Source organism: Vanellus vanellus (genome assembly GCF_965231255.1).
Source record: "Vanellus vanellus genome assembly, chromosome: 2".
NCBI classification, from domain to species: domain Eukaryota; kingdom Metazoa; phylum Chordata; class Aves; order Charadriiformes; family Charadriidae; genus Vanellus; species Vanellus vanellus.
The window spans coordinates 6753742-6817776 of record NC_138906.1 but is presented as its reverse complement, the minus strand read 5'-3'; the positions used below and the strand labels follow the sequence as shown (position 1 = coordinate 6817776).

Genomic DNA, 64035 nt, shown 5'->3' with positions numbered 1-64035 from the left:
CAACTGCCTTAGTGACTCAAGAAACTCTCCTCGCCCCTCTGTGTCAGTAGAGAAACTAACTCCTCATCCAGCAGTCAAAAATAGAGCAATTGTAAACTCATTTGCAGTATTTTTCGTTAGATTCCTACAAATATTCCTTCATTGTAAACAGTGCAAGAAAAATAATGCAGGAAGTCTGGAGATCTGCCTGACCATCACCTAAAATCACAACTTCATCTGCAACTTTTCAGGGCACAATCCAGCAGCAAGAGGCTGTTAAAGACACACTGCTTCCAGAGAACCACAGCAAAGACTGGGCTCATTGTACATTGTTCTGTGAATGTACTTTTGTGGCTTTTACAGCAGATCTTGGACATGAAGGAGTCTAAAACAGTGGGTTGTATTACTTCATGTAGAACAAGATATCCCCGGAAATTTTAGTCATACAATAAAATTAAATAGGATTTAAGATCACCAAGTTTCACATCCCATAAAATACAGACTAAATACAGTAATTTCAAACAGTTACATCTGAGTCATGCTCATAAATTATATATAGGCTACAAGACTTTTGGTTCCAAGCTATGCAAATTCTACCATGTCCTTTGGGGACATTTTTCAGTGATTAGCTGATCTTAAAACACACGTCTTCTTCATATCTTGAATTTATGTAGCTTTTATCTCAACTACAGAACTTATTACAGCTTTTCCTGGAGGATTAAAGAAGCTTTCATTTATGAAAAATATTTTCTACTTGTAGTTGTTCTATTTTAAAAACAATGGGGTTGGAAGTGCTATCCTAAAGCCAACTAGATCACATTTTAGCCCAAAACAGCATCAACACTACTGATGTAATTCCTTGAGATATTTGTTTAGTCTCTTGTTACAACAGATGGGGATTCCAAAACCTTCCTATGCAACGTATGCTACTGCTTCATTATTCTCACTGCCAAAAAAGGTTTTTCTCGTGCTTCATCTGAATTTTCCGAACTGCAATCTCAGCCTGTCATTTCTTGTTTCACTCGTCACAGGCATGAAGGATTCACATTTCTTCTTAATTATTTGAAAACTGCTATCATGTTTCCTTTCATCTTCTCTTCTGTAGATACAATCCATCTGAACTTTACATTGTAATTCATACTTCTCAGGCTCCAAATCATTCTTACAGCATATTTCTAAATCCTTTTTAACATTTTCTTTGAATGATGTGGCTGTCAAACCTCACAAAGAGGGAATGGAGCAGCAGACAGAAGAAGCTGGGAAATTCCATAGCATTCTTGAACCTACTATTATTAAGGAAATATCATCTTTATACTCTTACTTATTACAATGATTATTCACCCAGTAAACACTTACATTCTGTGCATTTCCATCCTTATTTCTCCCCTTATCTCAACATCCTGGCTTCACTCCTGAGACCTGTTCAGTTCTCCACCACTTCCTTTCTGGCTCAACAGCTCTTTGCTCACTCTAATGTTCTCAGAAATTAACCATTTAGCCAAAGATGATCGGATTTTCATGGAAACTGAAAGACAATCCCTGGACTCATATATACACCATGTTCCTTCTCTTCCAAAAGCAAACAACTAACATTATAAACCAGATCATCTTACCACTTTGCTAAAATGACAAACATCATGAAAGGCTTTTTTTTTTTTTTTACTGCATAACAAAGAAAAACTTGCCACTAATATTTCTTGTGTAATATTGTCTTTAGTTCAGGCTTGATAAACATACACACAGAAAACAGAAAATTACCACTTTTATAATACTTATATTTTTAGCAGCCCTCAGTAAACACGATCTTTGTTGGACTAGGCAATCTCCAGAGATTCCTTCTAACCGCAATAATTCTGTGATACAAAGGGATCACTGTACTTTTTTTCTCCTTCAAGTAATGAATTGCTGATCTGAAAGGTTGAAAAAACACTGTTATATATGTTAATAACAGTGACTATTCACAAAAAGTTCTTTGATGCAGAAAACAAGAGGAAAAGCAAATTTTAAACTGCGTAATGATGTAAAAACAAAAGCTCTGTCCATAAAAAAAATCAATTTTAAATCAAATGTAAAAAAGATAATGAGTGCTCTTGAAGACACAATATTAACTTTACTAAATGAATAATCCATTGCTGACTATGAATAATGAAATGATGATTAGGGTTTATGAATGAAATTATCATTTCATTTTATCAAAGAATAACAAAAAAATAATATAAGAATTTCAATATCTTTAACAGAAAACAAGAAATTACTTTAAAGTATGCATGAAAATTACTGTGCTACGAAAAGAAGTCATCAACCTCTTAATGGACTAATGCATTCTGAAATGTAGTAAGGCACTTTGCTCAGTATTTACTTAGAGAGAAAACTGTCATACTGCCTCACTCTCCTCCAGTCCAGAATCCAATCAAATTACATACTTTATGCATGACAGCATCTGAAACCCTTTGACAATTACCATTAGCCTGAAGCCAGTACCCAACTAAACTCTGGATAAAAAAAAAAAGCCTTAATTTTATCTTTGAAAGAAAAAAGAAATTTATTAAACTTTAAACGCGTTTTACATTTGTCTTAGGAGATGCCTTAAATCATATGCTTCCCACTGATGTAACAAGACAAAATAGTAGAAATACTGCAGTTAAGGAAGGACTTTGTTCCAGAAGATCTCACTGAAGAATCATACCCTCCACTTGCAATGGCGATGAGGACACTGTGCATTCAGCAATGCTAGGAAATGCGATCAGTATCAAAATAAGCAAAGTTTAAATCAGCAGAAGTAATTGACCGTTATGACTTCTACTTATGGTTGCAACCAGCATTGAACAAGAACGTGAATACTTGACTGTACCTTTCTTTCCTTATCCCTTTACACATTTTTTCTCTCACAGTATTTTTTTCAATAATTACTGAAATAAATTTTTAAAATTATTGATTTTTTCAATAATTATTGATTTTCTGAAATTGTTGAAAATTCAAACAGCTGATTACTGAAATAACTTTTTTCAAAAAATATTACAATTATTAGTAACCAGAATAACAAAAGAGTGCGCCAAGGAGACAGTCCTGTACACAACTTCATGCAGATCCTCACCCAGAACAGTCACTGCTGCAGCTGAACACTTTTTACGTTAACAGGTAAAGTGCCAAAGAGATATTTGGGAGTTGGGGGGGGGGAAGGGGAGGGACGACGACTTCTCTGGAAAACAGTATTAAATTTCATATAATCATACAGTAAATTTTCAGGAATCCTTTTTCATTAGACAAAATAACTCCATCTTCCTTGGTTCTCTGGGGAAGGTAGTTGAGTCTTTGCCAATCCACCCTGTGGGGCAGCCTCAAACTCAAGACAGGATCTCGATTTTAAGCATTTGTCCCCCACCGCAGACCCTTAAGAGGGTGAACCTGGGCACTAAAAGGGCGTGTGTGAAGCCTCCAGCCCCTCAGCAGCACTGCCTACCTCACCCTGCCTCAGGCTTTGAGCTGGGGCGCCTCAGGGCTGGCACTCAGCACGGGCCTTGTCCGAACGCCTCAGCCCACAGCCTAGCTCTCCAGAGGGGACAAGGGACCTCGCCCCGCAGGTCTGGACTCCCGGGGAAAAACATAACCCTGGCGCACCGCAAGGAGAGTAAACACTCCGCGAGGAGCAGCCCGGACGAGGAGCTACCCCAACGCCTTGCAGTGAGCAGCTGAGAGGAAGCCGCCCTGTGAATAACATGGCGTCGGCCAAGGCAAGGGCGGGAACTTTAGCCCCGCCCCCGTCCTGGCCCCGCCTCCTTCGGCCGTTCCCCTAGCAACGCCTCGGGCAGTGATCGCCCCCGCCCTACCTCGCTGCGCGGGCTGGGAGAGGAGAAGGAGGGGGCGGGACTTCCGGGCCGGCTCGCCCTCCTCGGAAATGACATCAGAGTGTCAACATGCAAGATGGCGGCGCATCATCGGCAGAACACGGCGGGGCGGCGGAAAGTGCAGGTGAGGGCCGAGGCAGGGCCTGGGGGGGGAGTATCGGGGGTGTGCGGCGCGGCTCTGCCGCGGCCTGGCCCTGCAGGAAGAGGAGGAGGAGGACGACGGGCGGCGGCGGCGGCGAGGCGGAGCGCGGCCCTGGAGAGGGGCGGTGGCGGGGGTGGGGTCAGCAGGCGGGGGCGGCGGGCAGGTGGCGGGGAGCGTCAGGAGGGCTCCAGGCTAAGGGAGGGCTCCCCTCGGGGACGCTGCCGCCCAGCCCTGAGGGGCTGTGGCAGCGGCTGCTCTCAGCTCGGGGAGGGACAGGGAATGGGGGTCTCTATGGCAACGCAATCGCCTCCTTCCCTTTCCCAACAACCCTGAGGTGAAGGGGAGACACCTCTCTACACCTCACAATGGCGGTCCCCCATCTCCACTAACGGGCGAAGGGGCGAGTGGCTGCTCTCGGGACCGCGGCCCGGCCGGCCGAGGGGGAGGAGGTGCTGTTCGCCACCGAACGGCGTGGAGCCAACCTGGAGGCTGGCAGCGCTGAACCAACCCGCCCGTCGGTCCTTTTCAGCTCCGGTCAGCGTTTCTTAAAGGAAAACTGTGGCCTAAGCAGTCTAGTGGGTGTAAACTGCCTCGGCTCACCTCAGAAACGATCAGACCTGGTGGTGTGGGCTCATACATAGCTATGAGTACGCTGGTGTAGCCTTGGTGGAGACTGGTATGACTGAAATGTGTGTAAAAAGTCAAAACCCTTTAACAGTAAAAGTCGTGAAAATTGTTTTATTATGGTCCTCAACTTTTTTTGTTCTTGTCTGTGATAATAGCAGCAATTTAAACATTTTTACAGCTTTCACTATGGGAAAGATTTAATGTTTTATCAATGTATAAAGCTACCTACCTCTAGCGGCAGGTGCAAGTTTCAGCTTTATCTATCCACCCTGATCAAAAGAAATAAACAGAGGGCTGGAGCACCTCTCCTGTGAAGACAGGCTGAGAGAGTTGGGGTTGTTCAGCCTGGAGAAGAGAAGGCTTTGGGGAGACCTTGTTGCAGCCTTTCAGTAGTTAAGGGGGGGGCTACAGGAAAGATGGGGAGGAACTCTTTGTCAGGGATTGTAGTGATAGGACAAGGGGTCATGCTTTTAAACTAAACCAGGGTAGATCTAGACTAGATATATGGAAGAAATTTTTTACGCTGAGGGTGGTAACACACTGGCCCAGGTTGCCCAGAGAGATGGGAGATGCCCCATCCCTGGAAACATTCAAGGTCAGGTTGGACAGAGCTCTGAGCAACCTGATCTGGTTGAAGATGTCCCTGCTCACTGCAGGGGGGTTGGTCTAGATGGCCTTTAAAGGTCCCTTCCAACCCAAACTGTTCTATGATTCTATGAAATATTGATTAAGCCTGAAATAGTATTAGGATCCTTCCAAACAGAGGTGGGGTTGGTTTTTGAACACATCTTTTGCGTTTTATCACACAGAGGAAATGTGCACTTCTTTGTAGCCTTTAGTGTTTTTCATGGTTAAGGTAAGCACTCAGTCATTATTGTATAAAGAATTCTTTTGCCCTACCAAAACCCTCAGACATTCTTTAAAGTACAAAGAATCCAAAATATAATATCCCTTTATTGACTTAATTGTCTGTGCTATAAACAAGTTTTTGCAGGTTGCTTTCCTAAGGAGAGGGATTTTATGGTAACTAGATATTTCTTTGATGTAGTCCTATTTCTTTATGAAGTATTATTTCCCTGACAGCAACATACATCAAAGAGTACATTGTTTCTTTTTTTACTACTACATTCCTTTTCCAAACATTGCTTAGCTCAAAAGCTTGTATTTACAGGTGGGCTTGTGCTGGTTTATGATGTCTTTTCCGCTTTCATTGTGTTATGTGATTTATTTTTTTTCCGCTTCATGTGCTGTTGTACCGATCTGTGTCTCAGCCAGTATATTGTAAGTCAAGTTCTGCAGAGAATAACTTTGGTTATTTTATAAGCATATATAAACCCTTGAGTAGAAGCTAGGTATTTTCTTTGCGCTTTTATCATTTCACCTGCTTGGTTAGAGACAGGATTTTGTTTGTGTAATGGAATTCTAAGAAGCTGTTGTATCCATCAGCCACTGATGGAAAGTTAAAACCACTAATAGTTTTGCTTCCCAATGGCTGAGCATTTAGCGTGCTGCTACATCAAACTTTTGAGAGGCGGGGGTGGGGATAAATTTCTCCCAAACCTGTGAGGCTAGGGAAAGAAGCTCTTTAAAATTACCTCTTGGGCATGGAGGAACTTTATTCCTTACATGGCAGAGCTGGTTGAAGTTTATGGAAATTGGAACTATTATTATCTTGGATGCACCTGTTTTACTGGTAAGCAGAACCATCCAAAATAGTCAGTTTAGGGTGCTTCTGCATATAATTGTATGTGTCTAAGGGTTGAATCGTAATAGATTTGTTTAGGGCTCAAAATAAATTCCATGCATAAAAAAAGGTAAGAAGTTCAATTATTTTAATAAAAGTCAGGCATTTGAAGTGTCCATTCGCAGGCTGTTGGTGTTTCTTGAGCTTAGCTATGCATGTCTGAAGGCTGCAGCAGTAAGGTTGTCTCCTTTGGGAAGGAATGGGGGTGCAGACGTGTGTCAGACACTGCTGTGTAATGAGAAACAGTTGGCCATATGCTGTAGCTTTCAGATAAGTTACTGTGAATTAAGACAAGATGAAGCCACTTTTCAGCAGGTAGCTTAAAGTAGCTGCCCTTGAGGAGCTGCATTGTAACTGCTGTCGCAAACTTGATGCCTGGCCAGACTAAATTCACCCCCACACTCAAAACCTATTGACAGAACATGGGAATTTTGCCATAAGTGATATGGATCAGCATCTTTCTTATAAAATTATTGAATGAATTTTAGGTCCTTTTTGTCTTTAAGTCTTGTCCAGAATAAGAAGATCTTCTTGCGCTGACATTGTCATTTTTATGCACTAATACTGCATTATGACAGCAAGTAGAAAGTGAAACAAACCTTTACATTTAGAAAATGTTTCAGCTGATTTTTTTAATAGTGCCATTTATTAAAAGAGCACTAGGTTTTGTATGCTGTAATTTATTAGGTTTCATATATATTGTATTTTTATATTTTATAATAAATATGTCAAAATATGTTTATCCTTATTACATATATAATACTTAAGCAAATGAATAACCAGTAAGTTGATTCCATTATTAAAGGATAAAATGAACTTGTTAATGCCTTCTATTACTTTGATTCTGGGGCCTGGAGTACCTGATGAGAACATGCTGATATTTGAATATTTAATTTAAAAACTTATTTTAAGTGATACATCTGCCCTACCAAGATATTAAGGCAATAGATTTTTATTTTTTTCATGGAGCTTGACTGCTGCTGCTTTCATTTTTTGATGCAATTTGTGTCAGATGTCATGGAATCCTTCCAGTGATTTTGAAACATACCGAGTTCTGAATTGTTCAGAATAGCATTTGTGTATTTAAAATTTTTCTCTACTTACAAACAGGGAATGCCCTCAGAGCTCGGCTGTTCACTGTTTCCTCCACCGTGCTGGTGTGGGAGTATTTTTAAAAGCAGATTCTACCCATCTATTAAAACAAAATCTGTTATGATAAGTAATGTAACAAAAGTAACAAGATTTCAGATCAACTGATACACTCATCCATGAAGGAGACACATCACAGGCTCTGTAAGAAATTTGCTTGGCTTTGTGTGCTGAAACGTATCTGTTGACAGTAACTTGATCTCTGGAGCTCTTAGATAGTCATTAAAATGATTAGTCCTGATCCATTTAGGGTACTGAATCCCATAAATTCTTTATAATGAGGCTCCATCACCTTGTAATGTTTGTGCGCTGCTGCAGTGAAATATTCTTATTCGTTATGGGAGTTTATAAAAGCTGCAGTAGTACATATAAAAGGCCTTGGACGTTACTAAAATATTTCATATCCCACAAATCTTGCCCCTCCCAGACCATCATGGCAATAAAATGACTGTGGTCTATATCATAGTCATTATCATCTTTGTGGTTTCCAACTGGCTTTGTGAATCAACGCAATGAACTAAGTAGTAAGGTGCTCTCAGTCTGCCCTGTTTGAAGTGAATGCCAGCTGGTGCTTAGAGTCGTAACTTCCAGGTGACCTCTGCAGTTCTCTCCAGGCAGAATGCAGTACCTTATCTGGAGCAATAAAGATGTGTGTGCTGCGGGTCAGAGTTGAATTTTATCACAGGAACTTCTTCTCAGCCAAAAGCCTGTTGGTTTGTGTGTGTATACATGCATACTTAAATATTTACTTTATATTTTTGTATTTGTTTGTATAGTTACTATATTTAGTAATAGTTCTTACGTTTCTGTACTCAGTGACACTCAAATTAAAAAAGCAGAGAAACAAAAAAAAACCCCACGTCTGACCTTCATGCCCAAAAAGAAGAATATAATGGAGAACCACATGTGGCTTATCATCAATCTTCCTCAGTTCATTTTAGTGAACTTTTGGGTTTAGTGAACTTGCTTGCTGTCCACCACGCTTACACAAGTGTCAGGTCTTTTAAATCAAGTTGCTGTTGCTTTTATTGGTACTTTTTAAGTTCCCTGTGCGAAGATAAGCATTTCAAGACCCTTTCAAGAATTTTGGTGGAACCCTTAATTTGTCCCTCTGTGTTAATATACAAGTAATGTATTTGAATACAAGCCTGGATGCTTCTGGTGTTATTCTTCTCTTTCTAAATGGTCCCATGCGGTGTACAGCAAATGTCTTGTGAGGTTATTTTTAGTTCAGCCGTGTATTCTGTGTATCTTGTTCTAGGTTTTTTTTAATATATTATATAATGTTTATTTCAGTCTAAAGAACTGGTTTGCAAGAGTGGACCATTTAACATTTTTCGGTTTGGATGAGAAAATAAATTTATTAACTATTTCCAGTGTAAGCAGCTGACAGTTACTAGGATGTCATTAGACCCCCAGTGAGAATTGAGTGTCCGTTTTGTGCCTTAGTCATCCCTTTTCATTCATACTCTATTCATGAAAAGTGGTTTGTCTTGTCCTTGCCTAACTGCTCCCACAGCAATATTAATTTGAAATGTTGGTGAGGTATGCAGTAAACTCGCTGACCACAAAATAATTTTCTTTCATCTTAATTTTCTCACCCTTGTGCTTTTAGTATTAGAAATAAATAATAATAATAAAAAAGAATTTTAAGGAGCTCATGCTTAATTTGGGTTAGAATCACTTTTGTCATTGAAAAATGGCTATGACAGTTTCTTCCCATCACAATGCAGAAAGCTATCATTACCTATTTTTAATACAATAGGGATTTATTGTACTTCTTACTCTTAATATCTTATATTTTTAAGGCAGTTTATCAGGAAAGGTATACTATTCCTTCTGTGGATAGAAAAATAAAACTGTAAAAATATGAGTCTGAGGAGAGACAAGAGTAACTGGTTGAATTCTATGACGCTGTTTTGTAAGCGTCAAGCTTTTTTTGTTGTTTTGCTGTCTTTTTTTCCATTGAAGCTGTCATGTATTTACACCCAAAAAAAATGGAACAGTAAGAAGTAAGATTTTAATCTTTTTTTAATTCAGTTGTTTCAGCAGAATTACTTTGTCAAGTCTCTCACAGGAAGAAAGAAGGATGATCTTTTATTAACACTGAACTGGTACTGAGATCTAGCTTTCGGCCTGAGATCTACCAGACTCGTTAACCCTGAAACAACAGAATTTTTTGTCTCAGTTCTCTTAAGATGTAAACAATACTTGCCAAGAGATGTTCGACTAAATTAATGTGTGGAAGTTATTAAAAGGAATAAAGGGCAAATTAAATTTGACCTTCATTTGAATATTTCAGTACTATTTGTAGTCAGTACTGGTTGTCAGTCTTCCCTGGTCATGTCTTTGAATGATGGAAAAAGAGCGCCCGGGTGAGGTGACAGCCACAGTTTCAAGGTCTTCTAGATGGAAATTTAATTGTTATGCAAATTCCATTATAGAAGGAAGTTAAAATTATTTCACTACATCTAATCTCTGTGAGCTTTTTTCACTGCTAGTTTCTGGGTTAAGAACAATATTTTGTTTAGCACAGAAATATTTTATCCATTGTATTTTAAGAAATTATGAAATTACTTTAATTCTGTCAAGATTAACGTAGAAATACAACTCTCAATTTCCACAGTCCCGTGAAAGTATCAGTCATATATGAAATGTACCTTATTTATTTGACTAAGCCACTATTTGCTTTTTTTGCATATTTAGAAGTTATTTTTGGCTGTTCTTTACTTGTACTCATGTAAATTAAAAAAGTAACATTATTATGAGCAAAAAGCTCCTGAAAATTCTTGGGTGACTAACATAGTTTCACTGACTTATTTATGAATGCATAAAGATAAAGAGCTTTATATTATACCTGAAAATATAACAAATATGGGAGGTAACTGACAGAAGAGGAACAAATAAAAAAATTGAGGATTCGTCAAAAAATATCCTGCTGTCAGTTTGGAGAAGCAAGAGCTGAAGGGCTCCACCTGATCTTGTGTCTGACACTATTTCAGGAAGAGATCATTGTCCGTAGTAACTAACATCAAATTTCATCTACTGACCTTTAGGTTTTGAATTCCTTTAATTTGTGTCTTACCTGCTCACACTTAGTATTTTTAACTGAATACTTTCATTGGCTTTATTCAAAAAGTTTGAAAGCAGTGTGAATTTAGTGGCCATTCCTTTGTCTTGTGTATTCTATCACGTTAGACCTTGACTTTGTTAGTAACATTCTTTTACTCAGGCAGTCTCTGCGGGTCTTTAAGCAATGTAGGTGTGATGTGATTGAGCCCAGGTGAGGAGTTGAACATACATCTTGCCGTCTGCATCACAATTAAAAAAATATACTTCAAGTATTTGAAGTGTTTTAACATAACACTGTTATGCGTGGTCGACAGCGTCTTCTCTCAGTAAAATCTCTGAAGCTGTGTGTAGGCAGAGACTTGAGCTCGGATAGCCGGAATATGACGGATGAGTCTGGAATGGGTGAGAGAAACCGAGTGTTGGAAATTAGGACACAATCTGAAATGGGAAGGAAGAGCTGTGACTCTATAAGGACTGTGAGTGGCTATCAAAGTCTGAGCAAGAAGTGCCTTAAGAGCATTGGGACATGATGTAATAAATGTAGCAAATGGACTTGTGGAATGATAATGTAGAGTATTAGGGCAGAAAGATTCAGGAAGCTCTTAATTTTGATTCTCCAGTGTTGGTCTGTAGAGCTGAGAATAGGACTGGTTGTGTGCTTTCTAGAAGCTTACTGTGCTACACTGGGTTGGAATAATTCAGTTGAGGTGTTGCCCACATTCACCAAATGGACCTGTCAGTTCTTGTGGTATAGAATCTGAGATGCTGTAAAGTGTTTCTTCAGTGGTAAGGACCACTGAACATTTTGTTTAATTTGTTGGTTTCATTATGTGCAACTGAGATCTGATCTGGAAAACATTTTCTTTATACTGCTATAATGCAGTTATTGGAGTGAAAAATTACTTTCAAATCTCTAGCCCAAGACTACTCCTTGAAAGCATTTTCAAAACACTGGTACTTATGTATCCAAATGATTCCAGCTGTGGACAGATTGGATTACACCAAGCCTAAAATTTTACCTTGTTGTTCTGATTATATTTTACAGAATCTGGGAAGGAGCATAGCTGTCAGCTTCCCCTTCTTTATGTGTGAGGGCTTTCCTCATAGTAATGCATAAATCCCCTGTGATCAGGAGATGCAGCACAGTGCGAATAGGGTAACTGAAGAAACTGCAGTGCCTTATAATCGTGTTTACTGAACAGTAATAATGGAGAGTGCTGTCGCCTTTCCAGTATGTCTCCTTAAATCTCCTTTTAGTGTTTCCGAGCAAAACAATGAAATAACCTATACACACAGTGCTGTCAAATACAGAAGGAAAGAAACTAAAGGAATAATGTATCTGGAAGAGCAGTAAATATTTGTGGTTGTTTTTTTTTTTTTTTTTTAAAAAGGTTTCAAAATAATAGTGACAGCTGAAATATATAGCTATAATTTGTATCTGCAGTCCTTCAGTGCTTTGTAATCCTTAGTGACTGTATCTTCTCCCTTGTGAGTCTGGCTAATGCTGTCATCCCAGCAGCAGAAACTATGAAACCTATTCAGGAACTGAGACACAAACTCAGTGTGTTGTCTGGGATCGCCCAGAATATCTGTGCAGAGCAGGGAATTGAACTAAGGATTCTCTGGGTCTAAGTTTGAGTTGTAATGATTAAATAATCCTTCAGGCTCCAGTTCTAGCACTGCTGACATTTTCGCTATAATTCTTCCCTGTTTTGGGGTAGGGGGAGGAGTTACTGTGGTGGTGTTGGTAACTCTCAAACTGAGAGACTTATTAAATGCTTGTAAAGCTCTTAATCTTTTCTACCTAAGAATGTCACAGAAATGAAATTAGATGGAGGCATTTTATGGCCAAGTCAATATCTTAATACCATAATTGGATTTGTGTAAATGTATTTTAGGTCTCCTATGTGATTAGAGATGAAGTGGAGAAGTATAACCGAAATGGGGTAAATGCACTTCAGCTGGATCCAGCATTAAATAGACTCTTCACAGCAGGCCGAGACTCTATTATAAGGATATGGAGTGTCAATCAGCACAAGGTAAGTCAAGAGAGGATTCCTATGTCTAAACCTACTTTTATCCAAGTGCTTGTGCTAGTAAGCTGCCTACAGTTATACATCTGATAGTTGTTTTTTTTTTTTTAACAGCTGCCAATTATTATGATAGGAAAATAATTTTGATATTGCTCATATGGTAACAAAATATGTGGGAGAGAACTAAATTGCTAGTCACAGAATGGTTGAGGTTGGAAGGGAGTTCTGGAGGTCATCTGGTCCAGCCCTCCTGCTCAAGCAGGGCCACCGAGAGCTGGTTGCCCTGGACTGTTTCCAGGTGGCTTTTTCTCCAAGGATGGAGACTCCACAACCTCCCAGGGCAATCTGTGCCAGTGCTCGGTCACCCTCACAGTAGAAAAGTGTTTCCTGGTGTTCAAATGGAACCTCCACTGGGCACCACTGAAAAGAGCCTGGCTCTCCCTTTTTCACTCTCTCCCTTCAGGTATTTATATACATTGATGAGCTGCCTCTTCCAAACCTTCTCTTCTCCAACAGTCCCAGCTCTCTCAGCCTTTTCTTCATGGGAGAGGTGCTCCAGCCCCTTTATGATCTTTGTGGCCCTTTGCTGGACTCTCTCCAGTATGTCCATGTGTCTCTTGTACTGGGGAGCCCAGAACTGGAGCCAGTGTTCCAGGTGTGGGCTCACCAGTGCTGAGGAGAGGGGAATGATCACCTCCCTCGAGCTGCTGGCCGTGCTTTGCCTCCTTTGTCACAAGGGAACGTTACTGGCTTATGTTCATCTTCAAGTCCACCAGAACTCCCTGGTTCTTTCCTGCCAAGCTGCTTTCCTGCTGGGTGACCCCCAGCATATAATGGTGTATGGGTTCCACTGAACAAAAGGCCAGTGTTAGGATCTCAAGCAGGCTACTGGAAAACAGGGCTTCCAAGTGAAGGGTGCAGAACATAAAACTTCATGAAGTTTGTGGCTTGGAGGAATTCTGAGATTTTTGTATTGTGTTTTGATTCTGTTCCTCTTCACAGCAGACCAAGTCCAATCCCATAAATGCAGAAATAACATTAGCTTGTTTTGGTTATAAGTTTTTCTGTGATACAAAACCAAACACTTTAAGGTGAAATTACATATGAAATGAAACTGTGAGTTTAAAATGTATAGGAATTCCACTGAAAACCATTTTGTGGTACCTTACATAGCTGTATAGTTCTTTCACAACAAAAATCTGGAATAGTGACTTCGAGCAACTCTACGTTAGGCAACTTTTGATCCATTTGAAGGTTGAAGAAAATGTTACAACAGCATCTGATAGTCACAATCTTTTCCATTTGTGAAGAGATCTTACAAACTTTTTTCTTAATTTGCAGCAAGACCCTTACATAGCATCTATGGAACATCACACAGATTGGGTAAATGATATTGTACTCTGCTGTAATGGTAAAACATGTAAGTACTTGAAAACTATAATATTCAGAAATTATGTATTAAAGTATGTTATCTACTGCTTTAATTATTTTATGTCATATTACATAAAATGAATTTCTGTGATGTGTATTGTAAATTTGGTAAATAATGTAAGCAGGTGTTTTACTGAAGAATTTAAATGCTCTAAAGTAATATATAAGCCATTGAAGTTTACTCTTTATTCTTTCCACTTTAGTGATATCCGCTTCTTCAGATACTACTGTTAAAGTGTGGAATGCACATAAGGGATTCTGCATGTCAACACTAAGGACACATAAGGTGAAAAACATTATCTGTAAATACTCTGTTATCCTGACAATCTTTTAAATATTAAGATGTAGATTTCAAATGGATAATGTTGTTAATTCATGTTGTTATATTTATTTTGTTGTAGGATTATGTGAAAGCCTTAGCATATGCAAAAGATAAAGAACTGGTAGCATCTGCGGGTCTGGACAGACAAATATTCCTCTGGGATGTAAATACTCTAACAGCACTGACTGCCTCAAATAATACCGTAACAAGTAGGTACCTAGGGAGGGGAGGGAAATGCAATGCATTTTATTGAGTAGCATAATCTGAGATCAATTTAAGACTCTAGGTACCAGTTTCTGTGTAGATAAAAAATGGCAATAATTTTTAAGGTGGTCTTAGGATATACTCAGTCCATTTGTTGCATTATGTAATAGCTGAAAATCTAGAGCAGCCAACAGTCACCGCATTTAGAATAGAGGACAGGTCTCTTTGAACATTCTCTCCTGAAATGTAATGTGCTGGTATTCTCTGAAACGTGATAGAGCTTTAGCTTCAGAAGCTTTTTGCTCCTCAACTAACCTGTTAGAGAAATTTTTGCTTAGGTTATTTGTTAGTGCATTTTCTGTGTATTATAATGTGGTTGGGTTTTGAGGGTTGTTTTGTTTATAAAGATGCTGCAAAAAGTGCAGTACAGCTCCTAAAGCAGAACTTGGCATATTTAGCAAGAAGAATAAAGTTACTAGATAAATTTAGATTTAAACAGTGTGAGGTAATACTAAGCACTAATTACATGTAAGGATAGCATGCCAGTGAGATCTAACTCACTAGTTAGATATTAGAATGCAAGGGGAAACTGTCCGTAGATTCTGCTTATCAGGGTTAATCCTTAATGTCATCATCCTTTAAGTAGTGGTCTGTTCCACTTCTCTATCCCAATAAAGACATTATAGTAAACAACGAGATCTTTCCCCGTACAGCAATTCCAACACAGCTTTCTTAGAATAGTCAGGATACAACTAGTTAAGTTTCTCTTCTGGGAGGTATGACACCAGCCTTCAAGTTCAGTTAGATTTAATTGCTCAAGCAAATAACGTAAATCTGGATCATCAGCATCCTGATTTGTATGGGCTATTTTACAACACATTTTTCCAGAAAGAGGTCTAATTTGACCACAGCGTGTTTTGCTGCTTGTAGGTAGGTTGGAAAAAATACTTTTCAAAGTGGCTGATGTGTTTCATTTTATACTTAGTGTTTGATACGTGTTTAAACAGTAGCAGAGTCTCAGATGTGTGTGTTGGGAAAGAACATACCATCCTGCTACACTGCCACACTTGAATTTTCTTGCTTCCTTATTCATAGGTGAGGAATGATTCAGGAAAAATCTGCAAAACCAAAGTTTGAAATCGGCCCAGCAGACTTTTAAGAAATTTCAGGAATACGCGATTCTGTAAATAAGAGGCAGGCATATAGTTGTTTTGGTGGTTTTTTTTTGACTTACTGTTTTGGCTAATTCTGAAAGGTGTGTTGGTTTTATGGGTTTGGTATCTTCTAAAACTAAAAGCACATCTGGTGGGCAGAACAGTCATTTTGCATGTGTTCTGTCTACAGGACCTTTTAATTCAAGTATGGCTTTATGCTGGTAGGTCTGTGTAGCCTTCAGAAGAGAGATGGCCTCTAGTGAGCTGTGTCGATCTGCAGAACAGTATTGGGATGGCACATGATGCACATAACTAAATAGGTTTATCTTATATTTCCCAAAAGTTTTCTTTCACTGAAAGTAGAATTATTTTATCACCAAACTTTGCTGATAACTGTAAGTTATGCTATCTTCTTGTTGAACAGGGAGTTTTTGAACTAAGAATTTATTTGCTGGCTCACAGGAAAACTCAGTTGTGGGAGGAAAAAATAAAAGGATTTCTTGAACACTGTGACAGTGATACAGAACCTACATGGTTCGAGTGAATCATAATTGGGAGACAGGGAGTACCGAGGAGCTGATGATTGTTTTAAGCCCAAGATCAAACAGAAGTGGAGGCATTACCTCTGAGATGACAGAAATAAATTTGCATTTCTAGAGTTACAACGGTAATGCCTTATAAGGGGGAGGAAGGGGAAGCAGGGAGTTGCTTTTCTTTCTAGTGCTCCCACCTATAAATGTTTCTGTTGGGAAGAACACAGTGTGTGTCCTTAAAGAACGTGGTTTTCCTCAGTCCTTTCCAACAATATTGATTTTTTTCAAAGTGAAAATGAAGATTGTTTTTGTGCATTAATTTCCTATCTGGTGACGAGGAAGCGGTATACACAAGCCAACATTAAGAGGCAGCCTGTTTTTTAAAGAGTCTCTCAGTTAGCATAGCCATAATTTAAATCAAGTGGAGCGATTTTGCTTTTCAGAGGTAGTCTCTTCCAGAAGGTGGTGGAGTTGAGCTTTGCTTTTGTTCTGGCATAAATGTTGTTTCTGTGTACTTATGATTCTCTCTTCCGTTTCTGATGTCCAGACTGTGGTAACTCTGTACGTTATCCTTTCATAAATTATGGTGGTTGAACAAAGTGCTAACCTTCAAGAGTTTTCAGTTCTGCTTTTTCCCTTTAACTGTTCTCTGGGGACAGCGGAAGACCATCACTTTATTTTGGCAACAAATAATAGATTTCATTTGAAATTTTATGTTTGGATAACCATAGCTAGTAGTTAAGAGGACCCTGAAGTAAAGCTGCGTAATTGTTCTGCTGTGACAAAACTTTTATGATATTGGGTCACAAATAGTGTGTTGGAAGCTTATTTCCATAATATACATAAATCACTATATAAAGTGTCACATTTTTGCTGGCAACGCAGTTTGTTGCTATTCACAGCCTTTTTGGCATACTGATTGTATGGTTTTGAGGCTTGATGAAATGCCTAATGGTGCTCTCTGCATAGATTATTTTAATTTGCTGTGTCTGTGTTTTTCCCAGTTGAGGGATTGGTACTTTATTCTGTCCAGAAGTAGATTAGGCTAGATGGTACAGAATTCCTCAACTCTGATGGTAGGTGTGAGGCTAAGGAGTTGCCATGTGGTTTTCCCAAACACAGAGGTGGCATCCGTGCTCAGGTAACATATTTCAACACTGCAGTGTAACTTCAGTAATGCATCTCTGATGAGCTAAGAAAGGAGAGCCTTTAATATATAATGTAGAATTCTACTGCTACTTGGCTTGGAATAAAATCTCAGCACAGAAATCCAAATGCTGTGTATTATTAGATTACATAGAAGTATCATTCTCTGGTAACGTAGCTGAGAAGAGCAAGTGTAACTTGATGGTCTTAGTGCTGAATTGTGGTGCCAAAAGCGTGCCATGGTTGTAATGACCATAAGTCTGAGGGGTACTTCATTTTTATGCAGCAGTAGATTAAGAATTGGGATGGGGTTTTCCAAGCAACATGCTGTCTATAGTCTTTCTTTTTCTTTAAGGCAATTCTAAATATGGGTTAGAGTGGCGCTATTTTCATGGATGAAAGGTTATTAAAATACCCTAAAATACTGGTTTGAGTGAATATGTTCTTCAAAGGACAGCATTAAAATTGAAAATGTAAATTTTATTTTGAAATAGCTTCTTCCCTGAGTGGAAACAAAGACTCCATCTACAGCCTCGCAATGAATCAGATGGGAACAGTCATTGTATCAGGGTCCACTGAAAAGGTAAGCAAAAATCACGTACAGCTCATTCCACTTCAGTTCAAAGTGTAATATAGACAATTTTATTCATTTTCAATGTAATGTCTGTAGCAGCTTTTGTGTTTTTAATGTCAAGGGTAGACCCTTGTTTTTTAAGTGGGAGTGTAAGTGTGGGATGCAAATACCTGCCTCGGTCTGAATATGTGTATATATCCATATGGCTTTAATACACAGAAAAGACAATCGGATCATCTTGTGTAACCCCCTCTCTATCAGAGGTCGTTACATTTCACCTGAAGAGCTCTTATTTTGGGGGCACGTTACTCAGATGATTATAAAAATTGAAGCAGTTGCCACGGGTGAGAAAGAAGTGGTGCCAGCAATTTGTAAGGCACCTGTAGGAGCTGGGAAATGAAGTGAGCTAATGAAGTTCAAGTGTTCCCAAGACATAGCCCATGTTCTTTGTTGTAAAGGAAGGTGAAACACCCTAAAGTCCTCTGCAAGTTGTTTTTTTTACCTAATCTAACCATGAGAGACCTTTATTTCCAAGTCAATATAAAAACAGAATACACCAACAAAGCATCTGAGAGGATTCACAGAATTGTTTTTTTTACCAACATCACACTATCCTGTTTCCAGTCACTTCCATACTTTAATTTCTTAAGACAGCAAAAGCCAGAAGAAATGAAATTAAAATCAAGCGAAGAAAATCACATCTGATTATTAGAGATGCATAAGCACTAGTTACATCTATCTTGTTCTAATGAAGTATGTTTTTGGTGATGGATGTCTGCATGTTTGGAATAAGGGTCGGTTTATTTGGAAAGGCTTAATTTTCTGTAGAGAAAATGCATTGGTGAGAAGAATGATTCTAATGCCACTTATTCAATATCTATTTGTGTAGGTTCTAAGGGTGTGGGATCCAAGAACTTGTGCAAAACTAATGAAACTCAAAGGGCACACGGACAATGTAAAAGCTTTGTTGTTGAACAGAGATGGCACTCAGGTATGTGCTTTAACGTGAGACAAAGCCATTTTACAGAATGTAGAAAAGTCATTAGTCTTTTTCAAGATAATTATTTTATGTCATACAGAAGGTAGCTTAACAAATATTTTACAGATGTGATTAAGGGAGGGAGGCTGGTGGGTGAAAGCTCTGTTTTATTATAGGTCCATCTAGATATGTAGGAGGTAGTTTACGTAAAATGTCTGGAAATTGCGAGTAGAGTTGTTAACTGCCATTCTTCATTTAGCACAGTCTTAATGGAAAAATATAACCATAAGTATTATGAAAGCTCTTTATGGAAAAAATTATTTTAAAAGACTTAAATACCTGCTTGATTTAAGTATGATGGTTGTTGCTCAGTGTCTTTCAGGCAGCTCTGATGGGACTATCCGCCTGTGGTCCCTTGGGCAGCAGAGATGTATAGCCACATATCGAGTCCATGATGAAGGTGTTTGGGCTCTGCAGGTCAATGAAGCCTTCACTCATGTTTATTCAGGAGGAAGAGACAGGAAGATTTATTGTACAGATTTACGAAATCCTGATATCCGTGTACTTATCTGTGAAGAAAAGGCACCAGTTCTTAAGGTAATTGAGTTTAATTCACAGAATCGCAGAATGGTTGAGGTTGGAAGTGATCTCTGGAGGTCATCTGGTCCAACCCCTCCGCTCAAGCAGGGCCACCTAGAGCTGATTGCTCAGCACTGTGTCTGGATGGCTTTTGAGTATCTCCAAGGATGGAAATTTTACAACCTCTCTGGGCAACCTGTTCCAGTGCTCTGTCACCCTCACAGTATAAAAATGTAATTGTATTGCATGTTGTCTAATGAAATAGTGGCTTGAGGTATAAGTTGATAGAAGAATGCGTATTGGGCAACAAGTGTTTACTACACCACATCTTCAGTGTATCGAGTTTGTCTCCTAAATTACATCTGAAACTTAATTGTCTGAAGAAGATAAATGCCTGGCAGCTACTAAAAACGTGCAAATTCAGATGTTACTGGAATTGAAAATGCATCAGACGTGAAAAGTTGTTTTTACCAGACTCTAGTACCGTTTTAAGAAATTAAGCCGGCATTGCCAAAGCTTTAGACAAAAATTGATGTTTCTTAGCAGCAGTATCTGTGCACACAACTGTGTTAGAATATGTTGCGTACTTGTGGGAACCAGAAGTAAAATTTATTGTGGGTTTTTTGAACGCATAAACACAATGTTTCCTTAACTGGAGCAAACTGCATGCAGAAGTCTGAGTCTTTTGAAGAGACTGCTTTTTGGATTTTTTTTTTGCTGTCTGTAACTCTAGGTGACATGACCTTGGAACACATAGGTGTACAGGGAGTGTGCAGTTGAAACAGACACCAATATATGAGCAATCTGGCTTTCGTTGTGAGTGAACTCTGGCTTAGTATGTTCAGATAAAATACTGGATATTTTAATGTAGTTTTGAAAAAGTCAGAATCTGGGAAATTTCAGTTCAAAATGCAAAATGAAAGCTATGGTCAGCTGTACAAAGGTCAGAAGGTGTCTATAATATCTTAGCTACAGTGATTCATTATTGTCCAAGAAATGTAACAGCAGAGCCAAACGTATAAAGTTCTGCTTTTAAATTAGTACAGAACTTCTTACATTCTCTTTTTAGCCGTGTGGAGTGTTTGAATGCGAAGTAATTCAGAAAATATTGTACTTATCAAACTGTCCATTGCACAAGATTGCATCATGCTTAGAAGCAACTTTAAATACTGGCTGTTTAGACGCATTCCATCTACTATTATCCATGTCCAGAATTTCTTTGTTGAATATTTGAAACAAATTCTCTGGAGTTTCAAAAATCGCAGCTTAGTTATTTTTCACTTAAACTTCATATTCCTGTAGTAAACTGAAAGTAGTGCTGTTTCTGAGAGACATCCAAGTATGGGAGCAGGTCTACACAGACCAAATATTAATTGAACAAAGGCAAATTAAGTTAAGCGTGCCTGAAAGTATCTGTGGTTTCATTATTTAGATGGAACTTGATAGATCAGCTGATCCTCCTCCAGCACTTTGGGTTGCAACAACTAAATCCTCTGTGAATAAATGGGTAAGTGATATATTTTACACTCTGAATTCAATTAAGTAGTCATGGGATTTGCAGTCTTGGTTCGAGAACTGTTGGGCTGTTGCTTGCAATTTGACTGTGACTTGCTATGATCTGTAAGCTTTCTCTAAAAAATAATCATAAAACGCTAATACTGAAATTGATCAAAAGACACTGAGCTTTGAATTACTTCCTTTGCTGTCTATTTATGCTGCTTTTAGAAATAAATTATCTTACTCAGAACTGGATGGTTAACATCTAAATAGCAGCATGAACTGGCAGTTGTTACTCACAGATAAAAGCTAAGTTTACAGATCATTATGAATGTGTCATTATTTTGTTTCTTTCTTTAGACTTTGAAGGGAATTCATAATTTTAGAGCATCTGGAGATTATGATAACGATTGTACCAATCCTATACCACCCCTGTGTACACAGCCTGACCAAGTTATAAAAGGTAAACAGATGTTTTCCAGAGTACCTTGCAAAATCTGTTATCATTAGCAGAAGTGGTAGATCTTTAAGACAAAGATCTTTAAGGCTCAGGTTTTTAGATGCTTGATACTGTGATTTCACCCAAAACAAAGGCAGTGTGGTTATCATCTATCTAGAGTTAGTTACAGTTAAAGCAGTGTGTAGGTGATATTCAAGTCTTGCGTCAAATGTGAAACCAAAGAACAATCACACATGTTGTGTTATACAGTTTTAATTTAATGTAATATCAGGAAAAAAAAATCACCGTAGTGACTTTAATTCTTGTTTATTTGCTAGGGGGTGCTAGTATTATTCAGTGCCACATTCTTAACGACAAGAGACACATATTAACCAAAGACACAAATAATAACGTGGCATACTGGGATGTCTTGAAGGTAAGTATATAATTTTGGATTAAACATCTACTGTTAGATTATTAATTATTTTGTACCTTTTTTAATATTGTTTTTTCAGTCCTGTGGTAGAAAGAAAGTCATCTTTCTGGCCCAAGACATAATGCCAAGATTGCTTTTTGAAAGGGGAGGGGGCATTTCTGAGCTTTTCTGCATCTTTGCCTGATTTGAGGCTGGGTGTTGACATCTTCATTCACCTGAAATTCAGACCCTTGAATTCTCTCCTGAAAATAGTAGTGTTTGTTTTGATAGGGCTCTCTTTCAAAGGGGGCTCTTAGCGGCCCGTGGGCCTGTGTGCCCAATGCAGTACGGAATAGCATAAGAAAGCTTAGCCTGCAAAAGGGAAGCCTGTGCTTCAGGTCCTGCTGCAAACCCACAGGTCCCAAGCGAGTGTGCTGACTAGGAGTCTGTGCAGCAGTCTGAGAGCGTGAACTCACCATTGCGCTGGTTAGTTGGCAAGAAAGCAGGCAGGAAGGCAGGACTGGAAGGAGAGTGAGCAGGAGGAGGCACGGCTCCCACCCTTACTTGCTCCTGTGAGATAAGAGACGTTTGGCGTGGCATTTCTTTATCTTGCTTTAACCGATGATTGGTCAAAACGAGAGCAAAAAGAGTGCAGAGAAAAAGGACTGGAATCCCAGATCAGTGAGATGTTCAGCAGTTTCTTCTCTTGCAAAATCCTGTTTGAAATTTGAAATTATTTTTTTTTCATCTTGAACTATGCAGTGCTCCAGCCAAGATTCAGTAATGAAATAAAGCACGCCCAGCTAACTTACTGAGTCCTGACTGAAGTGAGAAAGAAGGGAATTAAGTTGGAGAATGTAGATTTGTACTAAAAGTGATCTAGATTACTTCTGTGGAAAAGCAAATAGCTTTTCTTTCTTTCATTTACAGTGGGTATATATTTAAGTCCAGTGTTAGATCTCAGGACCAAAGTCAAATGCTAATGTTAATTTGTACCTTCATTCAATTATTTTTCTCTTTTGTTAGTATGGGTTTCAGAAGCGTCTCTTAAATATGTTTAAATGCATATTTGCTGTAGAGATGGGGTTACTTGTCAGGTCAAAGTGTCATCTTATATATAGGATCACTGCACTCTGAAGCTGAGACTCTTTATCGAGGATGCTGGAAGATGAGAGGGAGGTTTTCTTACCTGTAACTACACCCTCCAATCCTTACTTCCTGTAACTCTTCCTGGATTTTGAGGAAATAACTCTTGCAAGATTACAATTCTTAGAGTTTGCTCAAAACACGTGTTTCAGGATGACTCTGCAAGTGGATTACAGGAACTGGGATGTTAACAGACTTACTTGAGGAGCTTTAAAAATAAAAGTATACAATAAAACAGGTAGATAAACTAAAACAGGAAAAAAGAATCTGCACACAAATTCACTCACTGCTGTTCCCATTGCAGCAGTTGAGCTGAATTTTTTGCTAGATTTGCAGCAAATATTGGTGTTTGATGGAGAGTTGTACTGAAATGATAGTGATGGGGAGAACAATGACAGGGGATGCTAGAAGACAGCTATCTGCTCAGCAATAGGAAAAATGTTTATTGATGTGAAATAATACTTCAGTACCTCTCCACAGGCTTGATGCCACTATCTCAGAAATAAATAATAAATACAGCATAAAATTTACTTACATAAACTATTGTTCAATTTTTTTGAGAAAAATTTGAACCTTTAACTTGTGCGTTTCTGGACTACGGTATTCATGGAGAAATCATAAGTCAATCTTTTGAAGTGTATATGAAAGTCAGCTAAAAGATTTGAGGTGTTGATATGACTCAATGCTCAGACTTTAAAAAATTGTGTATCTCTTTTGGTGTACAGGCATGTAAAGTTGAAGACCTTGGGAAAGTAGACTTTGAAGAAGAAATTAAGAAGAGATTTAAAATGGTGTATGTGCCAAACTGGTTCTCAGTAGACTTGAAAACTGGGGTGAGATGCAATTCCTAAATCTGTTATTCTAATGTCATATTTCATATATTTTAATATACTGTTTGTTCACAAAGATTTTATTGTGTTACAAGTTTTGAAGAACAATCATGATTTATTTGATGGGTTAGATTTATTTTGAAGCAAAACAGCAAATTTTACCTCAGTTTTTAATCTGAATAACAGATTCTTTTTTTTTCCCCCTCATGGTATGGTCAATTTAAATCCACTAATACTAATTATGAATTAATACAGTTTGGTAAACAAAGTATGCTATCATGCATTTAGAAATTCTTTGTTTGGTATTCCTAGCTAAGTATGAACAAAATGAATTTATAGACTTGTTTAATACAAAACGACTGTTGCATTCCTTTTCCTGGTGGTCTTTCTCCAACAGATGTTGACAATTACTTTGGATGAAAGTGACTGCTTTGCAGCCTGGGTTTCAGCAAAGGATGCTGGATTTAGCAGTCCAGATGGTTCTGATCCAAAATGTAAGTTTTAACTAATATTAGTGTTTTATTGAGTCAAAAAAGCAGAATAAATTCCAGCATTTGTGCTTCAGAGTATTCCTGTGCCACATACGTGAGCAGCTGCTTGGATTTTAGGGCTTACTTTCTTGAGACTACATTCTGCAGAGAATTCTCCATTGAGAATGGTTTGCTTTTTTCTGAAACATTTCAGTCACGTTCAGGTTTTCTATTTAACTTGGTTTTAAAGCTTCAGGAAGCAAAAGGGAAAAAGTATATTCCTAAACTTTGGAACTATTACCTAAGCTAGAGAATATTATAGCATGTGTGTCATTCAACAGTAGCGATTTTAAAATCAGCTTTTCCTGAAAGATTGTGACATACAGCTCTGTGATAAGCAGATTTCTGTGCCCACGAATAGTTTAGTTTGGGAACAGAACTACTCAAACTTTTGGGAAAGTTTTCAGCTGTGGATCAAATGTAGAATATTATGATGCCAGCAGTTTTTATGTAACTGAAGTTCTACCTCACTCTGTCTTGACAGTAAACCTTGGAGGGCTTCTGCTACAAGCACTTCTGGAGTATTGGCCTAGAACACATATCAATCCAATGGATGAAGAAGAAAATGAAATAAATCATGGTTAGTATTTTAGTATTGTCCTTTCTTAGGATTTGTTCATATATTCCGTTTGTTTATATTTCTGTTTCTTTAACAGATACAACTTGACTTGCTGTCTTACACCTGTCTCTGTATGCACTATAGACTAATGTTTTTTAATGTTTTTAAATTTGCTTTACACCAAAATTTGCTGAGTAGCTTTCTTCTTCTGAAACTACCAGCAAAAATCTTAAGAACTTTAGTCCATAAAAAAGTAGGTGAATAGATGCTTCTGAAGTTACAGAAACACCATGCCTTGATGGAAGAACAATTACAGGCAAAACTAAGGCTTGACTTGGAAAAGAAACAGCCTAGATAATGACAGCAAAGAGCAGTAGTTCAGTTACTCAACATTAGCCAGTATTCTCTTGACATAATTCTAATTTGTTTCTAGGTATTATGAACAAATATAAAATAAAGATTTATTGGAAAAAATCTATTCAATGGCTATTAGAATACATGGGGTAGGTCTGTATGAAACCATCTTAGAGAGGGTTTTTAAGGTAACATTGCTAAGTCTAACCAGGCATGAGATAAAAAGCACAGCTATGTAGAATGTAAGATAGTGGCTGAATTTGGCAGAAGAGCCTGAATAACTCCTAAATTTGTGGATTATTTTGAAATTAATTCAACCCAGATCCCAGTTCACTGAAAAGTCTTGTCTTTGATTAAGAAATTACTTTCTACAGATAATGCAATTAAGAAATCTGTAAGTTCAGCAATATCTTGCCATTTTTGTTACAAAGATTATGCCAAGAGTTAGCTACTTTCTTCTTTCAAAAAAATGACCTCTGTGGAGGGTTACAGCACTTGGCAGGCTTTTCTGGATAAAGTTGCTGATTCTCGTACTTTTGTGTATTGGCAGTCCACAGCTTGAGAGCCAGACAATAGATGAGAAGTATTAACTCAGGCTTTTGCATTGCTGGAACAGTGATGCTGCACTAGTTATTTCTGTGAATAGTTGTGGATTAGTGGAGTGTTTAGAATATTCGCTACAGAATCAGTCCTTTATTTCCCTTTCAGAAGTATCAATTAAGAAACTGATACTGAACGGTGACTTAAGATAAAGTGTACCTGTTGGACACTGAAATTTGTGTAAAGAGACAAGAACTTAAATGTACATATATATGATATGTGTGTTTATGTGCAGGATTGTTCCTCTGAATTGTTAGCAAAACTGAAGAAATCTTTCAAACTGCAGGATTTTTCACTTGCTCTAACTTCAGTATCATATTCATCCTTTCAAACAGAGAATAGGTTTTCTTTTTTGGTTTCTTTGCTTGATGCGATTTTTGACCTTTCTTTCCCTGCATGTATTACTGCTCAGAAAGCTAAGGAATTATTCATCTCATGAGACTATGCCATTTAAATTTCTTGTGTTGCTTGAATTCAACGTCCTGTTCAAATGCAGTAATTAGATGCTGCAGTGTAATTGAGATGATCTTTCAAGTGAAATGAGGGTATCTGAATACTTCTGTATTGTGTTTCAAGATATCTGACTGACTAAAAGCATAAATAATGCTGATTTTTCTTTAATCTTATCATATCTGTCTGATGAGGAATCAGGTTCTGCAGTGTTTGAAGACCATGATGCTATAACTAGCTAAAAATAAACTGAATTTAGAATGCAGTAACTTCAAGGAAATGTGAGTCTGAGCTTTACTAGTACACTAATTTGACATCTGGCAAATCCAGGTAGAAAAGCAAAGCTAACGTCCTTCAGAGTTCTGTACTGTCTGGGGGGGAAATAGTCTTGCCTCTGGAATCTCTTCAGTTGGTTTCTGAAAGTATCGTTCAGTTTCACAAATCTTCAGAATTCTGTTATGGAACTGGAAAAAACTAGTTACCAGGTTTTGGTGCATGAGATCTATTTCCCTTTTTTAAAGGCTTTTGGAATAGGCCTTCCACATACCTGTGTTGGTCTAGTGATTGTCTAGTGTTCCTTTTTATAAACTTGCTATGTGTTGGAAGTGGGGATTTTCCTGGTTTTTATGAAGCTTATGATTTTATTAATTTATGAAATGCATTAGCTGTAGGTGAGAGAGATGCTTTTTGATCTACGTATGCCCAGTTTTAAGGCCTAGTGAAGTCTCACTGTTGTGTGTTTGGTTTTGTGTTGGTTTTTTTTTGTTTTGTTTTGTTTTGTTTTTTTTTCAACAGTGAATGGTGAGCAGGAGAACAGAGTCCAGAAAGGAAATGGATACTTTCAAGTCCCACCACATACACCAGTTATTTTTGGTGAGGCTGGAGGACGCACTTTGTTCAGGTATAAAAATTCAAGAGTGTGAATTCAGTGGCTAAACAATCACTTCCTTTGTGCAAGCAGAAATGTTATCAAAATGTAATCTTGCATCCATTCTGTACTGTGTATTCAAGACAAACCCTTGACAGGCAAAGTAAGCAGCTGTTAATGATAATCTTGCATTGTCCAACTGAGTATGTGAGTTTCAACATGAACAGGGTGTGGGGTTTTACAATGGTAAGAGTTTGTATATTGTTCTTAGTTGTATGTCATAGCTTTGAGATCTTTTTGGGTGCCCTCTTCCTGCAAACCGACTAACTGAACTTAGTTCTAGAATGACATTGTGCTACTTCAGACTGTCATAGAACTTCTCTTACAAGTCTGTTGTGCCGGTTTTGGAGCATTAATGACTCAGACAGCAGATCCTCCTCAATGGAGAACTGGTTTCTGCTCCTAAAATAACAGTTGATGGCCCATTAGGAGGTCCTCCGCTCTGGCAGGTAGGAGCACAGGTTCTGTACTGTAATGTGTATATACTGATTACCCTTCTATTTCTTCTAATTCTACATTGAAAAGCCTAACTGTGATACGACAAAGACAGTTTGATAGAGCTGCAGATAAAATGCCAAGCTTTCAAATACCGTGAAGCATTTCGTATTTGCTAACATAATGGATTTTAATTTGGGGTTGGAAGGTGTTTAATTTGTTGTTTGTTTTTTTTTTTCCCAAGCTAAATAGACCCAAAGTCTACGTAACTTTCAGTCCATTAATTGGTCAGTAAACCAGGGTAACCTTGTTTTCAGCTTTGAAAACTGATAATTTTTTTCTGCAGTATCAATGTACTTACATTGTAGCTGGGGCTTAATATTTGCATCCATTCTGTACTGGTGGACCTTACATCTTATGTAGCTTATTCTCAAGACACCACTGAAAAGACACCATTGGAGGGAGCAAGCCATACTTACGGGACCTAAAGGATATGACAAAATACTGGATTGGAATTTATAAAATTGCTTATAGCTGTGTTTCACCATTGTATGTGTGCGTTGCTTAAAATTGTTTTTATTCTTTCCATTTGGTGAGAGCTTAGCAGACACTTTACATGCCAAGCTCATTTTCCCAAGCAGAAAAGAATTGCTTTATGCCTGGTGCTTTCCCCTCTCTCCTGACAGTTTTGTATTTCAACACACGAAGTAGTTTTTTAAATTCCTCTGTGCCATAGCCTCTGGTCTCCTGAGATACTTCTCCCTGTTTCTGCTCTAGGGATCCGTCTTCTTCCTGCAGCTACTTTTTCTAGTCTTTACGGAAAGTATGTGATCACTTCCCCAATGAGTTTGATGTGAAGGCCCAGCTAACCAAGTTCAGGCTCCCTGCCCATTAAAAGTGCAGGTCCTCTCCTGAAAGCTTTTTAATGCACATTACAATAATTGTTTTCATTCACAAAGGTTATTTCTCTATGTCTTAGGTTATTGTGTCGGGATTCGGGTGGTGAAACTGAATCTATGCTTCTAAATGAAACTGTGCCACAATGGGTAATTGACATCACTGTGGATGTAAGTATCGTGTACAGATTTTGCTTTTTTATTGTTGGTTTTTTGTTTTTTTTTTTAAGGTGAACTACAGGGGTTTTTAACTATGCAGGACCTGAAATGACAATTTAAATTTTTGCTGTTTGTACTTAAAATAAGTGTTCTCAAGGTCTATATTGAGGGCCCTTTGAGATTCTTTTTTTTTTTTGTGTGTGTGTCCAGTTAAGGTATTTTTGCTCACTTTCTTTTGACAGAAAGTCTTAGAAAAAGAATTCAAAGCACTGTGCATAATTGGGATCCTTTTCAAGTGTGGAGCTCAGGAACAGAGAATACTCTTCATATTGCTGCAGTCTTTTGATACTATCTAATTTCTTTTGAAATAAATGATAATTTATATTCAAAAGCTAGATATAATATGTGCATCATCTAAATTGAAGCATCTCAGAAGTATGAGTAATTTGGAAGTTGGCTGTGGTGCTTATGTTGATTAAGAATCTCTCTTGGGTTTTGATAATTAGGAGCTGAACATACTTCACATACCAGCTGGTGCAAATAGGAGCTGGTAACAGTTTATCCTAAATTAACACTTTTCACATTTGTTTCCTTCTAGAAAAATATGCCCAAATTCAATAAGATTCCCTTCTACCTCCAACCGCATTCATCATCAGGGGCAAAAACTCTAAAAAAGTAAGTAATGCATATTTGCATTTTTATTACTATTTATTTTTTAATTATTATTATTTAAATATACTGATGATATATCTTTATGTTATGGTTTCTATTTCTAACTGTGATGAGTAATAGCTTCTTGAAAGGAAAAGGTACAAAACCTGACAGTAGGGAATGCAAGATAGATAATGCCTATCGCATTAGCTGTAACTGGGAGTTATATAGGTTAGAAATCAGTGCAGGTCCTCAGGTACAAAGTCAGTGTCACAGACAAGGTGCTTACCATTTATATGCAGCAGTTTGGGGTATTTTCCACAAATGCCTAATTCCTCTTTGAGTCTTGTTGAATTCATCAGAGAGAATTTGTGAAATTCTGTTAATGTAGTAGGGTGACAAGCATATTCTGTCTTCTATCTTTTATTATTCCACATCCTGTGTCCTTCTCTTACTAATCCCTTCTCTATTAAAATAAAGAGGGTTGCGTACAATACTCTTCATCTAACGTTTGATTTTAATTCAGTCTTTTGAATATCTTTTCTGGACTTTTCTGAGTCCCTTTTGCTGTGTGAATCTGGATAAATAACTGTTATGGTCATGGTATTCTGGATGATCCTGATAATTTACTATTAAACTTATATTATAAAGAGCTTATCTGTGTATTTGACTAGTTCGCTACAAATAGGGTATTGTGAAGATAAGAAATAGAGTTTCTCAAGTTTTTTCCTGCCAAACTTTGCTTACTTTATATAGAGACCGACTGTCAGCCAGTGATATGCTTCAGGTGAGAAAAGTGATGGAACACGTGTATGAGAAAATCATAAACTTGGATAATGAGTCTCAGACAACTAGTTCTTCCAATAATGAAAAAGCAGGAGAACAAGAAAAAGAGGAGGACATTGCTGTGTTGGCAGAGGAGAAGATTGAACTTCTGTGCCAGGACCAGGTAAGTTACTTGGGCATTTTAGCCTCTGAACAAAACCAGTGTCTAGCACTGAATCGGTTGTGAATTTCTGAATCCTGGGCTTGCAATATGCTATAGGTTATTTGTTACCTTTAAAACTCAGTAAATGTTTTAACATTGTGTTAACTGACTGTTGACACAAGTTCAAACACCTGCAGATAGCCGGATCAAATAATTGATATGGTATGCCTGTTTAATTTGCTTCTGACCGGTTACATTTGTAGGATTACTCACACTCAACAAGCAGACAATACAATTCCCTAGAGTTCCATTTCTAGCATTTTTGAATGGTTTTAGTTCTCCATATCTAGCAGAGTTTAAAATTTGTCCAAAGTCATGAATTGTCTAGTAAGTGTAATAAGTGCATGAAGATTAAATATTGAGGAGGTGGCTGTAATATGAAGTTATATGTTACACTGGTAAAATCTTTCAGCAATGCAACAGGTTTACTCTCTAGTTGAAAAACCTGATCCTTTGCGTGGTGCGTCTTTGATGCCAGTTCACCTGTGGGATTGTTTTACCCAACCAGAGCGTTTTAGCTTTGAATTTCTGACTGTCTAGCGGATTTGTGGAATAAAAGATGAACTTTTACTATTTAGGTTTTGGATCCGAATATGGACCTTCGAACCGTAAAGCACTTCATTTGGAAGAGCGGTGGTGATCTGACGCTTCATTATCGGCAGAAATCAACGTGAAGGGTGTGGTGGACCCAAATGGTTACTTATGTACTTGACCATACTGTACTGGTTCCAAGTGTAGTACTATAGAAGCCCACTGAACCCCTAAGGTAGATGAGACTTCTAATGACTCGGTATGGACGGAAAGTATACATTTAATTGAAGTGACTAATAGACCTGTAATATAGAGGAAAAAAATCTATATGACTTAAACTAAAGTCTATCCTAGTCTCAGCCAATGAGATGGGAAGTCCCTGAGTGGTTCGTGTTGTGTGAGGTGTACAGAGAATGGATGATAATCCAGTGCAGACTTTTGCTTCCTCCTTTTTTTTGCTTTTCCTTTTCCAGAACATAATATCCTCATCTGCTCATGCTTGATATGAAATTGGTTCGGCCATATTAGTCGCTGTGTTCACAATATAATTGAGAACTGCATACGAGGTATTTTTTAGTACATTCCATTCATAAAGTTCCTACAATGATTTCTCACGGGTTACTCAAACATTTCTACCACTTAAAGACATTTGGAAAAGAAAAACAACAGAAAACAGGTATTTCATACTTGAAAGAATCGGCCCACTGAATTGCAAATGAAGGGTTAATGTTAGAATTGTTTTAATACTGCAACGCAATTGTTGCTTTAGAGAGCTGTTGACATGCAGAATAAGAACACTAGATAAATATTGTAGCAGTCAGTCCGATGATGCTGTGCATCATAACAGGGTGAACATGCTTTGCAGCAACTTAAAAGATTTTTTTTTTTTTTTTTGTAATTATATATAACTACTTCCTGCACTGTGTCCTAGGTGTTCTAAAGACACACTAGTCTAATTTTTGGTAACTGTGCTCCAAAACTATGTGACGTTTTGTTAAAACTTCAGACCATTCTGAAAATAACTTCATATGTTTAATGTTAAACTTTAGAAACTTCTCAGCAGATTTCATATTCGTGATATAAAAATACTTATTCTTCTTTTCCTAAGTTTTATATGCAGTTGTTCTTTTGTTATAGATTTATGCAAATCTTCTTTTCACTGTTATTTCTAAAAATCTGTGACTGTCATAGACTCATAGTAATCTTTTATAGAGTTTAACTTATTGGGGGGAGGGGGTAAAGGCATTTCAACTTTTCATGAGAAAATGTGTGGCTGTCCCAGAAGACCATTTGTAGCCAGAACAAATTACAAATCCTCCTAAAGAAATAGTGTAAAAATGACTCTTGTCTGAAGCAGAAGCACAAGTGCCTTCAAAGGGCAGTATATTATTCGAGTTTCTTCAAGAGACACATGCTTTTGCCCTTCCTGTATCTTGCTATCAAGATTTAGGTTGAGGCCTAAAGAAAGTCCCAGTAAATTATATTACTGGGATTGTATTGGTCAAACAAAAAATAAAATATTTTTCATCGTATTTTCTTTTAAAAAAATAATCAAATCATTACCTTCTGCACTCTTAACCTAACTACACAAACTCACTGCTTAAACAAAAAATATGTTTCAGAACTAAGCTAGCCTGTCTTCTTCCCTGTCTTTTGAGAGTCAGTTTCAGTTTTCAATCCCAATTTCTGCATATGCTCAGTTTGACACAATTGTGCTATAACCGCACATTTTTAGTGATATTTGTGAATTAAATGGTTAAACAGAACTGTAACTTTTATTGATAAATTGTCCTGACTTGTATTTATTAATAGTAAGGGTCTATGCTTGTTCCACTAAGCGCTGTTTGGGTTTGGCGTGGTTTTTTTTCTGGTTGTCTTGCTGTCCCGTTGTACACATTGGAATTGCTCCCAGTAATTTTGTTTGAAATCAGCCAAGGTTGTAATTTTTCTTCTTTTTTTTCCCTTTCTAACCATCCCAAAACACAGTTTCAGGAAAGAATGACAGAAGAGTCTGCAATGCCAGAAGGGTAAATGATGTTTCACAGTTGTATAGAATAAAAGGCTTTAGTTAAAATATTTTTCGGTTGTTTTGTGTATTGGATCAATTATGCAATTTTGGAGCTTGGACCGTGTCCACTGAATGGTTGTACTACAAAGGACCGCAGAGTCCTCTGAAGCCTCAAGTAATGGAATGGCTGAAGAAATGGCAGTGCCTTAACAAAATCCGTTAAATGTGGTCTTGTTCTGTGGTTGGATATAAGAAGGCACACGAGCCTTCAGATACAGGCTCTGAGATGCCGTTGAGGGGAAGGATGTGCTGGAGGAGTGCTGTTTGCGTGGACAATGTGTGCTCTTGTGCTGTGAATCTGTTTTGTGCTAACGCCGATGTAGCGCGTAAGACAAGACAGCCCTGCTACAAGTGACTCGTGGCAGTTGGCACTGAGTTTTCTGGAGGTGGAAAGGTTATAGCGCTGCAAGAGACACCTGAGAGACCAAGGCTGGGTTTCCCGGTGCTGAAAACGCCGGTACGGAATACTCAAAGCATTTTTTGTGGGGACTGTCAGCTGGGCTGCGGTGGAGGGGACGCAGTCATTCAGTGACAAGATGCGTTCCCGGAGACTGCCAGCATCCATCGTGGATGGAGTATCAACTGAGAGGAGGGTTTTTTGCTACTGTCTTTCAATTTCTGTCGCCTTTTCTGGAGTTGTGCTGTCTGTAAGAGTCCTGAAGGCAAGCGCAGGAGAGGCCCCTGCACAGCGGTGAGGAGTTAATGAGTCCCATCTCATTGGGACATTATGGACAGAGAGAGAATTTCGGTTTGCCAGAGTCATAGGAAAGGCCACTGACTTGTAGATTTTTTTTTTTTTTTTAAATTTCCAAGTTCACAATGGAAAGGAGTTGTAAATTTAGTATTTAGTAGTGTAACCTGTCTGCCAGAAAATCATTTAATTCGTCTATGACAGGCAAATTTTTTTCCTCTTCAGGTGGGGTAGCGCTGAGCACAGGAGAGCTACGCTCAGGAGTTGCAGGATCATTTCAGGAAGAGAAGAACTACTGGAAGGATTTAGCATTAACTTTTAGAAACACTGAAAAAAAAAAAATAAAAATACTCAAAATAAGCCCTAAGCCAGGAGATGATAATGTAGTCCTAACTCATTGCCAAGTGGTGGGAAAATAAGGGATTTGGGATTTATTCGTTCGATTGTTCATATTCCATGGGAGAGGGGCGCGCGGGGGACTGACAGAGCAGAGCAGAGGGCTGCTCCGAGCACAGCTCTCCCACCGTTCCCGTCACGCAGGCTGGAGCCTGTAGATCTGGAGCTGCTGACTCGGGGGAGAGAGGGCAGTCGCAGAGGTCAGTTCGCTGAGGTGAATTAGCGTGGAGGTACCAGGGGAGGGGGCAGAATGCGTTTGCCCGAGGTGAAGGTGTAGGGTGACTGTTAGCACATGAATCCGGTTACAGTGCTCCAGATTTTGGCCAGTACGTTACACCAGGGTATTACTTTTTCCCTCACAGAGGTCCTATTTGATTCAGACTAGCAATTTCTCGAATTTGATATTTAGCATCAGTCTTCAAGCACATGATTTCACACTTGCAGATGTGCCGATGGCTCCTGAACAGAGTCAGGTGGAGGTACCACCCTGCTAGATATCAGAGCTGTAAACAGCACACGGGCAGTTAAATATCAAGAAAGTGATTGACTAAAATAGTTTCCTGTACTGTGCAGTGGAGGTTTTTCTGTAAGCAGCTGTGCAAACATCATGCAGACCAGAGGTACCGATTAGAGACTGGGTGCGACATGCCCGTTCTCTCTCCGAGGGTACTGTGACACTGTTCTCGCCGTTTTTCATGGGACTGTGGCTGCTTAGTTATTTTTTGTTTGGTTGTAGTCACGTTTCTAAGCTACAATTGCTTTGAAATTGCGTTACAGCAGAACCAAGGCAAATTAGTGTTCGCTTAAGGCAAAGCGGGAGGATGTGTGGACTTTAGTGGCGACGCCCAAGAAATAACAGATCAGCACAGTCAAATCAAATGCAGCGAGTGACCTGTAGCTGCTTCGGCTGAACAGCCAGAGGCAGCGGTGCCAGGTTCTTTCATAATCGCTTGGAAGTGAAAATATTTGCCCAGTTCTGGGGGAAGACGGAGGAGCACAAGGGTGCTGAGGGGAACGCTCGATCAAAGGCTTCTCCCAGGGAAGCTGCCTCTGCTGCTCTCCGTTTCTGCCGAATTCACGGTGCAGGAGCAGAGGAGTGCTGGAATAGCTGGTCTCCCGTGTGCCCTGTTAGTGCTGTAATCCTTAGTGCTTGGTGAGATTAAATTCTGAACCCCCCGAGCAGCTGGAAGTGCGTCGTTCAAGCCCATCAGCACACGTGTGAGTGGTGTGATCTCCACCTAGTGTTGCAGTCCTCCTCCTGGTGGCCTTTCTCAGTTACAGCTAAGAGGAATCCAGTCAAGTGTGGCGATTTGGATGAGCAGCTTCTGATCACAGCCTGGAGTAGTACAGCAGAAGATTCCGTAAATTGTCAAGCCTGCTGTGAAACTTTAAGAGGGAAAACAAAGTCATCGCTGCCTGAATTTGGTATTTCAACAGTTCTTGCCAGTAGTTGTTCCCCTTAAAGACACTAAATACATTCATTCACGTATTCAAGTTCAGCTGGAATTAGTTCAGCATCCATAGTACTGTTAATAATGAGATTTGCATGTTTATCTCTACGATGGTTATTTCGTTATTGTGATTTTGGGGGGTTAGGATCGTTCCTAGTACAGGTTTATTGCTGTCCAAAGCTCCCATGAATGAAGTAATTTACTTCAGAAGGGAGGGCTTGGTCCAACCCGCTGAAGTTCGCCTCACCTGGGGCAGGGCCTGATCAGGTCCTGATCAGGAATAGAGTGGCCAGCAGGACCAGGGCAGTGATCGTCCCCCTGTACTCGGCACTGGTGAGGCCCCCACCTCGAGTGCTGTGTTCAGTTTGGGGCCCCTCACTACAAGAAAGATGTTGAGGTGTTGGAGTGTGTCCAGAGAAGGGCAACAGAGCTGGTGAGGGGTCTGGAGCACAAGTCTCATGAGGAGCGGCTGAGGGAACTGGGGTTGTTCAGCCTGGAGAAAAGGAGGCTGAGGGGAGACCTTATGGCTCTCTACAGCTCCCTGAAAGGAGGTTGGAGCAAGGAGGGGTTGGTCTCTTCTCCCAAGTAACAAGTGACAGGACAAGAGGAAATGGCCTCAAGTTGCTCTAGGAGAGCTTTAGGATGGATAGTAGGAAAAATTTCTTCACAGAAAGGGTTGTCAAGCATTGGAACAGGCTGCCCAGGGAAGTGGTGGAATCACCATCCCTGGAGGAGGTATTTAAAAGACAGGTAGACATGGTGTTTTTGGCAGTGTTAGGTTGATGGTTGGACTCCATGGTCTTAAAGGTCCTTTCCAACCTAGACGATTCTATGATTTTTAGCTGCGCCAGCCTTTGTTGAGTAGAGCTGTGTGTATCTGGGTGGTTGGAGGCCCCACTGCCTCTCCGAGTGCCCAGCCTGTGTTTAACCACCACCAGCACTCAGGTGCTCAGTGGAGATGAGCTTGGCCTAATCCTTGCTCTAACGCTTGAGCTCCCAGCAGCCTCTGGATTTAATGTCTGCCAGACTCACGTCCTCAGCATTGACTGTTAACATTAGAGAGCAGCTCCGGTCTGGAAGGTTATCCTGTTGTGCCTGGCCACACCAAGCCACTGCGTCCAAGCACTCTAAGGTGATATCCTCCTCCCTTTGTTTTGCCTTCCTTGTGATACGGACGAGATCATCCTGCTTGTGTCAGACAGGGAACTGTCACCATTGCGTTTACAGAAGCAATAAGGTAATACACAGCTCTCCGGCTTACCTGGACACAGTAGCTGTTTGGGATGGCTCCTGGTTGGTTGTAGTTTGGGGTTTTTCGGTTTCAAATCCCAAATACAGAAGTGGACCATTCAAGCCGTTTCACTCAAACAGCTCTGTCTTCCACAGCCGTTGTACTTGTTTCAGTCCAACATAAAATATTACCTTCCTTATTCCAGAACTGGCCTATCCCCACAGGCCTTATGAGGTACATCTCTTTCGGAGGAGTACCTGCTCGTTCCCTTTCTGAATTTTCCTCAAATTAGGGTGGCAGCACCAGTGGGATAATCACAAATGCTCCAGCTCGTTCTACAGCACAGAGTCTGTATCGGAGGTGACGGCTCTGCACACACGTGTAAAAGAGTACATTCTCTCTCTGTTTCAGCAGGGAAACTTTCCAAATTGTTAAGAAGTAATTTGCTGAGGAGGTTAAACTGTTTACCTAATTTAAATGATAAATTGGCTGGACGGTCGCACTCAAAAGAGTTGCGGTCAACGGCTCGATGTCCAAGTGGAGAGCAGTGACAAGTGGCATTCCTCAGGGGTCGGTACTGGGACCTGTACTGTTCAACATCTTTGTCAGCGACATGGACAGTGGGGTCGAGTGCACCCTCAGCAAGTTTGCCAATGATACCAAGCTGTTTGGCGAGATAGACACACTGGAGGGGAGGGATGCCATCCAGAGGGACCTGGACAGGCTGCAGAGGTGGGCCCAAGCCAACCTCATGCAGTTCAACAAGGCCAAGGGCAAGGTCTTACATCTGGGTCAGGGCAATCCCAAGCACAAATACAGGCTGGGTGGGGAATGTCTGGAGAGCAGCCCTGAGGAGAAGGACCTGGGGGTGCTGATTGACGAGAAGCTCAACATGAGCCAGCAGTGTGCGATCACAGCCCAGAAGGCCAACCGTATCCTGGGCTGTATCAGAAGTGTGGCCAGCAGGTCAAAGGAGGTGATTCTGCTCCTCTACTCCACTCTCATGAGACCCCACGTGGAGTACGGCATCCAGCTCTGGAGTCCCCAGTATAAGTACATGGACCTGCTGGAGCGTGTCCAGAGGAGAGCCATGATGATGATCCAAGGGCTGGAGCACCTCTCCTATGAGGAGAGGCTGAAAGAGTTGGGGCTGTTCAGCTTGGAGAAGAGAAGGCTCCAGGGAGATCTTATTGCGGCCTTCCAGTCCCTAAAGAGGGCCTACAGGAGAGCTGGGGAAGGACTTTTTACTCGGGCATGTAGCGATAGGACGAGGGGGAATGGCTTTAAACTGGAAGAGGGGAGGTTCAGATTGAACATTAGGAAGAAGTTTTTCACTGTGAGGGTGGTGAGGCACTGGAACAGGCTGCCCAGAGAGGTTGTTGAGGCCCCATCCCTGGAGGTGTTCAAGGCCAGGCTGGACACAGGTCTAGTGGGAGGTGTCCCTGCCTATGGCAGGGGGGTTGGAACTTGATGATCTTTAAGGTCCTTTCCAACCTAAACCATTCTATGATTCCATGATAACGTTATAGCTTAAGAGAATACAATGTACTACTGCAAGAGGTTTAACTCTATCTGGTTTTCTAAACAGGTATGTTAGACCATTGTTCAATTGGATGTTACGAAAAAAGAATCAAGTCTTCACAACTATAAACCCACTCCCCACCTCCCCTTCCAAAGGCCAATTAATATAAAGTAGGCTGGACACAGACTGCCCAAAGTGTTAAGCCATTTATTACTGTGACATTTGAAATTTAGTATTGAGTTTTGACATTTCTGGCTTTTAAGTCTGTAAAGAGGCGCTTACAGTTCTGACAAAGGTGTAAGACTAGAAGCAGTCCTAAACAAACAACAGAAACCAAACAAATAGACCTAGATGGCTTCAGTCATGAGGCTCTGAGACCAAACAAACTTACCTATAGCTTAAATTGCATTCGTTGTTAGTGTTTGGCTGTTCACCGTTGTAGCAGTCAGATGGGGGAAGAGGAAATTGGCAATATAGGGAAAAGAAATCTGTTCACTATTAACACACCATTACAAATCTCTTAACTCTACTACCTGCAGTTAGGGCTAATGCAAAAGGTACTTTGACCATCCTGTTCAGAACTAGTGTCTTATGTGAAAACAGTATTTAAGACTAACGGCAGAGATGAAGGACTATAAAAGAACAGGTTCTACATAAGGGTGTAGTCATGTGCAGCCCTCTCTTTCGTTGCAGCTTCGCCTGCAGCCGCTCAGTGATGCTGAGCTCTCACAGGCAAATCCGTGCGTCCCAGACTCCCCATCCCCTGTTGTCACCAGATTTCTGCCGAGTTAGTCATTTTGCTTACTGACATCCAAAGGGCACACACAATACAGGAACTGATCAGGAGACAGGGCAGGGGAAAGGAAATTAAAAAATATTGTTCTAAATAATCATACTCTAGTTTATCGCTTAAACACGCGCCAACCTTGTTCCCTATTCTCTTAATTTATGGAAGATTTTCCCCACAGGAACCGTACCAGCTATAGTGAAGTCATTCCCAGTCAACAGCTTTAAAATTCCATGATAAATCACTGCCCTGAGGGTTACACAAACACCTGTATTTCTTTCATTGTTCATTTCATGTTTGCTATTACACTCAGAAGCTATTTAAGACAAATGCAAACAAAACACAAAAGCAATAGCTGTTGCTGCACTAACATGTTCCATCCTCCTGTTTTAAACTTACAACAACTTATATAAAAATAGAAATGGGTAAACAGAAAAGCACAACTAAAGAAAAGCTATTTCTCTGTCGCTACAGAATCCAGGATATTTCAACTCCACTGAAAAGGTCAATCACCCTGAAAACACATGGGCCTGACTTAACATCATCTTTAACTTCAGTTTGTTTCAAATAACCATCACAATTTCCCTCCCCCCCCCCCTTTTTTTTTTTTTTTAAATAAACTGTGAGACCACCCCATGATTCATTGAAGAGCTGAAGTGAATGATAGGACCCACCAACATGATTTTTTCCTATTTATATGCTGCAACTTCAAACCATATAGTACTTCCTTTCCTGCAAAAGGAGGTGTAGAGAAGGTACATGAATAACTGTAGCAGATAAGGGACTGTAAAACAAGAAAAGTAACAGTTTGTAGAGTAGTAATTAGGAATAAAGAAGATACCTTGGGGTAGGAAATGCCTCGAAAGTCACCAGACTTTCTAATTAAGGTGTACCATTAGAAAAGCTCTCTAGCAAGTCAAAACCATAATTATTTTTTTTTTTAGTGCCATCAATTGTACTGAGAAAATAATCATTAAGTGTCCGTGTCCAGGCAGAGCGCCTTCATAAATACATTCAGGAGCGCTTGTAGGCAAAGGTGAATTCAGGAACTTGATGTTTCACCAGTGTCCAACTTGTTTCTGCATTAATTTCTCCATTTATTTGGTGATTTTGGACAGCATTCAAAGCTTGAACACAGATCAGTCCATTAAACAATGATTGGGAAAGACAATAAGATATGTATTTCATACGATTTCTTTTATAATATTGTCTACACTAACAAAATAGAATAGCTGTAATTCTTTTAAGATCAGAAAAATATTCCAAGCTGTAGTATTACAGCATACGGCAGTCTGTAAACCAAAGCAGCACCCTTTTCACTCATGATCTTGTCCAGCTTCTTCCTCTTTCTGTTCACATGCCGCTTCATCATCTGTTTTCACCGGAGTAGTGGTTAACGAACTCTCAGTACTGTTTAACAGCAGCTTTGTTTCTTGGTCATCAGGACCGGTTCCTAGTGTTGTTTTTGAAGAAATTTCATTAGGAAGAGTAAAAGAAGGTAAAGTTGTGATTGAAGGCAGTAGGTTGTCCAGCTGGGGCTGCTTGACTGTGCCTTCAGAATACTTGGTTACATCTTCAGGGTCCAAAGCTGTGGCGTTTTCTGGAAAAGAGAAAGGATTTGTAAAAAAAGCAAAACCTGTCAGACTAACAGACAGTGCTTCGGGTTACCGTACATCTAGAAAATCAGCTTGAATGAGATACCTTGTACAGGCACATCACCAGAGTCACAACTGTCAAATACATGGGCTGTGTTTACTCAGGTCCCCCCAAATCCAATAAAACCTGATGGCTAAATCCCAAATTCTTAAGAGACCACAAACAATTTAGTTGCTGTATTCTTATACTAGAAATGTTTTATTTGTGTTACAACTCTTACCCACAACTCTTCCCTTTCCGTTTTAAAATGGAAAGGCATCCATAATATGAAGATTTTTCTTTTTTTTTTTAAATGGAAAAGTCACTATTAAATGACTGTAGTTTTGTTTTCACTGTACAACTGGGAATACAAGCCCATAGTACAAAAATTCTTTACACTGATTTTAGAAATAACTACTTTTAAGCTCAGTTCATTTGGCATCATCGACATTTTCATTTGAAGAAAGACACACATTCTGTAAACTTATATAAAAGCATATTGGTTTTTGTCCACTTCTATACCCGATTTCTGCTGCTTTTTCCATCTCATTTTAGCCAATCCCCTTTCTAATTTTTCTTTAAATTGGCTTATTTCCAAAAAGCACGATACTGTTGAGCAAGAATGAGTTGGTGCCGTTCCAGAAATGAGGTCAGAGGCCTAAAAGAAACTGTGAAGACACTTACCAAAATAAGCAGAAGCATCATTGTTTGACATTGACTTTTCAGTGCCTACTAAAGCTTCTGCTGCTGGCATGTTGAAGGAGGCAGATGAAGACGCATTGGAGACTTTGGTTAAGTCAGTGAGTTCAGGAAATGAAATACCAGACATGTCTAGAAATCCTGAAGAAGAAAGTAATTACAGTACTGTTTTATATATACCACAAAATTCTTGATGCAAACAGACTTGTTCTATCCAGACTGAAGTCCCCTCCTTGCTAAATGCAAATAAATTTAACCTAAAAGTTAGCTGGCATCAGTGGAAAGACTTCTGTGTAATGTTAACCTCAGTCAGGCTCACAGTACCCAAATTCTACAGCTCTGAAATCCTGTGAAGTCAAAAACTTTAAGGAAAACACCACCAATGCTCATAGTTCTGCGTTTAAGTCTCAAACTTGTTTAGACCTTATTAGTTTACTTACATGTCCTCTAAATAATTACTGAAAAAAAAAAAAAAAAGCACCTAAGAAAATATACCTGGGTCCATAACTCTCTGGAGAGGGGGAGGAGGAGAAAGTGAGCTTTCTGGTGAATAACCACTCATTTCTTGATCTGTGGAATGATCCAAGTTCATAACTGTTTCAGAGTTGTCATTCTGAGAAGTAGGTGCCAATAACGGAGTCTGGAATAACACAGTAAGAAGGAAAAGCATCTTTTTATCTTGAAAGCTTCACCTGAAGGTGACATTCCTATGAAAGCATTCTGCCTCAGTCTCCAAGTACACCAATTCAGAGAGAACCTATGATGCCAAAACTGACAGTCAAGCCACCGATTAGGACATGTTCCAATGTAGCCTTTTATAGCCAGTAAGTTCTCAGAAGAACAGTCCATACTTACTTTCTCATAGGTGTATTGTATTTCCTAGTGAGCAGGGTATTCTTCTAACACGATTCTCATTGACTAATGCAGCTGTAGCATGCAAGTTTTCAAGACAGGAAGAAAATATCTGGCAAAAATTAATATCAGCCAACACTGGTGATCTGTTCTGATCTGTCAACTTCTCAGCATCATCAGCTCTCGCTTTCCCTTCACCTAACTCCATTTCATTCAAGCAAAATCGTATGCTGTACTCAAACATACTGTATTATGAATGTTCCAACAAGTGGAAATTTTTGAAACTCCAGAGAACGTGCCAGAGATAGGAACTTATTTCTTACATACCTCTGTGTAACCGTTAGTAGACGGTACAGGAGTTCCAGCTTCTGGTAAGGGCGAAGGTGGTTTGCTTTCTGGCTTTTTCTTTGATACTAGGGACTGTGTTGGAATTCTGTGCAAATAGCCATATCCAATACCACACCCTAAACTGTACAAGAAAAGTAAAACAAGACATGAAAAAATGTGTTCTTAAAGAGCTAGTAAGCATTTTAAATTTTGACTCCTTTTGTTATAAAGGGTTTGAGTCTTTAATCTATAGCAAGAAATACCTACCTGCAAGAATCGCTTAGCTTACTTATAGTACTCAAGGAGCACTCTGCAACTGACATTTAGCCATACGTAGCTTAGCTTTCAGTTGATTATTTTTAAATCTTTACAAAATATATGACCTGACCCAATTTGGATTTTGTTCTTGCTTTAACCAAATATTTGGCTGTCAGAACACAGCTAGTGAAACTTCTACCAGGGAAGCCAACACAGGTTTAGCAATTGGTTTCAGCTCTTTCATTATGAAAAGACAAACAGTTTTGTGTGACAAGTGTAAGGAAACAAGGCTTAGCTTGAAAGCAACAAGCTGTAATCAATAATAATAATAATAATAATAATAATAATAATAATAATAATAACAATAATCTTAATGTGAGCTCATTTACAGTGAGCATATAACCTGTCATCAGGCAGTGACTGTCCGGTGATCAGTACCTTCCTTCTCCACCCCAAGCTCCATTGGGAGTCACAACTACCTCTCGAATGGAATCTGCTTCAGTGTTATAAACCATCAGCTTCAGCGGCTTCCCCTCATGGGATTCAATCAGTGAAAAGAAATCCTCTGACTAAGAAAAAAAGAAAGTAGTAGTATTACTCAAATGTGTAAGACAAGGGGCTGGAAGCAAGTTAGCATTTTACTCAGTTCTTGACTTCAACATGGGATATTAAAAACCCAATGACGCGTTAAAACTCACTAGTGTAGTTTGATCTTTAAGGGCAACTTTTTTATTGTCACATTAAAAAAAAATAATGTTTACCTCAACCATAAAGTATTTGTCGTATACATCAACCTCCCAAAATCCCAAAAAACTATCCCCATACGTTTGATGTACACACAATTCGATTTATCAAAAACCAAACCCTACAACATACACTTGGCAAGCATGAAGATAATCACTACTTGAAGGAACATGCAGCCTACCTCCTGAAGAATCTGATCAGATCCAACAATGTAGTCAGTGTACGGCTGGAGACCAGCTAGAGCCGCAGGAGATGCAGGTTCAACATCCTGTGGAAGAACAACATGTGTCATCCGCACTCGAGCAGGATAAAGTACCCCAAGATCAGAAATAAAAGCTAACTCCAAAAACAGAAGAAAAGAACTATTTTGTCCCATAAACAGAATTAAGTCCTTGAACAGTCTACATCTGAGTGTGAATTCTTGTAAAACACACTGAATAAGAAAGACCAAGATACTACCAATTCAAAATGAGATACTCCGAAGATGTTGAGAAGTTGCATTTATCTATTTAAAAAAACAGAAACATAACAAAAGATCACATCAGTCTTTCCTAGGCTCTTCTACTCTTTCTGCTCTCCCTCTTAATTTTAAAATAATATTTTGGTGCTTTTTGCAACATTAATATTACTTGGATGAAGTTTAGCCAACACAGAGACACCTACCAAGCCAGAATCTTTTTTGCTTTTGCCATTGATTCTTTAACATAAGATGAAAAAGAACCTTCTCCCCATCACACACTGACTGGGATAGGGACAGAGTGGGTCGGTTGGGATGGAGTTAGTTTTCTTCGTAGCAATAGGCAACACTAACAGTCACCCCCTACGTGTCCCTCTGCAAATAGCTCAAACTTTCAAGACTGTTGCCTTCTGTGTGATTTCAGTATTGTACTTCTACATGCAAGTTACTTCTAAACATTACACTTTAAAACAAGGTTCTACGAACACAAACGAGCCATCGAAGGATTCTGTCTCACCAAAACGTGCCACACATGTTCATTGGCTCCCTGGAAACTGCAGAACCTCACGCTGGCTCCAAGAAGACCTTGTCCTCCCCACATGTTACTGGGGATCACCTCCACCTCTCTTATTTTCATTGTTTTGATATTATACACCTCCAGCTTCACTGCTTTTTCAGCATTTGCCTTCAGCAGATCTTTCAACATATTGTTTTCTTTATTCTGTAGAGCACAGAAAGAGATATACAATTAGCATTATTTCTATTTGCACTGTAAGGTAGATGGCACACCTGTGGCAGAATTTGAATACAAAGAATCAAAACCATCAAAGTTTAGGGTCTGAGTTTCACGATTGGTCCCAGCAGTTCAATTTTCTTTTATTAGAAAGAGGTCAATACTGTCCGCTCACGTCCCTTTACATATGTTCTTACTATTACTCTGTTTCATCACTTATATTCTTGTTGTTCTTAACTGCTATTAAATAGTATCAGCAGTATTAGATCTCAACTACGTAGTCTAACAATAAGCAGCAACATTTTATTTCATGCCTCTGATCCCAGTCCTTATTCAATAACCTTTCAAAGTCATTGCAAATTGACTGTGAAAGGACAGACTATTTGGGAGCAGCTTGATCTTTCACCAAAATCTACCATGACAACTATTACTTCCAGAAAGACACTTCCACTAACAAAAGCAAGACAAACTTAATGAATTCAGTATGAAGGTGAAACATACAAGCAACGCTGCAAGCCTTTTAAAACAGAAAAAACAAACAAACAAACCAACCAACCAAAACTCAAAGATCCTCTCATAACTCCACATAGAGGAACTGCGTTCCCAGTCTTAAAGTATAAGCAAAACAGGTTATGATTCTTTTCCACAGTTTATCAAATGTTGAAACAAGTTTGTTTAAACAAATGTTGAGCTCTTACCATTGACTCACCAGTTCAATATTCACCTTGTGGCAGAAAATGTACATGAATGAGTAATATCATAAGCATTGTGTTAACCTATTAAGAAGTAGAGGTGACTAAAGGCATAAATAAGACACTTTCCTCAAATCTGGATCCAGCCAGAGAGGAGATTTTGAACATCACCAAGTTTTATTTTACCTTTCTAATGCCATATACAATGTCCAGTGTGAAAAGCTTTCTTTACTGCAACAGCTTTGGATCCTACCCTGCATCTTTAAAACACCCATAATTCATGCAGGGGAAAAAAAATAAAATGAAAGCATTTGAGACTTACAAGCCTAGTGTGTCCTATGGCAATGATGAAATCAAAGAAAGGTTCCAGTCCTCCTTGTTGAGCTGGGGAGTTTTCTTGAACCTGCAAAACATACATTTTATTTTTATTATACATTGATCTCTAGTTACAGTAAGTGACAGTGTTAATCTTTACACTTGATTCAATATTTACTTTTGAGTTGAACCAGAGATAAGATACTAAATTGCAGACCTCAGGAAGTACTCCAAAACTGTGAACTTATTTTTATAAAGCTATGAACAGGTGCCCAAATTAAGCAGTAAAAAACAGGTTTTGAACTATGTACAAGACAAGTATTGTGATTCAGAGTGTACAGCATGGAATTATTAAATACTGAAGACTCTGGAGAAGGGCTTAGTTTTCAAAGTGCTGCTTCATGATTTTCTTCCATGCTACTAGTAGCCTGAATGCGCTTGAGAGTCCCCAGTTACATGACAGCCATTTTTTACATAAACACAATTTATAGCACATTAGAATAGGAACACTTAAAAGAATATGCTACAAACGATGGCTAACCACAAGTACTGGTCAAGACATTGTCATCACTTACAATAGGTTCATAAGACATAAGAGTTGCAACATCTCAATTTCATTATAACCGAGTTATCGTAAAACAGATGTAATAAAGAAACAGAGAATACCTATTAAAATGCATTCACACCAGTATAAAACCCACCAAAAGTTACACAGAACTTGATACATGCAGAGCATATGCACTTCAAAGTATATAACAAAGCAACACGATATTAAGGGAACCATTGCAAACCTGCTAACAGTCTGCACTGCTTTTAACTTTACTTTTTGTGAACTCAGCAGTACAGCCCTTAACCCACAGTATATTTGACTCCTAAAAGCCACCCCACGATTGAAGTGTTAAGTTACAATCCACACATCTAAACTAAAAAGTTCATTGCTAGCAACATTAAAACTGATGTATCTTATATTTGGTATTGTGTTACCAAATTTCTAGATTATTTTTTTTTTAATAAAGTTGTATCACTATTGGGGCTTTTGCTGGCATAACTGTCTATGCAAGTTATAAAATATACATAAGTAATAGCATAGTTACTTCTGCAGAAGGTTTTGAAGCAAAAAAATCATCACGCTTTATTATTAAACAGTCAAGACTGACCACTGTAACAACAGTTGCAGTGGGAAATACTTTCATCACAACCCTAAACTGCATCAAAAGCAGCCAGCTTATACTGAACCAAGCTGAAGGCTAAAAAAAGTTTACATCCGAATTCTAAATAATGTGCAAGAACCCTTACAATCAAACTATCATGTAACACGATGTCAAACATGAAAATGTACACAAAAAGTACATGGAAGTTATTATGGAGCTCATGACATTGTTGTTCAGATGTCTAAAAGCCATACAGATTCCCACATGAAGCTGCAAGTTGTAAAAAAAGCCTGCTGTATTTGGTTTTCAAAATGACACCATATCAAAAGTTGCATGGAGAGGAAAAAAAAAAAAAAAAAACCAAACAAAAAAACCAAACTGTCTCCTGCATACTGAGGTATCACAGTATCACAGTATGCTAGGGATTGGAAGGGACCTCAAAAGATCATCTAGTCCAATCCCCCTGTCGGAGCAGGAACACCTAGATGAGGTTGCACAGGAAGGCGTCCAGGTGAGTTTTGAATGTCTCCAGAGAAGGAGACTCCACAACCTCCCTGGGCAGCCTGTTCCAGTGCTCTGGAGGTGACCGAAATCATCCTCCAGTATGGACAATTGAGCAGTATCCCGCACTATACGTAAAAGGAGGAGGCATTTCATGACCGATGGTCATTTCTGATGGTGTTAACTCAGTTAAGGAGACTGACAAAAGCAAATTACAACATTGGTACCCTAAACACGTCTTGGGATGCTGAGAAACACAAACTGCTGATGAAGTGGAAAGCAGCATGTGGCAACAAGATTTCCACTTATTTTGGGGAGGAAGACCGCCACCTAAATGAACAGATAACTTATGCAACAACTGTTATCTTATCAGCAATACCTCTGCCCACCTTTAAGCTCCAAAATATGCATTTAAACAACCGCGTGTGCAGACAATAAGCCAGACTGAGGGCTTGGAACAAGCTTGCGTGTACATATATATAGCCCCTGTGAGAAGCAGCCCCTCAGGAAAACACTGGCTGGTGCAGGAATTAACCCCCAACCAAGATGCTGAGAGAGAAATTAGTCAAATCTTCAAGGGAATTTGGAGGGGCGCGGGGAGGAAGGGCTATACTGTTTCTTAAACTATTTCAAATTCCTCGAAAGAAGCCCAAAAGGCTCCCCTGGGCTGCCCAGCAGCCGAGATATCGCAGGTCAAGGCTCCCAGCCCGCTGAAGCCGCCAGGGCGGGTACCCCCTCACCGCCGCCGGGAGCGGCGCGGCCGCTCCTCCCCTGCCGCCGTGGCAGCTCCATGGACGGCGCCAACAGGTGGGGAGGAAGGAAGGAAGTGGGGGGAGCAGGCAGCCCGCAGCCGCAGGCCCGCCGCCCCCATCCCAGCGCTCTCCCCGGTGCCGAGCTCGGGGCCCGGCCTCCCTGAGGCGGGGGGGGGGATCCCGCGCCCCGCCGGCCGTCCCCTCAGCGCCCGCCGCCCCTCACAGCCCTCCCGCCCTCACCGCCCCTGCGGCGGCCGCCTCACCCCGTGTACGTGGAAGCCCTCGGCGCCGCCGTCGGGGACCTCGGAGCTCGAGCCCAGCCCCATGCCGCCCACCGCCGCGGGACGGGACGGGACAGGACAGGACGGGAGGGGAGGCTCAGGCGGCGGCGGCAAGGAGCATGGCCCTCCCGCGGCTCCCTCAGCTGAGGGCGTCGCAGGCCCGAGCAATCGAGCGCCGAGCGCAGCGGACGGGCGCGACGGAGAGAGATGGGAGCTGGGCTCTACTCCGCTGCCTGCCGGCCCGGCGGGGCGCGTGACGGGGGCACGCCCCTAGCGACCGTTGAGGGGGCGGGGGAAGCCAAGCGTTGCTGCGGGAGGGCGGGGCGCGCGCTGCGTGGGCTCGGGGCGGGAAGCGGCTGAGGGGGCCGCGCTGAGGAGAAGAGGCTGAGGGGGCGGAGGGGGCCGCGCCTCGTCGGCCCGCAGAGGGTCTGTCACAGCCCCAAGCCGGACTGCGGCTCTCCCCGGCTCCTCGGAGGGAGGCAGAGATGCAGGCGCCGCGCCCGGGAAGGGAAGGCGGGTGGTCCTTCGCTCTTCCCTCGGCCTATCCTCTCTCCCGCGATGCCCTGAACTCCTTCCGTTTGAAATCGGCGTCGGGATGCTGCCTGCCGAGCCCGGGCAGCCCCCCCCCAGCGTGCAGCTCAATGGCAGTTTGGGTCTCAGAGCCTTTTGGGTTTTGTTTTTTTTTTTTGCAGACTTTTCACTTACAACTTTTTTTTTTTTTTTTTTTTCACGTATATTCTTACAAATCTCGTAAAAAACCGGTTGACTACTGTTCTAACAGCCTTTTAAAAATGACACTCCTGTTAGTGTAATTCGGAAAGAGATTATTATTTTTTACCAATACCCAATTTGCACGTTTCAAAGGAGAAAGTGTTTCTGTTGCGTTCCTCCCTGTAGGCATATATTATGTATTGCACTCAAGAAAAGTATTTCCACCAACTGAGACAATTTGCAGCCTTAGAGCTGAAGAACCGAATCGACGGTCCAGTGTTGCTGTTTTTCAAGGCATAGAGAACCTTGTGTTTAAGTAATTATTAATAAGTGTTGATATTTCCATTCCCCTGAATCTGTTGCACTCTGGGTTACTGAGAGTGAATTCTGACTCTACCTTTAATTCAGTAATGGAAAAGTTCTGAAAGTTTTTAGACTAATAGTAATAATGTGAAGCATTATTATATTAATATAGTTAAAGTGCCAGTTCTATTTCCTGCATGAGTACTTTCATTCCAGTATAAATGCATCCATTTTAGTAAAACTCCTCGGTAGTTACAGCTTTCACCTCCAAGATTTCATTTTTCCAAAGGATCCATCCACATAATTTGTGTGGTTCAAGTGCGACTCATAAAGACAGAAGAGAAAAAAAAGTCTTTCTCCACCCTCTGCCTTTGCTTCCAAGTGAAACTGTTAAATTCCCTGTCACTTCAAAAGCTATTTATGCTTGAAAGCCATATACATACTGGCTCATTTTTCTCCAAAGAAAGACCAGGATATTCCCAGAAGCCTTTTTAAGTGACTTTTTTACAGTGTTATCTCTAAGCTGTGATTGCAGATCCGTGCTTCCACATGCGTTGAGCATATGGTAGAAGTGCGTGTAAGTGTTCAGAAAAAAAATAAATTGTGCCAAATGTTTTTTTGTGTTTCCTTCTACATATTTTTGGAACCTTGTCCCATAATTATATTTTTTTGGTTAAATTCCTTTTCTTCAGAACATCTTTTGTAACAGGTGTTCCAATGAAGGACTGCAGTGTTGGACGTGTGATCGTATTTCTATAAATAATCGAAATAAATCTTTCTTCAGAGAGAGAGTCTGATCCCAGTATAAAACAAGTACCTAGGAAATGCAAGACCATAGCAAAAAAAAGTCTACAGGAATTATTCCCATGTTTACCATGGAAGATCTTTCTTAAATTCAGGTGAAGCTCAAAGAACCTACGAACAGCCAAAATGAACAACAGTGGTTTGCAGGAGTAAGTGGTGTGTACCTGGTCTCTTCAGAGGTACTTGGGAATGAGCCAGCACGCCTAAAAATAGTTGTATTCAACTGCCCACTTAAAAGCACATTGTCCGCAGGAGACTAGAAAGTACCAAATACCCTATTTTTTTAAGAAGGACTGTAGTAGACATCTGAAGGGGGGGTCTGTAAGCATCGGTCAGCAAATGGAAACCATAATAAATAATAGTTTCAGTGGGTACTTGAGTGTTACACTGTTGAGAAGAGCCAACGTGGCTCTGATATGGGGATGTCCTGTCTGGCATATCTGTTGGAGTTCCTAAAGGCATTGATGAACGTGCAGAAAGGAGTGGTCTGGGTGCTCAGATTTCAAAAAAGTCCCTTATCGAAGCTTTATCAAGGGCTTATTAAGGAAACTAAACAAAGCCATAAGATATCTTGATTTAGATGAGTTGTTAAAAGATAAGAAGTAGAATGATGGCTGCTTTGAAAGATTATCCAAAAGGTTCTTCAAGAATACGGTTAGACCCTGCTTTTCTGCGTAGTCTAAAAGTCCAGAGAGAAACAGTGAGATATGTACTCACTCAAAATGTATTAATGCCATGGAATTATTCAGAACAGCAAAATTAAAGAGCAATTGCAGAACTGCAGAAGGATCTTAGAAGATTAGGCGGGCAATAAAACCATAGGTATAATGAAATGCAGATAAACATCAAATGATACGTGTGGAGGAAAATCCTGACTAGTTCCACATATGAAGTGATGGGCTTTGAGCTGCTCAGCAGCAGTCTGAAGTGGGATCAAGACTTTACGAAGTGTCATTTCAGAAACCAGAAACAGCCAAAAAAGCAAATCTGAACTATCAGTGAAACAATGGAAACGGAGAGACGGGACACTGCTGAATTACTGTATAAACTCATCGTTTTCCCCCATCTTGTCCTCCCATTTCAGAAAGATAAACTGGTGGAAATGGGAAAGCATGAAAAAGGGCATCTGCAATGATTAAAAGTACCACTAGCTGGTTGATGAGAAGCTCGACAAGAGCCGGCAGCCCAGAAAGCCAACTGCATCCTGGGCCACATCAAAAGCAGTGTGGCCAGCAGGGCGAGGGAGGTGATTCTGCCCCTCTACTCTGGTGAGACCTCACCTGGAGTACTGCATCCAGCTCTGGAGCCCCCAACATAGGAAGGACATGGACCTGTTGGAACAGGTCCAGAGGAGGGCCACAAAGATGATCAGACGGCTGGAGCACCTCTGCTATGAAGACAGGCTGAGAGAGTCGGGCTTGTTCAGCGTGGAGAAGAGAAGGCTCCGGAACACCTTACAGGGGCCTTCCAGTATTTGAAGGGGGCCTACAGGAAAAAGGGAGAGGAACTTTTTACAAGGGCATGTAGTGATAGGACGGGGAGGAATGACTTCAAACTGGAAGAGGGGAGATTTAGATTAGATATCAGGAAGAAGTCTTTCACTCTGAGGGTGGTGAGACTCTGGCTGCCCAGGGAAGTTGTGGATGTCCCATCCCTGGAGGTGTTCAAGGCCAGACTGGATGGGGCTTGGAGCAACCTGGTCTAGTGGGAGGTGTCCCTGCCCATGGCACGGGGTTGGAACTAGATGATCTTCAAGGTCCATTCCAACCAAAACCATTCTATGATTCTATGATAGTCGCTACATAGGGAACAATAAGTAAAGCAGGGCTTTTTCATTTGGAAGAGAGACAATGGAAGAGAGAATGTTTTATAAAATCCTTTGTGGTGTGGAGTGGGTAGCCAGGAACTGAGTGTTTTCTCTCTTTCAGTTTAATAACAAGGGAACTGTTGGAACTATGAGGGCACACATTCAAAGGAAGCAAAAGGAGGTGATTTTTCATGTGACAGTTAATTGAGTTCTGCCATTCTCCACCACAGGAGATTGCGATGCCAAGAGTTTATTTGCACCCAAGGAGGCAGTGGACAAGTTCCCTGAAGAGGAATCTGAGGAGGGCCAATAAGTATGCCAAAACCAATACAACAAACTGTTTTCTGAGCTGAAGCCCTCTGCAGGTGGGAGACTGTTGGAGGGGAGCATCGTTTACACCTGGCCTGACCTTAGTCTTCACCAAGCGCTTTCGATCTGCTGTTGCGTGTTGGGGGTGGGCTGGACATAGCTTTGGTTTGGCCCAAATGTTAATGCTCATGGCTCATTACTCCTTGCTATTCACACAGTTTACAAAGGTATCATAGAAACAGGAGTGCACTGAGAATAGCTTACAGTGACAGAGCATGCAAAGGAAAAAAAAAACTACCTAATTAGACTGTGGCTCAGAGTTCGTTTATTCAAATAACTTTTAAAGTGATTGCTAATGACATCTGAATCAACCATCCAACTGCAATGTCTCTGCTGGTCGGATGCGAGATGCTGTCTGACAATAAGGAAAAGCCAGAAAGAACCATTCCAATGTGTCAATGTGTTGTCTTCTGGAACTCATTTATGTACACAAAAGGTGTAAAAATATAGGTAAAGGGTTTTTCCCCTGCACTTTCATATATTACTTGTCACAAGTTTCAACAGTCAGAAACTTGGCAATACATTAGTCCAGTGTTTTGTCCACTTATCCAGGTTAAACAAGGAATTGTAGAATGAATGAAATCCAGAGGGGATTTGATAAATGTAGGTATATTTTAGGTAATATTTTGTCTAACTTGCTAAATAAAATAGTGCTAAAAATAGTGCTGCTATGCTAGAATTACTGAAAAAATTCTAATCTGCCCTGGATCACTCTTTTGCAACACATTTTTGTTTATTTAGACAAATACTTTAGTTCATGTTTATTCAACACTTAAGCAGTGCTTGAGAATTCAGTTTGTCAACTTACACAAGCTCAAACTTCAATAAATTATTAAACACCATTGAATAGTAGAATTCAGGTTATGATATTCTCATGAAGAGAAATCTAGTTTTATTTTCATGTGGCTACCTTGAAGATGATTCTTGTGCTACACTAAAGATTTATTTTGACTAGATGTAGCACAAGAGTGTTTTGGACACTAGACGAGAATGCTAACTAGATGCTATTTCTTCTATTAGAGGTAATACATTTTAGGAATACGAAGATCCTGAAAGACACAAAACACTTGCAGCTCAAGCGGGAGTGACCCGAGGTTCGACAGCAGTTGGGACCGAGCTGAAGTCCCATATGAGGTAATGGGAGATCTACATTCTGTATCGGTGGAGAATCATATATTATTTTTCGGTGTGCCTTTGTGCAAAAATAATTCATTTTTAAAAGGTATCATTTCTAAAAGAGAAAAGCTTACTCATTTACTTTCCAATCTGGAAAATGCTGAACAATTTTGATTTCAGTAACACAATGCGAGAAGCAACATACGCATGTGTTTCAGGATTTAGGAGGCTTTTGACTGTTTTTATCATTACACGACTTCAAAATTTAACACATTGTGCATGTTTTTGTTTGAGTACTTGTTTTTAGATAGTGAAGCTGGTTTAGAGCTGGAAAACAAAAGAAATGGGAAAAATGCAGGGACTGATGAATTGTATTATGCAGGAATGTTTTTATGGCTAATGGATAAAAATTATGAAGGACTTGACAGAATGCTGGAAATGTCCCCTGGATCTGGAGAGGTAGTGTGTAAGTGGTATTTCATCCGTAATACGACAGAAGTTCTCACTATTTAAAAAGTAAAATGAGACCATCAGACTTTCAGCCAAATACAAGAAAATATAAATATGTAAAACTAATGTATACTGTACCTAAGATTATAATTGTCTAGATTACATTTCTTGCTTACCGTAAAATCTGGGAAAATTAATTGATTTTTTTAGTGGATATTTCTACATTAATCCAAATCTTTTTTTTTTTTTTTTTACTGATGAGGAAGAATGTTTATTTTTTCCTAGAGCGGGAAAATAAAATAATGGTTGGAGGTAAAACTGTTTCATCAGGTCTACTTACCTTCGGTTGTAACTTTGGAATTACTTTGATATAATTATAGGCCGGAGGCGAGGAGCGCGGAATGGAAAGGTGTTCTGAACAGGTCTTACAGACTGCTCTACTGAGAGGCAAATCCTGACCTACTGAGAAAGAGGTACAAGGAGTTTCAGAAGAGTTTCAAGCTTCTTCTCCCTGTATTTCTTTCCATGATTATTCTTCTCTCATGAATTGTGTTATACAGGAAACTGCATTTAAAAGGGTTTCTGAAAATATATGGAGAAGACTGTCGGGTCACATCTGTGCAAAGGTTACCTGCCTGAATACTGATGTCATTAAAACTGGCTATTCCATAACTGGTGGATGAAAATTTTCCTCAAGTTTCTTAGTAAATACTTTTTGAAATCTTACTTTTAAAATTTTATTCTGATAATTGTGTATTAGGCAGTGAAAAGAGGATTGTGTTATTGTTAGTAAATGGCTAAGAGCTATATTTTAGGCATTCTCCAAAATGTGTTGTCAACAGAGGATTTTCATTTTATAATAAAGTCAGTACATGATAAAAGCCAGCTAATTGGTAATGCAAGGTTAAAAACATGACAGAAATACATTCTGATTGTTATAAGGCTTTAAGCCATGAGAAATAATGCAGCGTTATGGCATTTTCACACAATGATATCTATACAAGGTCTTTGCTTTTGCAAATACTGCATTTTGAAAGAAATGTCATTTATCATTCATGGTAATGGAATTAAAACAATGTAATACGGAACTGACAGATTCTGCAGGGTACTGTAAACTTTAAATGCTTATTTTTTCAAAGTTCTTTGTATGCTTAGCAATTACAGCTTGCTTGCAATATCAGTCTTTTCTAAAGATTCCTATGTAAATGAAAGCTGATATGTGACGTGTGCTGACCGTTCTAAAATACATTTAGATATGTAGATATAGTATAAAAAGCTGCAGCTGAATTAGTCGTAGGTTCTTTTTTTTCAATCAGTGGAGAAAAACAGGCACTCCTCATTGTAGCTCTTTTAATTAAGGATTTCTTATCCCCGTTGTACAAGTAATTGTTCAGTATGGCAGAAGAATTGAGTAGTTTGAATAAAGATCTTTGGCCTCTTTCAGAACTGTTTTCTGTAGAACTCATCAGAAATTATAAAGGAGTACACATTCGAATTAAAAATTTTAAAGGAGTAAATGTTTTCAAATATTAACTATCTGAACTCAGTAAGCTTCAGAAGCAAGCTTACAATTCAGAAGAAATTCTGTGAATGGGTTTAATTCATTAAAAAAAATCAAGAATGATGAAAAATGTTAATGGAAGTTTAGATCTTTGCCCATTGTCAATACAAAATATTTGTATGATGATATGCCAATAATAAATTTTAAGATGATCAAAGAAGTTGACCCTAAATAAGGAGTAGAGTTTGGTCAAAATGGTTGGGAATAGGAACTAAGCGTCACTGAGGACAGATTACAGAAATTCATTATTCAAAAATAAGAGGAGGAGCATCTAGTAGGTCAAACCTGTTTAAACTGCATTTTCTTAAGGAGACTAATATCACCTCAAACTTGTGCAGATGATTTACAGGACCTTTATTGCCCTGAAAAAGTGGTTTTGTCCATCTCTTAAAGCTTTTAAACTTACTTCAAAAGATACATTTTATTGCTTGAGCTCTTTTGAAGGAGAAGTGAACTTGACATTGAGTTGGAAACTACTTGATGGCAGTATTACTGTCCTTGGTGGAATAGTGCTTATTAGGGTGGTGTTCAGGTCAACGTTATGATGTTTACATAATGCCTATGGTCCTAATTCATTTGCTTAAATGCAGGTTTTCAGTGCCAGCTGAGATGCCTCAGGGTACTGGAGAAATCCGAACAAGTTCGTTGTGACACAAGAATGAGAGGATACTAGTGCCTTTCTGGAACAGTATCTGAAAGTGAGGTGAGATACTGTATGGCATCTCAGATGGCGCAGGACAACTACCTGCAGGTAAATGACTCGAGCCTTAGGTGTCAAAGCTCCCATTATAGTGGGTGGAAGTCTAGAATGTGGAGAATTGTTCAGCTCACCTAAAGTAGACACCTACATTACGTCAGATCAACGGCATTGTAGACTCCGTTGACCATACTGGCTAGATGTTGGTTCACCTGTCTGCACTGGACAGCTACTGCAGTTTGTGGCAGCCTAGTGTGATGGACATCGGCAGGGTGTTAGGGCCTGAGCGCTTTCGTCTTCTCGCTGGCTAAGCCAACAAATTCGGATCAGGGCCACGGTCCAAGACTTGGAGCAGACATAGCTCTACACTGCTGCGGTGTAGCACAGGCTGAGGATGATGGTAAAGGCTCAGCTTAAAAGCAGCTCCCAAGGGCAGGGGGAGGCAAGTCCTCACTTCAGATGTGTTGGGGGATCTCCGGGGACACTAGATGCGAATGTGTGAGCAATTTAATTCAGTCCTGAATGCTTGCCTATCCGACAAAGATTATCTACTTCACTGGGAACTATTAATGAATCTGTCAAGATCTTCAGTCATATTTGTTTATACCTCTTTGAAGACATAGACAGGATGCTCATGAACAGGAATTCTGAAAGCAGTTGTCTCCATAACAATGATGAGATGGCGTTTTCACATGTATGTCAAACATAAAAAATACAAATGATCATCACCTTGTTAACAGTATCATCTCTTCAGAACTTGTAAAGAATTGAACCTTGCAACCCCAGAGAAGCATAAATAAAGATATTTCTAAACATAAAAGTTGCCAGGCAGAGGCAAAGATTCAGCTGTATCCAGTTTTGTGGATTTTGTTGTACTAGTGTGTTCCAAGCCCCCTCTTGTATTCACAAGAGAGAATTTCCATTTAACATAAATAACATATCGATCTTCACTGGTAAAGAAAGTTTTGGTGTTTCCAAAGCTCTAGAGTGCAACTATATTTGGTATACCCATATAGAAAAACATGTGTTTAATAGTCTTATTTTTCTTATTACTGAGACTTGCAGACACTAAGCAATTTATTCTTTTGTCTGTGTAACTGTACCAGTGTGCCAGTGCTATCACAGCTGCTCGGGTGGGTACGTGAAGGTATTTCCTGTACAAACAGAGCTCTTGGAAATGTTCCGGCATTTGAGCTGTGCTGCTTGATGAAGGAGCAGGCGAACTGCGTCGATAGCAGTCAAGCAGTAATGCAGTGCTCAGCAAATTGAAATAACTTGAACAGAGTTTGGATTAAGTTGCCTCAAAGCTTCAGAAGTGACTGGGTCTCCCATGAAATCACAGAATCGTCACGGTTGGAAAGGACTTCTGGAGGTCCTCTTGTCCAACCCCAGTGCTCAAGCAGGGCTGCCTGGAGCCAGTTGCTCAGGGCCATGTGTAGACATAGGTCCTATGTCAGACTGCCAGCCCGGTGAGGATGTGTTAGACATTCTGGGACACTTAAAATGGCTGTGTAAGCCTATGTTTAAGTGACTGAATCACTCCCAAGGGAGTCTAAAGGTGTATTCTGCTGATAAAGTATAGGTTTATACTATAGGGCAAGCTCATTAACTCTCTAGGCTCCAGCCCCCTTATCATCTTAGTAGCCCTTTACTGGACTTGTTCCAGTACGTGAATGCCTTTCTTGCATTGGGGAGCACAGAACTGGACACGCTACTTCAGGGACGCAGTCTAACAGCTGCTGAATAGGAGGGGAACATTTCTTCCCTTGACCTGCTGGCTCCACTGGAGCTAATTCAGCCCAACATGAGGTAGGCTTTATGTGCTGCATGGGCTCACTGCTGACTCATGTTCAATTTGTTGTTCACCAGGACTCCTGTATCCTTTCCTGCAGAGCTGCTTTCAACCCGTCATCCCCCAGCCTGCACAGCTGCATGTGGTTATTCCATCCCAGAGGTAGGACTTTGCATTTGCCTTTGTTGAAGGCCATTTTGCCAACCCATTTCCAGCCTGCCTATGTCTCTCTGAAGAGCAATCTTCTCCTCCAGCATATCAGCCACTCCCCCTGGTTGGGTAATATCTGTAAGTTTGGTGGGAGTGCACTGTATCCCATCATCTAGATCATTTTGAACAGTATTGACCTGAGGCATGCCACTAGTAATTGGCCACAATTGACCTGACAGTCCACCCGTCCACCTTATCATCTAGTCTTCCAGTCCGTATGTCACCAATTTGGCTATAAGGATTCTGTGGGAGACTGTGTTAAAGATGAAATCCACAACATCCACTGCTGTCCTCCTAGCCACACAGCCAGTGGAAGGCAGTTATGTTGGTAAAGTACAATTTTCCCTTGGCAAATCCATACCGGCTGATCTCAATCACCTTCTTGTCCTTCAGATGGCTGGAAATGACTTTAAGCAGTATTTGTGCCATAACCTTCCCAACAGCTGAAGTTAGGCTGACCAGCCTGTACTTCCTTTGTTGATTAATATTGACGATGATTGTGATATTGTGCCTTTTTATCTCTCCTGGTGGTTGTGACTTGTCAAAGATGATAGTGTTATGAGGTAGTGGTTAGCTGCCAATGGAGTCAGGCCCAGAACATGAGACCAGGATGCTCACTCCATCTGTCCTGGTGTTCTCCAGCCAACCACACCACTCTGCCTCTACCCTGCTCCTCCTGGCAGAAGGTCACAACAACTGGGTTTGGTTTACTGTCCTGCTTCAGCTACAATGAAGAAGCTCAGGGCTGCTCAACAGATGTGTCCAAACAGCACTGATGACATGATTTCCATAGATCCCTTTTCCTGTTTTTTGGCTCTACTTTTTTGCACCTTTGTGCCTCTCTTTCTTTAACCCAGTCTCATTTCCTCATTACTTTTTCCCCGTTGGTCCCACTTTTGCTATATCCATAACCTCATTTGGTATTTCTGATGCCATTACCTAGGCCTTGCATGGCATTGCTGATACACTTAAATCCATTTTGCTGGCCTTGCAAGATTCTGCTCCTCGTTGCTCCTCTCCAGTTATCTGTGAGGGTCACCCATTTCTCAAGTAAATCCCTGTAAGACCCCAGCAAAATCCAGCCATCCCTCGTGGCATTATCTGCCACTTTTGTCAGCTTCCCATGCTGTTATCATGCCTGACAGGTTTTGATGTCATGTCCGGTCCATGTCCAGATGTGTTCCATGTGCTGTTCAGTTAGCTTTGTTAGGTTGTGTGACGTGGCAGAGGAACCCCAACAACACAGTCTCAGAAATGGACACCCTGCCCTGGCTCCTTCTGGGCCTGTCACAGGGGAGCCTCTTGGGCTGGGGGTGAAGCCTGTCGTCCTGAGCCGACAGGGAAGGTTCTCCAGAGCATCTTTGGACCACAGGGGACTACTGCCTGGGGGGTATGGGATGCGTAATGGGATGCAGAGGAAGAGCATTGGGGATTTTACAAGAGTTATCATGACATGTTTAGCAGAGGAACCAAAGCTGGGGAAAGGGAGGGATCAAGGTGGTTTGGGGAGGAACAAGAATGGGAAAATAGAGGTGTAAGGAGATAAAAGGGGTTGGTCACACGTAAACAGGCTACTGATCAGTACGCTTATCCAGCCATGCTCAGCATCTCATCAGCACAGTCTCATTAAACTCCATTTCTAATGGTTCTACTGGATGGGGGGCTCTCTGCAATGTCTATATGGAAGTCTAAGTGCCAGCGACTGGGGTGGAGACCATGGGTCACAGGGGCTTTTGCATCTGTGGTTCCAGCAGCCAGAGTGGGTGAGGGTGTGTACATTAGTGTGTGACAAATATTGAACCAGATTAGTCAGCAAGGGGGTTAAGCGGTGTGGGAGCCAGGTACATACGGGCGTGCTTCTGTGGGTGAGAAACTGATTTCACATTAGAATTTTGTGAATCCTTCAAAAATAGAGCAGGAATTTTAATGTAACTGTAGTTTAATACAATTCAACTGCCTGCAGAGACAGCACCATCCCAGGCACCATTTGAAGTCCATACTGACTTAACTGTGGCATACATGGGGTTTTTCAGCCTGGAGATGAGAAGGCTCCGAGGAGACCTCATAGCCTCTTCCAGTACCTGAAGGGGCTACAATAAAGATGGGGAGGGACTCTTGATCAGGGAGTGGAGCGATAGGATGAAGGGTAACAGTTTTAAATTGAAAGAAGGTAGATTTAGATTAGATTTCTGGCAGAAATTCTTTACTGTGAGGGTGGTGAGAGACTGGCCCAGGTTGCCCAGAGAAGTTGTGGATGCCCCATCCCTGGAGGTGTTCAAGGCCAGGCTGGATGGGACTTTGAGCAACCTGGTCTGGTGGGAGGTGTCTCTGCTGGGGGATGGAACTAGATGATCTTTAAGGTCCCTTCCAACCTAAACCATTCTATGATTCAATGGGTGGTTAGTTATTTAACTGTATTTTCAGTCATCCACACTTATGTATGAAACATGCTTGGATGAAAAAAATATTGACATTATAGTCCAATGCCCTCCCCACAGGCGGGTCAGGTTGCGCAAGTCTAGTTAATGTGTTATTTATGCAAAATGGAAGAGCTTCAGTGGGCAGTGACTGGAAGAGTTTTGTCTTTTTGGCTTTTAGGACACAAATCTGGTGGTAGGAGAGTTGAATTGAGTTCACTGTTTCATACAAAGCAGAGGTGATTTAAAGGCAGATGTCCGCTCCTCAGGTTGACAAACAGCACACAGACAAGAGAGAGACTGCCCTGAAACACTGCCAGAAATTGTTGCAATTGTTATTTTGTTTTCCTGAATCTCTCTTATATTGTTCATCATTGCTGCAGGCTTTTGAAATACAACAGAGAGTACTGAAATGTGTCCCTTTGGAGCAGACATGATCAATTTCTTCTCGGAAGAAGCTGGCAGCGCTGATTAAGGTCTGGTTTGCTGAGCACTACCCGAGTCAGAAGGACTATGTACAAACTACTGAGAGCTCTAAAAATGCATTAACATATACTCTAACAGAGACTAAAGAAAGTATTTTTAAAAATCTTAACACTTCATTCATAGTATCTATATACAGGGTAAGTGAAAGAAATTGTTGTGTTAGTGTCGTGTCTTGAAAGATATTGAAAAGGAAATATTTATTGATTTTTCAAAAGCACAGAATTATGGGTGAATTCTTAAATCATCTTTCTGACATTTGAATGGAATAAGATCCAAAAAGGAACATGAATGCAAAAAGGAAATACAGCCATGTTAGCCATTTTTGTACCCTTCAATAAAATGCATCAAATTGAAAAATATTTAAAAATTCATATGTAATATAGTAAATTATCAGAAGAGAGTATCATATTACAAATGTAAAAATCAGGTCACACTTACAACAAAGAAAATTGCTCAGGTATGGTTTTCTACTTGCAGTAGAAGCTGGTTCTTGAAGCCCATAAAATATTGGTTTGGAAAAACTCTAATTTACATTTGTGAATGCTTGATTTTCAGAGCCATTAACTGGCAGAAAATAACATTGAATTAGATATGAATTCCATCTACGCTTTTACTGGGAACTAATGATATGCAACATATTACAAGCTTTAATGTCTAGCGAGCACGTGCGACTTCATTTAAATAGAACTACTATTAATATTTTCCAGGATTACACTGATTTTCAAAGACTGGCCATCTTATTAGTATTTGTATTTGATTTCCTCTGTGTTTCCTCTAGTTGCTTATTCATAACAGAAATAATGTTAGCCCTGTCACTTCAGATAATTAATGATGCACAAGAAAAATCAGTAAAGACTATCCTTTGCTGATTATCCGTAATTACTTGGATACTGCAATAGTTGTGCTATTAGGGAAATCTCTCTTTGGTGTAATTATAAAAGTGGATTGAAATTGTGTTGGAAAAAAATGATCTGCCCTATTTCTGTCTTCTACAGTAGAACTCAGAAAATAAGAGGGTCTTGATACTTATTAAAATTGTTATCTAAATACTTCATTTTTAATTACTTCTCATTTTCTCAGATAATACTGAAGTTGGCTTATTTTAATTTGGATGATTGATTGTCAAGCTCCAATAACTGTTTTCCCAGTCCACACACCAGCACGCTATTTCTACATGAAAGTCCTAATAATGAAATTATTGGCATGATAGGTTGGCATCACTATTTTTTTTTTTTTTTTTTTTTTTTTCAGAAAAAGACATAGACAAGTAATGGAATGATGAAAGTCAGAGATCTGTATCCCCCAAATATAGTATTTGGAGGACATAAAAAATATTCACTCTATACACATGTATGAAAACAGAAGGAATGTTTGCTTATTGTGGGTAATTCTATGCCAAAGTGGTGACATTGATCCATCCATTACAGTGTGGCACATAATGATGGGTTTGGACCTCTCTCTTCCTAACAAATGGAAATGTCCCACAGGGGTTTTGGTATCATAGTTCTTTTATTATGTGTTCTGATAATATTTAAAAGAACTAAATTTGGAATATTGTTTAATGCCAGTTCATATGTAAGACTTTTTCTTTGTGCATCTCCTTTTATTTTTACAAATTATTGTCTTCTAGATGATGGCAGATCTCACAATCAGAAAACAGAAGAATGAACACGCACTAAATCTTCACAAGAACGTTGTGGAAAAACCATCACATCTTTGGGTCTGTGGCTCTGCCATTATTACTTTTTAAAACCTAACCCTCCTTCCAAGAGATAAACAGTATTGCTGTATCCTATTAATTACAGCCCCCAAAGCAAAACAAAACAAAACAAAACAAATCTGCATGAGTGAGGTCAGTATTTAAATTTTGCCAGGTTTGAAAGCATCTGAGTTATTGCAAGGTAGAGATAAAATGTACTTTATTGCTTTATAATGATTAGGTAACTTTTCAGCCCAGGAAAGATGAGATGATTTGCTGAGAAGAAGTGGTAACCTTGATAAAACTACATTATGCTTTGAAATGGTGAAGAAACATGATTATTTTGGAACCTGGATATAGATACTGCAAAGGACTCTACTGCTGGTAAGGCATGCAAAGAAATATTTGTGGATTTGGGATTTTCAGAGCGGTGCTGCAGAACCTCTGTGCAGTTTATGTGACTGCTTTAAGACTCAGTTAATAATAATAAATGCTATTTCTTCCTGTGCACAGAAATGAAACTAGTGTTTTCGGATTTGCTTATAAGTTAGAGCAGGTAAAAATACAACCTTCTTAAGAGGTCAAGACTTCTTTTGGAAAGTACTGGAGCATGAAGATGGGGAAAGCTATATGTATAGTGAAATAGAGTACTCCAAATAGAAGAGAAGTATGTTGATTTGAATATATCAACTGAAGATACTTAAGTGCTTTGATTGTAAATAGTCCTCGGTCTGCAAACGTTAGGAGACAAATCCTGGCTTAAATGATTTCAGTGAGCCAGGATTCTGACCAAGATGTTTTTCTATAGTGTAGACAGTAAAAGAATTCAAGTAAGTCCTGTAACATGTTGTAAAAAGGACCTGCTTGTTTTGGGGATGTAAAAATATTTTCTATACATTTATGTTATACACACAACAGGTTATGTTATAACTGCTATATTCTACAAATGTGTTTTTTTACACATTTTCTGGTAGTATATATAGGTCCAGGTAGTTCTTAGTCTACTTTTTGGCTGTAGATCTTTTTGACATTTGGCTTTAAAATCAGACATTATAATTATAGGATTTCACATCTAATATGTATCTGTAAATGATTTATCAAAATACAGTTAAACAAAACTAATTTGGACTACATAATCAACCTGATAGC

At 39.9% G+C, this 64035-nt stretch overlaps 2 protein-coding genes across 2 annotated transcripts; one reads left to right on the top strand and one right to left on the bottom strand.

Moving 5' to 3' along the window:
• Window positions 1-3888: 3888 nt before the first annotated feature.
• Window positions 3889-31835, top strand: WDR48 (WD repeat domain 48). The gene is made up of 19 exons (XM_082498903.1): window positions 3889-3948; window positions 12457-12597; window positions 13933-14011; window positions 14226-14308; window positions 14424-14553; window positions 17876-17964; window positions 18845-18946; window positions 19307-19531; window positions 20946-21020; window positions 21371-21473; window positions 21788-21885; window positions 23736-23843; window positions 24238-24334; window positions 24855-24950; window positions 27129-27234; window positions 28676-28763; window positions 29350-29426; window positions 30159-30351; window positions 30969-31835. Exons 1-19 carry the CDS (start codon window positions 3901-3903, stop codon window positions 31062-31064), a joined length of 2034 nt encoding a protein of 677 aa, XP_082355029.1. The 5' UTR covers window positions 3889-3900; the 3' UTR covers window positions 31065-31835.
• A 6638-nt stretch (window positions 31836-38473) lies between these two features.
• Window positions 38474-48589, bottom strand: GORASP1 (golgi reassembly stacking protein 1). The gene is made up of 9 exons (XM_082479112.1): window positions 48447-48589; window positions 45787-45867; window positions 44557-44760; window positions 43764-43850; window positions 43277-43407; window positions 42581-42722; window positions 41897-42041; window positions 41387-41542; window positions 38474-40667 (listed from the first exon to the last, which is right to left on the bottom strand). Exons 1-9 carry the CDS (start codon window positions 48507-48509, stop codon window positions 40384-40386), a joined length of 1293 nt encoding a protein of 430 aa, XP_082335238.1. The 5' UTR covers window positions 48510-48589; the 3' UTR covers window positions 38474-40383.
• Between the last annotated feature and the right edge of the window lie 15446 nt (window positions 48590-64035).

What these genes read in the sequence shown, in the direction of transcription:
- WDR48 (XM_082498903.1), top strand. Translation starts at nt 3,901, where the DNA reads ATGGCGGCGCATCATCGGCAGAACACGGCGGGGCGGCGGAAAGTGCAG. An exon ending in CTGCTGTAATGGTAAAACAT is followed by an intron (nt 14,012 to 14,225) that starts GTAAGTACTTGA and finishes TTTCCACTTTAG; the next exon opens with TGATATCCGCTTCTTCAGAT. An exon ending in AAAAGGCACCAGTTCTTAAG is followed by an intron (nt 19,532 to 20,945) that starts GTAATTGAGTTT and finishes TTCATTATTTAG; the next exon opens with ATGGAACTTGATAGATCAGC.
- GORASP1 (XM_082479112.1), bottom strand. Translation starts at nt 48,509, where the DNA reads ATGGGGCTGGGCTCGAGCTCCGAGGTCCCCGACGGCGGCGCCGAGGGC. An exon ending in CCATAGGACACACTAGGCTT is followed by an intron (nt 44,761 to 45,786) that starts GTAAGTCTCAAA and finishes TGTGCTCTACAG; the next exon opens with AATAAAGAAAACAATATGTT. An exon ending in CTACTAACGGTTACACAGAG is followed by an intron (nt 42,042 to 42,580) that starts GTATGTAAGAAA and finishes GTGTTATTCCAG; the next exon opens with ACTCCGTTATTGGCACCTAC.